Below are 72,089 nucleotides of genomic sequence, written 5' to 3'. Positions count from 1 at the left end.
CTTCCTGAAGTTGGCTTGGCTTGAAGGTGCTGCCCTTCACTTCCATCAAACATGTCGTCCAATCCCTTCATTCTTTTGCTCCTTCCTAATCCGCAAATTCTTTGCTTCCACGCTATGTGTTTGTATTGTTGGGGTTCCATCACATGCCACCCCCCAAAAAGTCTAAGGGCCTCCTTTAATGCTCAATGGGTGGACAATGCTATTTTTTGACTTTGCTTGCATCTAATGATCCAAGGCAAAGTCCACCCAATTCCAAAATCATTTTTATCAATGACAATATTGTAAAGCAATCAACAGTCTAATATCAAGCTAGGATTTCTTTTCAAATTAGGTTTTGTGATAGAATTTTATAAAATCCTCTACATTTCTTTCAAAATTCTAAATGATTTTTTAACTACCATATATATATATATATATATATTGATGAGTACTTAAAGTTAAATACATCATGTAGTCTAGGAAGTTGGATTCAAGGACAATGCACAAGCAAATTTTCCATCACTAATATATCCTACATCAGCTATAATCAACTTAATATTATCAATACTTTTAATTTCAATCATTGCCTTGTTCAATCTTTTCTTTACAATCACATCTTTGAAGTGATTTTTCATTAGAAGTACATAAGAATCATGTACTAACTTAAAAATGCCTACAAAAATATGTATAAACTCAGCTTTATGATCCATAATGGCTTTAATTATTATAAAATATTTATATTCACAATCACACTAATTTATTAATATGGATCTTGTAGGTAGAACAAATTAGATATGACAACAATCCAGACCATCATAATATTGTGGTATATCATAGATATTTTCAAATCAAAGTTTTATATTTTATATTAGAAGAAAAACTTTGGCCATTTTAAATAAAAAGGTAAAATAACATTAATTAATGCAATAATAAATTGCTTACAAATTTTTACACTTGTTGAATCATCCACACTAAAAACAATAACCCACAAAGTCATAAATGTCTCTAGTCCTAAGGCTTTTTCAAGCCTTTTCAATGCAATAACAACTTATTTAGGAACATTCATCAATGGCCTTCTGATATTAATTAGTTTAGGAAGATGATTCTTCTTCAATTATTTATGTACCAAATCACAAACTTATAAAAAAAAAATTAAAATAGATAATCAAAAAAATTGACAAAAGCATGTAAGATCTTCTTGCATCATCAAAGTTAAGAGTTTTTTCTACTAATGAATTCTACATAGCTTGGTATAATTAAGACCACCTTTTGATCCAAATTTATTCATCTTACAAATCTTAGAAATAAATATTTTTTAAAATAATTATTTATATTTCATAACTAAATGAATGACCAAAAAAAATTCTTCAACTTTCATTTTATATTTTAAAATTTACAAAGTTGATACTCTCGGCATTTTTTTTGTTTGACTTTTTTCAAATATTCCATAAATTTTCAATTGTACCATAGTTCCAACTAATATTGTTGCTACTTCTATAGCAACAATTATAACTCTAATGTTGGAATTGTCTATATAACATGATCTTTACAAAAAAGTGTGTGATTGATTTTAAATAAAAAATGAATGTCAATGTTAAAAAAATCAACTATTAAGATTATCAGAATAAAAATAAAATAAGAAATTAATGAGAAAAACAATGGTTATACAAAATGACATTGATTTCTCAATGGATTTTTTTTTTTTTAATGATATGATAGGTCATTCTTATAATAAATAATTTATACATGATAATTAAAACTATTGCTTATTTAAAAGAGCATTATTAATTATTTTTATGCCATTGCTCAAATTAAAAAGAAAATTTACTTAATATTGTTCCATAGAGGTGGCACTATCCATTCTCTTACATTCTAATTTTATTATATCAAAATGGTACAATTCTTTTAATTATAATTTTTATTTATATAAGTATATGTATCCATTTTCTCACATTCTAATTTTACCATATCAAAATAGTGCAATTATTTTAAGTATAATTTTTATTTCTATAAGTCTATGATTTATCTATGATGAATATCCTCTTGATCATGTACATTACTAATGGCTTTAATAAATTTAAGCCTAGTCTTATCTATAGAAGTTAATGCACCATTTGCAACCTTCATTGATAAGTGATGTTTTTTGGAAGAATAATCAATGGATGATTTACTACTATTTATAATTCACAAAATGTCATTGTTAAAAATGCCAAAAAATATTTTCATTTAATTTATATAATAAATTTAAAATATCTTCATATATAATATTTACATATATAATATCCAAAAAATAAAATATAAAATTTGAAAATATACCAATTAAAGATGCCATTATTCTACTTTCAAGGAAAAGGCTTCTAATATCCATATCTTATGAAGTTTTAAAAAACTATTCCAACATTGCTATATATGTGGTTTGATTCAATGGTGACTCTGGAATTCTTTTTGATGGTTTTTTATAATCCAATAGATGCATAGAAAAATAACTCAACTGACTAAGGAATGTTTTTTATTCAAAATCTATCCTTTTACAATGACAAATAGATATTATCTTAGTTTTGTAAATTCTACTATCTTTAGTACCATGAGCTTCTTCCAATTTTATTTTAATCTCATCTTCTAATTGTATTTTAAGCTTTATTAACTTAGGATTTCAATTGAAATTAATAGAAGATCTTTAAAAATATATTTTCTATACAAAAAAATTATAATAAATATTTGAAGAATATTAATCTTCATAAGTTAAATTTATATTTTTTAAGATTTTTGAAATAATTAAAATCAATAAAATTGGATTTTTCATGATTTTTGTAAAAAATATATATAAATAAAATTTTTAAATTTTTATTTATAGTAATTTTTATTTATACTTAAAAATTAGAAGTTCAAGAAATATGAAATAAATGTTAATGTATTAAAAATAGAGAGTTATGTTAAAATAAAATAAATAAATAAAAATATTCTTACAAACTCACATATTTTTTTTGAGCTTGACTTTCACAAGCTCCAAATTCCTCTATATCTACAACAAGATTTTTTTACTTCTAACCACATTTCTAAATATTGAAAAGAACTAAAATGTGTTTGATTTTATTTTTTAAATAGGAAACTAAATTTTCATAAGAAATAATAAAAAGATATGATAATTACCTATTATTATAAATATATATATATATATATATATATTTATTTATTTATTTATTTCAATAGTTACTTATATAATTAAATAGAAGTACATAAGTATAGATTAATTTCATAATATCTTCTAAATAAGCTTTCTAAAAGCTTCATAGATATAGTTTTGACTTCACACATGTTTATGTTTGATTGATAGATTAGAAACTGAGTCAACAAGTATCATGAACATACACATATAAATCAATAATTACCTATATGATTAGATAAAAATAGGTAAAAGTAATTTAATTCTATAATATCTTTTATAGAAGCTTCTTAAAAGCTTTTCAAGGACATGAATCTCAAAGAAAGAGAATCCTTGATACACTCTTATGTCATTAAAGAGAACTAGAAATCACTCAAAAGGTAATGTAATATTTACTAAAATGGCTATTGCCAAAAATAAGAAGACTAGAAAGTCTTGAAACAAGACTAAGGACTAGAACGGCATTGATAAGAGTGAAGAAGGCTTCATTCTTGCCTCTATATATACTCTTAACTAAGAGCTATATGGTGATGTCCTATAGGACCTCCAAAATATGTTGACTTTGTTAGCCACATGTCTTAACTTGCAAGGCAAGTTATCTATGTATGCACCACATGGTTAGCTTATTCTACAAGCTATTATGCGGAGTTAACTTGTTCCACAAGCTACCAACACGTGGTTAACTTGTTGGCCATGTTTTTGACATACAAACACATCTAAAATCAAAACCGAGCTTATGAAGCTTCTAAGAAGCTTTACTAAAAGACTTTATAAAATTAATCTATATTTACCTATTTCTACCTAATCATATAAGTAATTATTGAAGTAAATGTATATATCCATGATATTATCTCTCCTTTTAGGGACGAGTTCGAAAAGGAGAGGTCTTCATATGTTGAAGAAGTTTAAGATGTGGCAAATTGTATTTACCACATATTCCAATCTTTACTCTCTTTGAAGATAGTTGATAGGCCCTTTTAGCCATCAATAGTATCTCATACCAAGGCGAGAAGACCACCCTGTTATTTGGTTGTTTTTGAGGCCTTTGTATCTTCCTTCAAATAAAACATTTGAAGTATCGTGATGAGTTGTTCCTACTTCTAATAAAATGACCAAATAATAAGAGTCTCTTCTAAGGTTGTGATACCAAACACATTATATTTTTCCATCTATACAAAGAAAGACATGTCATTCTTGAAGATCTTCATCTGGATTCTATTGTCTTGAAGGTTATGACAATTGCAATGTCTTTTCTAGTAAATCCACAAATGAAAGCTTTTGAATTGAATTTGGTGGTTGTTGGTTCTCCATCTCTTTAGCATCACAAATATACACAAGCTACAAAAAAAGATAGAAGGTAGAATATTATCTTCCTTTGATCTTAGTTCTTTTATAGCAAAGATTTGCTATACTTTATTTTGATTTTGATGGATTTTGTTGATGAAAAGCTTCAACTCTTTTTTGTTGTATTTATAAGATTCTTTAATGGCTCCCATGTGCATTCACTTTTATCATATCTTCACCAATGAACAAGATATTCCAACCTATTTTGATGCCACCTTGAGTCTAAGACTTCTTCCACCTCGAACTCCTCATTATTATCTACTTCTATAGGAGGAGGTGGCATTTTTCTTCTTCCCAAAATATTCATTGTCTTATATGACTCAAGAAGGGACATGTGAAATACAAGGTAGATTTTTATAGACTCCGGTAGATATAATCAATAAGCAATAAGATTGATTTATTTTCAAACAGAAAAAAGTCTCAGCTTACAATAGTCCAACTTATCACAAAGACGAGTAGTCTTGATATTGCAATATAATAACCATATGTTGAATTGTAATTGCTCCTTGTGATAGGCATCTATGTTGGTCTTTTGTCATCCTTGAGCTTCTTTTAATTGTATCTTCATTGTTGCATGTAGCTCTAATAAATGATTTGCTAAATCTTCCATTGTAGGATTGTTAACTTTTAAAAAATTAAAAATAATAAGTCATGGATGATAACCATAATTAAAAAAGAAAGGTATTTGTTGAATAGAAGAATGTACTGAATTATTGTACGCAAACTTTGACAATGATAAAAGAATTGTTTAATCATCTTGATGATAGTTGATGGTATACCTCAAATACTGCACCAAAATTTGATTCACTTGTTCCATTTGTCCATCAGTTTAAGGATGAAAAGTCAAAGAAAGCTTTATATCTATGTGATTGCTCGTTTTATTTATTCTGGAAGAAACCTTCTAGAATAAACCCGTGTAGGAAGATTCGAACATAGAGAATGACTACTTGCTTAAGCGTTCATGTTAGGATCACACAATCAATTACCTCCTGAATATATCGTCTCTATTTCCAATATCTGAACACACAAGGAAACTATAATCTCTTCCTTCACCTTAACGGTCTCTTCCTTACAGCAATTCAGTCATACCAATAATTGCTATTTCTACCAATATATTCACTCTCATAATCTCCAACTGTAATACTATGCCCTCACAGCTTTCAACACACAATTACCTTCATTCCAATCACTAGAATTCTTCACATAGAACAACCGTTCACATTACGATATTTTACACAAACATAAACTCATTCTCTCTGTTGAACTACAATCAGATTTCAGCATTCAATCTTTCTTCTTCTCAAATAATACCAATCACTTTTCCATTCCATAATTCACTTTACAATATTCAGAAACTCTCAATCCTCTTATTCAAAGAAAATAACAAAGAAAAGAAAAGAGGTAGCACCAAGCTTACTCCGCCTCACAACTATCACAGCAATTGCCCTTGGCTCATGACTATCACAGTCTGGCACCTTAATTAACTTCTACAACTCCTATATACTTTCCCCTGATTCTCCAGATTCTAACCGTAATTCTGTAATTAACCGCTTTTAAGAACTAAATGACTCATCCCTTGTCATGATGTAATATGACTAGTAGGTGAAAGGGTGAAGAAATATATCATGTTTTGAGGATCTCACTTCAAAAATATTATAGCAAATTATCTTGGAAAAATAGATATTAGTAAAAGGGTAGAAAAATTTAAGGTGCTAATGCTGCCTTTTTACAAATTATGCTTCTATTTACTTTGTAAGGCCATAAATAAGGCAAAACAAGCTAGATTAGAAAAATAAAGAATATAGACATATGTAGGGAGGAGTTAGGAGTGCAAATTAGTAAAAATTACCTCAAGAAGACGAAAGTTGATACCCAAAGAGGGCCGGTTATGAACCAGGGTCGAAATTAGACCCTGAGGCACATAACCGAGTCTCGACGACGATTCCAGGACTCTTTGGCAGATCGGAGAGTGGGATTTGATAGAAGATTGAATAAGGTTTTTATGGGCATTGATTTTGGATGATTTTTAGTTGATATGACTTTGTAAGAGCTTTGCAAAGTAGAGGTTTGTTTCAGATAACTTCGAATTTATGAAATAAAATAGGGTTTATGTTTTGAGTGATTTTGAGAGTTTTATTGCAGATCTATAGGTGAAATTTTTCTACGAATGATTATAGTTGTCTTAAATACATGTTGTGAATTTGAGCTCGATCTAATGGTTGAAGTGAGAGATATTGAGGTTTAAGCGGGTCAAGGTCTCAAAAAGTAGAATTTTAGGTCTAGTGAGAGTTTTAAAGATTTCATGCAATCTATTAGTTGGATTGGAGTAAAACTTATGTGAGAGGGTATAAGACTTGTTTTTTTATGTCCATGAGAAATTTGAAACCAATCGAACGATACAAAGAAGAGAAATTGGCTCTGGAAGGTTGGCATCAAGATTGGAGAAGGAGGTCGGCTAACATCCGAACATATTTTTGAGGTTTTCGTCAATTTGATAACTCCGATCCTTTTCAAATTGTTTTGTACGTGTTTTAAACTTGATTTTTAAGAAGTATGCAAATTTTGAATTGAGAAAAACGGTTTATTCATTAGATATTGAGGTTTAAATCTGTCATAGGAATTACTAGGATTTGGATTAGGATTTGGCTAGGGTTCGATTTAGGGTTTGAATTAGGATTTGGTTAGGGTTTGATTTAGGGTTTGGATTAGGGTTTGGATTAGGGTTTAGATTTTGGTTAGGATTTGATTTAGGATTTGAATTAAGATTTGGTTAGGGTTTGATTTAGGATTTGGATTAGGATTTGGATTAGGATTTGGAATTTGATTTAGGATTTGGTTAGGGTTTGGATTAGGATTTGGATTAGGTTTTAGAATTTGGTTAGGGTTTGATTTAGGATTTGGATTAGGATTTGATTTAAGGTTTGGCTAGGGTTCGATTTAGGGTTTGATTTAGAGTTTAAGGTTTGAATTAGGATTTAGGGTTTGGTTAGGATTTGATTAAGGATTTGAATTAGGGTTTGATTTAAGGTTTGGTTTAGGGTTTAGGATTTGGACTAGGATTTAGGATTGGATTAGAGTTTGGATTAGGATTTAGGATTTGGTTTAAGGTTTGTTTAGGATTTAACTTAGGATTTAGGATTTATTAGGGTTTAAGATTTAATTAAGTTTGGTCTAAAGTTTGAGTGAAATTCAATAGGATTTTAATTATAATTAAATTAAGGTTGAATTGACATATATTTGGGTAATATTTGTGATCATTTTAATATTTTTTTAAGAATTTTATTATTTATTTGAAATTTCTTTGAATTGTTTTGAATTTGATTACATTTTTTTACCATTATTATAGTCTAATTAGAGCATTTTTAGTATTCTATTAGAATTAGGATTTTATTATCGCAATTTCTATTCTTCCTTTTACAGCCAAGTGCTCAGAGCATTCTCAAGCAAGACTTCACACATTACAACACCGTCCTCTTGAATTTCCTATTATATGGACTATTAATATATTTTACCAATATCTTTTTAAAATGAATTAATATCTATTCTACAATCTACCTTTAAAATCTTGAATAAGATTCTTCAAAATCTTGATACAAATTGAGTTCTCCTATCCGATATAATATCCTTTGGTAATCCATGATAGCAATAAATATTATCTATAAAAAACTTAACTATTTCTTCACATGAAATTTATTTTGTATATGGTACAAAATGTGCCATTTTGGTGAAACAATCTATGATTACAAATATGGAATTATATGAACCTGAGACTGATAGATCCGTAATAAAATCCATAGAAACAGAAGACCATGGTTCTTTTGGAATAGATAATAGTTGAAGAAGTCCATAAGATCGATGGCAAGGAGTTTTGGATCTTGAACAAGTATTGCATGATTATACAAAGTCTTTTACTACCTTCTAATATTTGAAGCCACCAAAAATCTCTTGATATTAGCTCCAAAGTCTTGTTGTATCTAAAATGTTTGGCTATTAGAAAATCATGATGAACTTGAAGGACACGTAATCATGCCTTACTTTTTGAAATATATAGGCAATCTTCGAAATATAGTAGGTTGTTTTTGAATTCAAACTTTGAAGAGTCATAGGACTTAAAAGAAATATTCTGGATATCATCAATAAGAAGATTACAGAACATACTTGATTGAATTTGCTGGATAAAGGTTGAATCAATAGTTTATGTTGATTTTATTGCTCAGAGATGAAAATGCTCAAGCTTCAAGAGGATAGTTCTTTGTTGATTAAAAGATATATCTCTTCCTTTTGGTGGAAGATAAGAACATCTAGAAAGGGTGTTTGATAGACCTTACTGTTTTTTGAGTCAATAAGTGATTTTGAAATTGAATTTGGATAGAAACATAGTCCAATGGGCTTGACAACAATTCAAAATATGTGCTGACATAAAGTACTTGAGGTTCTTATGATCCATATATATGGTGACTTGACTTGAAGTGCCTTCTAGATAATGATGCCATTCTTGAAATGAATCCACAATTGCGAGGAGCTCTTTATCTTGGATCTCATAATTAATCTTGATTATTAAAAAAAAATTAGAATAGAAAGCTATTAGATGGAGGTTGTCATTTTTTCCCATTAGTGATAATACGGTATCTATAGCAAAGTTTAACGCATTTATTTCTACAAAAAATGTCTTGAAAAAATCAATGCAATGCAAGATTGATGCAAAAGTAAACTCCTTCTTTAAAATATCAAATGATGCTTTTGCTTCTTTATTCCACTTAAATTTGTCTTTACAAGTCAAACATGTAAGTAGAGTTGTAACTTGAAAAAAGTAATTAGTAAAACCTAAAAAATATTATACATCTTATATTATTTTTGGAATCTTCTAATATATGATAGTTTGGACCTTTTTAGAATCCATCATAAGGCCTTTGCCAAATTCTCATCAATCTACTCCTTTAATGCTGCCAATTCATTTTGTAATAAATTCTAGATTAGTCCGAATGGTGGTTGAGCTCTTTCTTGCAAATCAATTGACCAATCATGAGGTCAATGCTTTGAAAGAATATCTACATTCTTCTTTTCAAAAACGTCTTGAAATTATTGATATTGGCTAAGAATACCACTTGATATTTTTTCACCATTAGAAATAGGCATAACATATATAGCAAAACACAATCTTTTTTTTGCAACATGCATAAAAGCTCTCGCATCTATCAGTAAAGGTTTGGATGTACTAGACTTTTATGTTTCTTCTTCACTAATTCAATCTTTGATTATACTACTAGAAAAATTAAGATTATGAGAAATCCAATCTATTTGACGATTATATTTTTTTTGCCACAATAATCCTAAAATAACTAGATTTTATAGAGATCTTATTATATTAAAAACTACATTGTTATGATCTATAATTATTACATCTAAAGGAACAATTTCATGGGTAGTATTTTTAAAAGACAACAAAAGACCATCTATGACTTCTACATGTACGGATTTAGTTTTCTTGACTAAATATATTTTTTGATTTTTGAAAAAAATTTCAGATATAAAATAGGCTGAGGCTTCTAAATCAAATAAGGCAAAGTCTTTGTGATTTTTAGGTCCTAAACATACATCTATTATAAAACAAAATGAAGGGTCTGAAGAGAGAATAGGACTTTTACTTGGTGTTGCACATGATTCAAGCCGTACAGTCCCTATTATAGTTGAAAAAACTCATTTTTTGACACATTATCTTCTTTTGTAATTATGCTCCTCATTTTGTAATTGTGTTGCTTCTTTGGATAATATTGAGCAGTGTGCTTAGATTCTCTACAATATAAAAACAAATCCTCTTGGCAACATCGAGTCTTTTTCTACTTTGTGAGAGATTTAAAACAAGTTGTATCAATTTGTATTAGTTTCGAAGTTGATGAATATGTTTCAAAAAAACTTGGAAGTTACTGCCATTACTAAACTTGTTCCTCTCGAGCCAAGTCTTTGTTCTCGACATCTTTCAAATAATTGATTATTGCATGCAATGGCTTGAATAATAAATTATTCCAAAGATTCTAGTTTTGGCATTGTTAATAACAAATCTTTGATATCATCCTTCAATCCATATCAAAATTGATTGATAAGTGCTTTGTCATTCTAGTCCACATCACAAACTAGGTTTTGGAATTCAATAGCATATATGATAGTTAATTATGATCATTGTTGTAAAGATAAGAATTTGATTTGTGCTACTCGTTCTTGATCACTTTCTCCAAATGTGGTTGTAAATACTTCTAAGAATGAATTCAAATTATAAAAGAGTCACTAATCTTTTTTCATTAAAGGTGCAAACCAAGAGAGATCACTTCCTGAAAGAAGTACGTCCATGAATCCAACTTGAGTAAATCCATCAAGATATAGAAAAGAGTGCAATCTTAGATAGAGCTTGACTTATTGCAAAAATTATCAAAATTTTGATCTTGTTCCATTATACTTCTCAAGCATACTAATCCTTACTCCTATCATACTTGAAAAAGCAAAACTCCTTAGATTTGATTATAAGGTTGATCTACTTGCTTCCTTCAATTGTATGACTTCTTCTCGTAGACTCTCAACTTCTTCCATAGGTGTAGGTATAGTACCTCTATGATTCACATTAGAAATACATGAGATTTATACTCTAAGAGTATTGACAAGCTCATGAAGATCTATAATAGTTACAAATCTATTCTTACTTCCGCTAGGAATAGCATCCATAGTCTTTCTTTCCATAGGCAATTCAAACAAATTCAAAAAAAATAAATTAGAGGAAGGTAATTCACAACCTCTAATAAAAAATTTTACAAAGAAGGATAATCTACTCTCTTTAAAGAAAGATCAGTGTTAAAAAATAAGATATTTTTATTTAAAGGTAGATAGTCCGCAACCTTTAAAATACAATAATAGAAGAGGGATAATCCACTTACTTCTAAAACAAGGTAGAAACAATATGTTAGCATTCTTGTCAAACTGGCAGGAACATGAATCTTAAAGAAAGAAAATCCTTGATACACTCTTGTGTCACTAAAGTGAACTAGAAATTATTCAAAAGGTAATGTAATATTAACTAAAATAGCTATTGCCAAAAATTAGAAGACTAGAAAGTCTTGGAATAAGACCAAGGACTAGAACAACATTGATAAGAGTGAAGAAGGCTTTACTTTTGCCTCCATATATACTCTTAACTAGGAGCTACATGGTAATGTCCTATAGGACCTCCAAAACATGTTGACTTTCTTAGTCACATCTTTAAACTTGCAAGGCAAGTTATCTATATATGTACCACATGGTTAGCTTGTTCCACAAGCTATTATACAAAGTTGACTTGCTCCACAAACTATTAACATGTGATTGACTTGTTCGCCAAGTTTCTGACATACAAACACATCTAAAGACAAAACCGAGTCTATAAAGCTTCTAGGAAGCTTTTCTAAAAATCTTTATAAAAATAATCTATATTTATCTATTTCTACATAATCATATAAATAATTATTAAAATAAATATATATATATATATATATATCTATGATAAAGCTTTATAGATACTACTTTGACTTTATAGGTATCTATAAATAACTTTTAAGGTTAGAAACATAGTTAATAAGTTGGCCATATACCACACATGTTGATAGCTTGAAGAACAAGCTAACTATGTAGTTGACACGTAGAAAACTTGCCTTGTAAGCTAAGGCATTTGTCTTGCAAAGTCAACACATATTAGAAGTCTTATAAAACATTGTCATGTAGCTCTTAGTTAGATAGTATTTATAGAGGCAAGTGTGAAGGCCTCTTCATTTTTGTCAACTCTTTTCTTGCTTCTAGTCTAGATTTAAGAGTCTCTAGTTTCCTTCTCTTTTGGCAATAACCATTCCAATTTCTTTTTAATATACATACTATCTTATTGCTATTTTGTCACTTTTCTTTTAACACAGACTTTTTAAGTTTATGCATCTTCTTCTAGTTTATATTCTTAACAATAAGTTAATCATGTGTCATATATATTGGTAGCTTGTGGAACAAGCTAATTATATAGCACATATATAGATAACTTGTCTTATAAGTTTAAATATATATCTTACAAAGTCAATATATTTTAGAAATCCTATAAAATATTGCCATGTAGCTCTTAATTAGAGAGTATATATAGAGGCAAGAGTAAAGCCTTCTTTACTTTTGTCAATAGCTTTCTAGTTTTTAGCCTTATTTCAAGATTTTTTAGTCTTCTTGACTTGAGCAATAGCCATTCTAATTTAATAATATATCATCTTTGAATGATTTTTTAGTCTTTTTGAGTGACACAAGAGTATATCAATCTTTTATTTTTTTGAGGTTAATGTCCTTGATAGTTTAACAACACTACTAACTTATTGTTCTTATCTTATTTTAAAATGAGTGGATTTTTTTACTTGTATTGATGTGTTTTAAAGATTACAGATTATCTACCTTTAAATAAATAATATTATTTTTTAATACTAATTTTTTTCCTTAAAGAGAGTAGATTATCCTTCTTTGAGGAAATTTTTATTTGATATTAGAGGTTGCAAATTACCTTCCTTTAATTTAATTTTTAAAATTTCCTTGAATTATCTATAGAAAGAAAGATTATGGATGCTAGTCTAAGGAGAATCTTCAAGTGAGAATAGATTTACAACTATCTTCATGAACTTTTTAATACTCTAAGAATAAAAATCTCACATATTTATAATATGAATCACAAATATACTATTCCTAAATTTATAGAAAAATTCTAAAATCTATGCCAAAAAGTTTTATAATTGAAAGAAGTAAGTAAATCACTTTTACAATGAAATTCAAGAAGTTTCACTTCTACAAGCATAAAAGAGGCAAAGATTAGTACGCCCAAGAAGTTTAATGGAATAAGATCAAAATTTTGAGAATTTCTATAACAAGTTAAGCTCTATTAAAAATTGCATCCTTTCCAATACTTTAATATATTTATGCAAGTTAGATTTGTAGGTGTATTTCTATTAAGAAGTGTCTTCTTTTAATTTCTACACTTGAAAAAAAAAAGATTCATGACTAATCTATTATTTGAATTCATTCTTAGAAGTATTTATGGCTACATTTGGAAAAATTTATCAAAAAAGAGTAGTAAAGACTAAACTCATATTGCTACAATAAGAATCATATTCAACCAATACATATGCTGTTGAATTCCAAAATCTTGATTATTCCATGAATTAGAATGATAAAGCCTTTATCAATGAATTTTGATGTAGACTAAAAGATAATATCAAAGTTTTATTATTAACAATGTCAAGAGCATATTTATTAGAATAATTTATCACTTAAGCTATTACATGCATCAATCAATTCTTTAAAAGATGCTAAAAACAAAGATTTAATTAGAGAAGAACAAGTCATGCCATAGCAACATCTTCTAAGTTTTCAAAAGCATACTTGTCTAGGCCAAAGCCTATGCAAATTGACATAGTACATTTTAAAACTCTTATTAAGCAAGAAAAGACTTATTGTTTAGAAGGTCTGTACCTATATTGAGGACAATCCAAGTATACTACTTAACATTATTAAAAGAAGCAACACAATCACAAAATGAGGAGCATTGTTACCAAAGAAGACAATGAGTCAAAAAACAAGTTCTTTAGCTACAATAGGAACCATGTGTCACGGACATACATATAATTACCTATATGAATAGATAAAAGTATGTAAAAGTAGATAAAAGTAGGTTAATTGTGTAATATCTTCTAGAGAAGCTTCTTAGAAGCTTCATAGATGCTGCTTTGACTTTATAGGAATCTATAGTTGACTTTTAGGCTAGAAACTTGGTCAACAAGTTAGCCATGTACAATGCATGTTGGAAGCTTAAAGAACAAGCTAACTACGTGGTCCATCCATAGAAAACTTGCCTTGTAAGCAAAGGCATGTGGCCTAGAAAGTCAACATATATTGGAGGTCTTATAGAACATCGCCACGTGGCTTCTAGTTAGATAGTATATATAGAGGCAAGAGTGAAGCCCTCTTCACTCTTGTCAACTCCTTTCTTGCTTCTAGTCTAGTTTCAAGGGTCTCTAGTTTTCTTGTATTTTGGCAATAGCCATTCCAGTTTCTTTCTTAATATACATATTTCTATTTTGTCCTATTTCTTTTTGAGAAAAGTCTCACTTACTCTTTAGCTTTCATCGAGTTCTTGTCCTTGACAGATTGACAAGAGTACACTTACAATATGAGAGCTTTGTCTTTTCTTGATTAAGAGTGGATTACCCCTTTTTCTTGATAAGACATAAGCGCATTAGAAGTTGCGGATTACCCTCTTTTAAACTCATATTGTTCTTAGTATTTTCTTTGTTATCAATTCCTCTCTTCTATTTGTTTTGAGCGTTATTAGACATCTTCTCTTTTCTAAGTGCTACTATGGCAGAGCTTGTTGAAATGAAGAGTGCAATGGCACAGATGCAAGAACAATTGAGGGAGTTAATGCTTGCGATGCATCAACTCAATTTACCACCACAAGGAGCAACAAGAATGGTAGGAAGTGAAGATATAGAGATGATTGGGGCTGCTTCAACATCTGCACCAAACCATGTCCCTTCTCCCAGAATGGAACACCCTTCGAGTGTTAGAGAATCGAGAGTGGCCTTACCCGAGAAGTTTGATGGTACCAGATCCAAGTTTCGAGGATTCATCAATCAGGTCCAATTAGTGATTGAACTTCAACCCCAGAGCTATCCAACTCCAGGGTCACAAGTTAGATTCATTGGTACACTTCTTTTAGGTTCAGCATTGTCATGGTTTTCATCTTTTCTTGAACGACGAGATCCAATATTGGATAATCTGGAGGCTTTTTTGGCGGAGTTTCGATCCATGTTTGGAGAACATGATGCAATTCGTGTTGCAACCAACAAGATCCGTATTTTGCGACAAGGCAATCGATCAGTAACATTATATGCTTCACAATTTTGACAACTTGTAACTGATATCAAGTGGGATGATGCCGCACTTGTGAGTCAATTTCTCTACGGATTACAATATGAGGTAAAGAAATTGATGCTTAATTTACCTGATCCTCAAACATTGAGTCAAGCAATTGACTTTGCTGTGAAGTGCGACAATCAATTTTTTGAATTTCGATCTGAGAGTCGCACAAGTAGGCCTCAACGTTACTACAATTCAATGGCAACACCGACGTCTCCTCAACACATACCTTCAGAAGTAGAGGATATGCAAATTGATGCGGTATGTTTCAAACCTCTTACTGAGCAAGAAAAGTCTCGTCGTCGACAAGAAGGATTGTGCTTATATTGTGGAGAACCTAAGCACACTGCTCAACATTGTCCAAAGAAGCGACGTAACTACAAAATGAGGAGTACGGCTGTCAAAGAAGACAGTATGTCAGAAAACGAGTACGTCCAGCTACAATAGGGACCGTGCGGCTGGAATCTTGTACAACTTCTAATGAAGGTCCTATCCTCTCCTCAGAACCATCTCCTTGTTTTATAATAGATGTGCGTTTAGGACATAATAATTACAAAGCCTCTGCCTTGGTAGATTCAGGAGCCTCAGCTTGTTTTTTAGATGAAGAATTTGCTAGATGTCATAGAATATCATTAATACAAAAAACTAAACCTGTACACGTAGAAGTCATAGATGGTCGTCCGTTGTCTTCTGGAGATGTAACTCACGAAACACTTCCTGTAGATGTAGTAATAAATGGTCATAGTAGTTGCGTAATTTTTAATATAATTAGATCTCCCTCTAATCCAGTAATTTTAGGCTTATCATGGTTAGAAAAGTATAATCCTCGAATAGATTGGATTTCTCGTAAACTTGATTTTCCTCAGAGCATTAGTAACAGTTCTATTAATCAAGTAAAAAAACCATGAGTCTAGTATAGTAAAACCCGCACTTATAGGTGCAAAAGCATTTATACACACAGCAAAAGAAGGATCAACTTTTGCTATTTATGCTGCACCTATTTCTGAAAGCGTAAAGACTTCAAGTGGCATTCCAAGTCAATATCAGGATTATCAAGACGTTTTTGAGAAAAAAAATGCGGATATTCATCCTGAGCATCGCCAATACGATTGTTCAATCGATCTCAAGGCAGGAACTCAGCCACCATTTGGACCAATTTACAGTTTATCGCAAGATGAGTTGGCTGAACTCAAGACATATATTGACGAGAATTTAGCGAAGAATTTCATACGCCATTCAAAATCTCCAGCAGGAGCTCCAATTTTATTCGTAAAGAAAAAAGATGGATCTTTACGAATGTGTGTTGACTATCGAGGACTCAACAAGATCACAATCAAGAACAGGTATCCATTACCTTTGATATCAGGACTCCTTGACCAGTTAAATCAAGCTAAGATCTATACAAAAATAGATCTAAGAGGAGCATATAATCTAGTACGGATCAAAGAAGGAGATGAATGGAAGACTGCGTTTCGAACCAGGTACGGACACTTTGAATACAATGTCATGCCTTTTGGACTCACGAATGCACCAGCTGCTTTTCAACATCTCATGAATGATGTATTTCGTGAATTCTTAGATAATTTTGTCGTCTGCTACCTAGACGATATCCTGATTTATTCTAAGAATGTTGAAGAACATGAAATACATGTTCGTCAAGTATTACAAAAACTTAGAGATGCAGGATTGTACGCCAAGATAGAAAAGTGTGTATTTCACACTACTCAAGTTGACTTTTTAGGATACATCATTTCAAATGATGGTCTTATGATGGATTCTAAGAAAGTCCAAACAATCATGGATTGGAAGATTCCAAAGACTGTAAGAGATGTCCAATGTTTCTTGGGATTTGCCAATTACTATCGGATCTTCATCAAAGACTTCTCACGAGTTGCAGCTCCACTTACACGCTTGACTAGTAAAGATAAATTCCAATGGAATCAAGAAGCGGAAGCAGCATTTGAAGCCTTGAAGACATCATTTGTCTCTGCACCAGTCTTATATCGTGTTGACTTTTTCAAGGCATTTTTTTATGGAAACAGACACATCGGATTTTGCCTTGGGTGCAGTTTTATCACAAATGGGAACAGATGACAAACTTCATCCGATAGCTTTTCATTCAAGAAAATTCTCAGCAGTCGAGATCAATTATGAGATCCACGATAAAGAACTTCTTGCAATCGTGGATTCTTTTCAAGAATGGCGTCATTATCTAGAAGGTGCTTCTAGTCCAGTCACTGTGTATACAGATCACAAGAACCTTGAGTATTTCATGTCAGCACGCGTGTTGAATCGTCGTCAAGCTCGTTGGAGTATGTCTTTGTCAAGATTCGACTTCATTATCACTTATCGGCCAGGAAAACAACAAGGTTTGTCCGATGCCATGTCTAGACGTTCTTATTTTGCACCAAAAGAAGGAGATGCAGCTTTTGAGCAACAAAGAACGGTCCTCTTGAAACCGGAGCAATTTCATCTCCGAGCAGTGAAATCAACATTGACTGTTGATTCAACTTTTCTCAAGAAAATCCAGTCCAGTATGTCCTCAGACCCTCTTGTTCATGATATCGAGAATAATTCTTCCAAGTCTCATGATTCTTCTAAGTTCGAGTTCAAGAATAATCTATTATATTTTGAAGGACGCCTATATGTTCTAGAAGGAAAAGCACGTTTGCGTGTTCTTCAAGCACGTCATGACTTTCCAGCAGCAGGGCACTTTGGATATAATAAGACTCTGGAACTCATATCAAGAGATTTTTGGTGGCCACAAATGTGGAAGTCAATCAAAGACTTTGTACAATCATGTGATATTTGTTCAAGATCAAAAACTCCTCGACATCGACCTTACGGACTTCTTCAGCCATTACCTATACCAGAACAACCATGGTCTTCTGTTTCTATGGATTTCATCACAGATCTTCCAAACTCAAGATCTTATGATTCTATATTTGTGATAGTAGATCGTTTCACCAAGATGGCACATTTTGTGCCATGTACAAAATCTATCACAGGTGAAGAAACAGCTAAGCTTTTCATTGATAATATCTATCGCTATCATGGATTACCTAAAGATATCATATCGGATAGGGGAACTCAATTTGTGTCGAGATTCTGGAGGACTCTTTTCAAGATTTTAAAAGTGGACATAAAGCTATCTTCAGCTTTCCATCCTCAAACTGATGGACAAACAGAGCGCGTAAACCAAGTCTTGGAACAGTATTTAAGGTGTACCATCAACTACCAACAAGATGATTGGACAATCCTTTTGCCATTGGCAGAGTTTGCTTATAATAATACAGTACATTCTTCCACGCAACAAACACCTTTCTTTGCTAATTATGGCTATCATCCACGACTTGATACTTTTGATTTTTCAAAAGTTGATAATCCTGCAGCAGAAGATATGGCAAATCGGTTGTCAGAGTTACATGCAATAATGAAGGCGCAGTTGAAGAAAGCTCAAGAACGACAAAAGATAAATGCAGATGTATATCGTAAAGAGCAACCACAACTCAACGTGGGTGATAAGGTATGGCTACTTCGTCGCAATATCAAGACCACTCGACCTTGTGACAAATTGGACTATCGTAGGCTTGGCCCCTTTTCTGTTTCTGAACAGATCAACCCAGTTGCATATCGGTTACATCTACCGGAGTCAATGAAGATCCATCCTGTATTCCACGTGTCTCTTCTTGAACCATATAAGACAGTGGATATACAAGGAAGAAGACAAATGCCACCGCCTCCTATAGAAGTAGATAATAATGAAGAATTTGAGGTGGAAGAGATATTAAACTCAAGGCGGCGCCAAAATAAGCTGGAATATCTTGTTCATTGGCGCGGATATGATATTAGTGAGCGCACATGGGAGCCATCCAGGAATCTAGCAAATGCATCAGCTAAAGTCAAAGTTTTTCATCAACGACATCCATCAAAACCAAGATGAAAACCTCTCTTATAAAAGAGACAAGATTGAGGCAAGATAACATTCAATTTCTTATCCTTGTTTGTAACTTCTTTGCATTTGTGACGCTAATTAGATGGAGAGCCAACAACCAGCGGATTCAACTCAAGAACCTTCGTTTGCTGACTTACCGGATGAGACATTGCGATTGTCACAACCTTCAAGACGACACAACCGAGATGAAGACCCTCAAGAACGACATGTTCTTCCTCGAATAGATGGTGAGATACAACGCATTTGGTATCACGACCTTGGAAGAGATTCTCGATGTTTGGTGATATTATTGGAGATAGGAACGACTTCTGATGGTGTTTCAAATGTATTATTTGAAGGAAGTTATGAAGGCCTCAACAGTGATCAAATAACAGGGTGGTCTTTTCGCCCTGGAATGGGACACTATCGATGGCTAAGAGGACCCATCAACTATCTTCGAAGAGAACAAAGATCAGAGTATGTAGCAAATACAATTCGCCGCATATTAGATTTTCTCAATATATAATCACCGCTCCTCGTGGAACTCGTCCCTAAAAGGGGGGGGTAATGTCACGGACATACATATAATTACCTATATGAATAGATAAAAGTATGTAAAAGTAGATAAAAGTAGGTTAATTGTGTAATATCTTCTAGAGAAGCTTCTTAGAAGCTTCATAGACGCTGCTTTGACTTTATAGGAATCTATAGTTGACTTTTAGGCTAGAAACTTGGTCAACAAGTTAGCCATGTGCCACGCATGTTGGAAGCTTAAAGAACAAGCTAACTACGTGGTCCATCCATAGAAAACTTGCCTTGTAAGCAAAGGCATGTGGCCTAGAAAGTCAACATATATTGGAGGTCTTATAGAACATCGCCATGTGGCTTCTAGTTAGATAGTATATATAGAGGCAAGAGTGAAGCCCTCTTCACTCTTATCAACTCCTTTCTTGCTTCTAGTCTAGTTTCAAGGGTCTCTAGTTTTCTTGTATTTTGGCAATAGCCATTCCAGTTTCTTTCTTAATATACATATTTCTATTTTGTCCTATTTCTTTTTGAGAAAAGTCTCACTTACTCTTTAGCTTTCATCGAGTTCTTGTCCTTGACACCATGCGGCTAAAATCTTGCATAACTTTTAGTAAAGGTCTTATTTTCTCCTCATATCTTTCACCTTATTTTTGAAATGAAGTTTTTTTAGGACCAATAAATTACAAAGTTTTAGCCTTATTAGATTCAAAAGCTTCAGTCTATTTTATAGATGAAGATTTTGTCAAAAAATAAGATATATCTTTAGTTAAAAAAATCAAACCTATGCATGCAGAAATAATAGATAGTTTTTTATTGTCTTCTAAAGATGTTATACATGAAACTATTTCTTTAAAAGTAGCAACTAATGGTCATAATAGATTAATAATATTTAATGTGATTAGATCTCTTTTTAATTTAATTATTTTAGAATTATTGTGGTTAAAAAGATATAATCTTCAAATAGACTGGATCTCTTATAACCTTAATTTTTTTCATAGTTTAGTCTAAGATTTTGTGAGGTAAGTAGAAATCCATAAAATGGATATATCCAAATTATTATTGGTAGGTGCAAAAACTTTCATGAATGTTATAAAACATGGATTAAATTTTTTTATATATGCTGTAAAGATAATTAATAGTTCTAATGATAAGTTATAATTAATTTTTTGATTTTTTATATATTTTTATTAATTTTAATTTTAAAATAGTTAAGTAATGGATTTAAGATTTAAGGTTATTGTAGATCCTTGATCTTGATTAGAGATTTTAGATTTAGATGGTAGAAATATTGTTGCCACCGAAGGACCTCCTTCCTTTAGATTAAAGGCATGTTGGGCAGCCACTCTCCTTCTTCTTCTTTTTCTCCTTGTAGAGAAAAGCTATGCCAATTTTTTTCTCTCTTCTTTGCTTCTCGTTCAATAAAAACCTCCTCTATTTTGTAATCACTTAGATTTTTGTCTCTCAATTACTTTAATTTTTTTTATAATATTTTGAGACTACCTTCTTCTAGTTATTAGCTTTTTAAGGATACTAAGCATACATTATTTGGAGCTCTAATGAATTTTTGGCCAATTTTCAAGTCAAAAAGGATGCATTACCTTAGCTACAAGAAATTGCCAACTTCAAAAAAATTGTTATTCCGTGATTTCTATCTTGCTTCCCAAGTGATTTGTTGTGTTTGTTGGGCTCTAAAGTTTAGTTTTTAGAAAAACTTAAATTGGAATTTTTGAAGCATTTATGAAATTTATAGTAAATTTTTCAATAAGAAGGGATCTACTTCCGGATGGTGTAAGGGCAATGCATTAGAGTTAGTTTGGAATTTCATAGCAAGGTGCTTGTTAAAGATCTTTTTATAAAAATTATTGCAATAGAGATGTCTTGAGATTTGATTTAAGTTGAAAACTTTGAAGCTTTAATGAATTATTAATGAATTTTTAAACACAAGGGAGTGTGATGCCCTAATAGTTCCAGGAGTCCAACTTTGAAAAATCACATCTCAACCATTGCATACTAGAATATTGCAAATTTTCTGAAATAGGAGCTCATCTTAATAAAGGTTTAGGACAACAAAAAATAATAATAATAAATCTATATAAATAAAAGCTAAAGAGGATTTTGACATCTCAACCATTGCATATTAGAATATTGCAATTTTTTTGGAATAGGAGCTCATCTTAATGAAGGTTTCGGACAACAAAAAAATAATAATAAATCTATATAAATAAAAGGTAAAGAAGATTTTGACAAATTTTCGATTGATAAGGGATTGCTACCTCAATTCAACATGATAAAGGTAAGTTTTTCTTTCCTAATCACCTCATGATTATACTTTTTAGTGCATGAATTCTTGGATTAATTCTTCATTCATCTTATTACCTTTAATTAATACTAAATTAATTGAACCTTTTAACTTATCTTGGTAATTATTTTTTAAATTTTAAATTCTAAGTACCTTTCTATATTCAATTTTTAACCTAATGATATTTTAATTTTTACTTCACTTTTAACTTTAAATTTATTTTTTGATTTTCAACTTTTTATCTTTATATTATTTTATTTTTAATTTAAAATTTTACTTTGATTTTATTTTTTACCTTCAACTTTTAATCCTAATATTATTTTATTTTAACTTAATTTTTAATTTTAATTTTTACCTTTTTTTCTTCAATTTTTAACTCTTATGTTACTTCATATTTAACTTAAGTTTTAATTTTTATTTTTATCTTAATTATTGATCTTTAACTTTTAATATTATTTTATTATTTTAAGAATAAGTCAATTAGATGTTTGGAATTTATAAAAATATAAAATAAAAAAATATATAGTTATTTATCATCCAACTAAAGAAATTTAATTTAATTAATTTGTGGGAAGAATTTTGGCCACCTCATCTAGAGGGGGTTATTTTAACTCACATACACCATACCTATTGTTGATAGAAAAAAGATTTTAAGTAGCATTCTAAGCCAATACTAAGATTATGAAGATGTTTTTGAAAAAAAGAATGTAGATATTCTTCCAAAGCATTGTCCTTATGATTGTTCCATTAACCTTCAAGAAGGAGCTCAAACCATAATTCAGAAAAATCTATAGCCTATTATAAAATAAGTTGGCTACATTCAAGGAATACATTGATGAAAATTTGGTTAAAAACTTCATATACCATTCTAAATCTTTAGTAGAAGCTCCTATCTTATTTGTAAAGAAAAAAAATAGATCTCTAAGGATATATTATAGACTATAAAAGACTCAACAAGATCATTATCAAGAATAAGTATCTTCTATCTTTGATTTCAAGATTTTTTGATCAATTGAATTAAGTAAGGAGCTACATAAAAATAGATCTATGATGAATATATAATCTTGTATGCATTAAAGAAGGAGATGAATGAAAAATTATATTTTGAATCAGGTTTAGATATTTTGAATAGAATTTCATACCTTTTGGACTCACAAATGTGCTAATTTTTTCTTATTATCTAATAAATGATGTCTTTTATGAGTTTCTTGACAATTTTATTGTCTGTAATTTAGACCACATCTTAATCTACTATATAAATATAAAAGAATATGAAATTCATGTTTGTTATCTATTACAAAAATTAAAAGATGGAAGATTATATATAAAGATGGAAAAGTATATATTTCATACTTTTCAAGTTAACTTCTTAAGATACAACATTTCAAATAATGGTCTTATGATAGATTCATACAAGGTCCAAACTATTATAGATTGGAAGATTCCAAAAACAGTCAAAGATGTGTAATATTTTTTTAAATTTGCCATTTACTATCAAATTTTTAATAAGAATTTTTTTCAAGTTGTAACTCTTCTTATACATTTAACATATAAAGATAAACTTAAGTAGAGTAAAGAAGCTAAAACATCTTTTGAAGCCTTGAAGATAACATTTATTTTTATACCAATCTTATATTGCATTGACTTTTCAAATATATTTTTTATAAACTTAGATACATTAAACATTGCTATGGATGTTATTTTTTCACAAATGGAAGTAAAAGAGAAGCTCCAACTAGTAGCTTTTTATTCCAAAATATTTTGAGCAATTGAGATTAACTATAAGATCTATAATAAAGAGTTTTTTTCAATTATAGATTCATTTCAAAAATGGAGTCATTATCTAGAAGGTACTTCAAGTTTAGTCACTATATATATAGATCATAAGAACCAATAGTATTTCATATTGGCACATGTATTGAATTATTACCAAGTCCATTGGATCACGTCTTTATTAAGATTTGATTTTAAGATCACTTATTGATCCAAAAAACAACAAGATTTGTCAAACACTCTTTTTAGACATTCTTGTCTTACATCAAAAAATAAATAAATAAATAAAAATGAAGCTTTTGATTAATAAAAAATGAAGCCAAAGAATTTTCATCTTTGAGCAATAAAATCAATATTGACTGTTGATTCAATTTTTTTAAGAAAATTCAATTAAGTATGTCTTTTGATCCTCTTGTTTATGATATTAAAAATAATTCTTTTAAGTATTATGATACTTTCAAGTTTAAGTTCAAAAATAATCTATTCTATTTTAAAGAATAATTTTATATTCTAAAAAGTAAAGCACAATTACGTGTTCTTCAAGCTTATCATGACTTTGTATCAACATGACATTTTAGATAAAATAAGACTTTGGAACTAATAACAAGAGATTTTTGATGGCTTCAAATGTAAAAGGCAATGAAAGAATTTGTACAATCATGTGATATTTGTTCAAGATCAAAAACTCTTTATTATCAATCTTATGGACTTCTTTAGTCATTATTTATTTTGGAAAAACCATGGTCTTTTGTCTCTATGGATTTTATCACAAATCTTTCAATCTCAAATTTGTATGATTTTATATTTATAATAATAGATTATTTAATCAAGATGGCATATTTTGTATTATGTATAAAATCTATCACAAGTGAAAAAATGACTAAGCTTTTTTTTACACACTATCTATTACTATCTTGAATTATATAATGATATTATATCAAATAAGAGGACTAAATTTATATCAAGATTTTGGAGAATTCTTTTCAAATTTTAAATATAAATATAAAGTTTTTTTTGGATTTTTATCTTTAAATTGATGGGTAAATAGAATAGATGAATCAAGTTCTTAAGTAGTATTTGAGATGTACCATCAATTATCATCAAGATGATTGAATAATTTTTTTTTACCAGTGGTAAAATTTACATATAATAATTTGATGTATTCTTTTATTTAATAAATACTGTTTTTTCCAATTATGGTATTCATCCATAACTTAATACTTTTGACTTTTCAAAAATTAATAATCCTGTAATGAAAGATTTAAAAAATCATTTTTCAAAGCTAGATGTAATAATAAAGGCATAGTTAAAGGAAGTTCAAGGATGAAAAAAAAATTAATACAGATGCCTATCACAAAAAACAACAATAATTCAACATGAATGACAATGTATCATTACTTTATTCCAATATCAAAAGCACTAGATCTTGTAAAAAGTTGGAATATTGTAGGCTTGGATCTTTTTCTGTTTGTGAACAAATCAATCTTGTTGTTCATTTATTGTATCTATTGAAATCTATGAAAATCTATTTTCTTATCACAGATATAGATATGTATTTAAGTAAATACATATATGATTAAGTAAAAATAGATAAAAGTAGATAAAAATTAATTAATTCTATAATATCTTCTAAAAAAGCTTCATAGATGATGCTTTGATTTTACATGTGTTTGTAGTTGATTGATAGGTTAGAAAATTAGTCAACAAGTTAATCACATATTTATAGCTTGTGGAATAAGCTAACTATGTGGCATACATATAGAAAACTTACCTTACAAATTAAGATATATATCTTACAAAATTAACATATTTTGGAGGTCTTGCACGATATTATTATATAGCTCTTAGTTAATAATATATATAGACGCAAGTGTAAAGCCTACTATTTTTGTCTTTTCAATTCTTTTCTAATCCTTAGTCTTGTTTTAAGTCTTTCTAGTTTTTTTATTTTTGGCAATAGCCATTCTAGTTTAATACTTTATCATCTTTGAGTGACTTTCTAGTTCTTTTCAATGATACAAGAGTATATTGAAAATATCTTTCTTTAAAATTCATGTCCTTAATATTTTAAAAAGAGTGCTAACTTATTATTTCTATCTTGTATTAGAAGTGAGTAGATTACCTCACTTCAATTGTTGTATTTTGAAAGTTGTTGACTATCTACCTTTAAACAAACAATCTTGTTTTCAAATACCGATCTCTTCCTAAAAGAGAGTTGTGAACTCTCAATTATACTCTAAAATTTAAATTTTTATTATTTTCCTATTTTATGATAATTAAATATGTTAGATTAGGATTCATATAAGTCGAATTTAGTTTTATAGAATTTTTAGGATTACAACCCTCAATCATCATAAAAGTGAAATGTGGAGCTTACAAGTCACCTTGTGATTGTATATGTATAGATTTTGCATTGTGAAGGATGGTCATTAAGTTTTAAAATATGTTACATTGAGGTAGATATCTTATCGACCTTTTAAATACCCCAAGGGTTTCAAGGGCCTCGGATTTTCTTCAAGCAGTCACTCAATTTCTTTTTTTTCAATGTGAGATTCTGAATAGTTGTAGCTTTTGTTGTTAGCTTTCTGATAAGATAAGACTCGCTTGATTTGGAGTAAGAAGGAATTTTTGGTGAATTTTTGAGTTTGAGGGAGTCGATTGTCTTTGCAGTTTGAATCAATTGAGTTTGGAAATACATTTCTCATTGCTTGATGATTGACTTTATTAGAAATTTTGGGATCATCAAGATTTATAAGCTAAGCTCTGAAAGGCACAAGTTTGAATTTATTTAAATTATATATGGAAGAAAAAATAATGGATGTTATTCTCTACAAAAGTAAAAAATAGATTTGTAAATATTGCAGATCTTCATGAACTTGTCAACATTCTAAGAATAAAAATCTCTTATATTTCTAAAAAAAATTATAGAGATACTATTCCTATGCCTATGAAAAAAGTTTAGAATATGCATCAAAAAGTTGTGCAATTGAAAGAAGCAAGTAGATCAACCTCACAACCAAATCAAAGGAGTTTTATTTCTATAAGTATGACAAGGACAAGGATTAATATGCCTGAGAAGTTTGATGGAATGAGATCAAAATTTGGACGATTTTTGCAGCAAATCAAGTTCTATCTAAGGTTGCATCTCTTCCAATATCTTAATGGATTTATCCAAGTCAAATTTATAAGTGTACTTCTATCAAGAAGTGCTCTCTCTTGATTTGTTACTTTAATAGATAAAGAATTTGTGACTCCTTTATGATTTGAAATCATTCTTTGAAGTATTTATGGCCATATTTGGAGAAAGTATTCAAAAAAGAGTTGCGAAGATTAAGCTCTTAATTAAGATAAAAATAAAAACTTAATGACATGAAGAAGGCTTATGCTGAAATTTTGGAGAGCTAAACACACTATTCAAGATTATCTAAAGAAATAATTCAACCACAAAATAAGAAGTATGGTTGCCAAAGAAGACAATGAGTCGGAAGATAAGTTTTTCCAACTACAATAGAGACCATGTGGCTAGAATCTTATGTAATATCTAATAAAGATCATATTCTCTCTTCAAATCTCTCATCTTATTTTATAATAGAAGTTTATTTATGACCAAAAATCACAAAGTCTTAGCTTTGTTAGATTTAAGAGCCTCAGCATATTTTATAGATGAAGATTTTGTCAAAAAACAAGAGATATCATAAATCAAGAAAACTAAATCCATACATGTAGAAGTTATAGATAGTCATTTTTTATCTTTTGAAGATATAATGCATGAAATTGTTCTTCTAGATGTAATAATTAAAGATTATAATAGTATAGTAATATTTAACATAATAAAAATTTCATCTAATCTAATTATTTAAGGATTATCTTGATTAAAAAAGTATAATCCTCAAATAGATTGGATTCCTTATAACCTTAATTTTTTTAGTAGTTTAATCCAAAATCTTATCAATCAAGTAAAAATACATAAGTCTAGTATATCCAAACCCTTACTAATAAGTATAAGAGCTTTAATGTATGTTACAAAAGAAAGGTCATCTTTTGTTATATATGCCATGCCTATTTCTGATGGTGAGAAGATATCAAGTAGTATTTTTAGCCTATATTAAGATTTTTAGGATGTTTTTAAAAAAAAGAATGTATGAATTTTTTCAAAGCATTGTCTTTAAGTTGTTCTATTGATCTTCATAAAAGAGCTCAACCACTATTTGAACCAATCTATAGCCTATTACAAAATAAATTGGCTACATTCAAAAAATACATTGATAAAAACTTAGGTAAGAATTTCATATGCCATTCTAAATCTCCAACTAAAGCTTCTATCTTATTTGTAAAGAAAAAAGATGGATCTCAGCAAATATGTGTGGACTATCAAGGACTCAACAAGATTACCATGAAGAATAGGTATCTTCTATCTTTGATTTCAAAACTTCTTGATAAATTTAATTAAGCAAAGATCTATACAAAATAGATCTATAATTAGCATATAATCTAATAAAAATTATATTTTGAACTCAATATGGACATTTCAAATATAATTTCATGCCTTTTGGACTTACAAATATATCGGCTAAATTTCAACATCTAATAAATGGTATCTTTCATGAGTTTCTTAACGATATTATCATTCATTATTATATTATAATTAATTATAGTATGTAAAAATTAACTAAAATATATAATATTTTTATATGAGTTGATACAAATTAAAATGGTTAGTAGATTAATTTAAAGAGAGTTGATGTAAGAAAATTTATTTTGATATTTACTTATGTTGATTATAAAGTTTAAATTATACAAGATTTAGATATTTAGTATAAAATTTAATAAAAATATTGGAGCTCAAAGATAAAAATTCAAATCTCTAAGAAACTTATTTAGAGGGATAAAAGTAAGGTATGGATGGATGAAGGCAAAAAATAAATATCTTCATCTCTATTAGTCATAGGCCATGCCCAATATACATTTAATAAATTTTCTACAACCATAACAAGGATTTTGGTGACTTTAAAAGGATCATTTAAAAATCAAAAGAAAAAGATTATAAAGATTAAAATTTGGACTATAATTTGGACACAAATTTGAGAAGATTTGAAATTATGATGATAAGGTTATAGCCATTTGAAGTTAAGGTATCTTTTTAAGTCATATTATAGGTCTTTTGAGGTTATAAAGAGTTTCATGATATATTTTGGAGATTAAAAGAAGCAGTGGCTAAAATGATTTTAAAATTTATATCTTTTGTAAAAGAATTTTTATATTTGAAGTTTTTATGAAGAAGTTATAGAGCATTGAAGACATCACATGTAATTCTAAAGCAATAAGTTAGTCATTTTGTTGATAGTAATGGTTGGAGCCATATCTTAAGTTTCCAAAAGGATTTTAGACTCAAAATTTTTAAAAGTAAGTTATTAGATTAAAAAGCTATATATCAAAATTTATGATATTTTAATATTTATTTTATGAAATACAAAAAAAAATACACATAGGTATATATAAGCAAGGATTTGAAGCTACTTTTAGGATTTTGGCAATATCTCAAGATTCATAAAAAATTTGTAGTTGAATTTTTATGTGATAATTGTTAAAAATATATCAATACTTCATATAAAATTTTGGTTTTTTGGACTATCTAATTCTGAGATATGAGCTGTTGAAGTTTAAGAAAATTTAATCTTAAAGATATACAAGGTTTTATAATATTTATATTATATTTTTGATAATCTTTGATAATTAGAGCTTATATATTTATGTAATTGCTCCTATAGGGATAATTTTATATATAAACTTGATGTTTATTTTTTAATCTTGAGGCTTGGTTATATAATTAGTGACAACCAGAAATCCAGCACTTTCATAAAGAAAATTATCTCTACTTCAATATTATTATTGGGACATCTTAGTCTATTCTAAGAACACAAAAGAGCATGAAGTTTATATTCATCATATATAACAAAAACTTAAGGACATAGGATTATATGCCAAGTAAGAAAAGTATATATTCTACACTACTTAAGTTGAATTCTTAAGATATATCATTTCCAAAAATAGCTAATGATGGATCTAAAGAAGGTCCAAACTATTATAAAATAGAAGATTTCAAGAACAATAAGAAATATGAAATACTTTTTGAGCTTTGCCAATTTCTATCAAATCTTCATCAAGAATTTTTCTCAAGTTGTAGCTCTATTTATACATTTGACTTGTAAAGACAAAATTAAGTGAAATAAAGAAGCCAAAGAATCATTTGATGCTTTAAAAAAAGAATTTACTTTTGTATTAATCTTATTTTGTTTTAACTTTTGTAAGACATTATTTATAAAAACAAATGCATCAAATTTTGCCTTGGGTGCAATACTGTCACAAATATGAGCAAATCACAAATTCCATCCAATAGCTTTTTATTCCAAAAAAATTTCAACAATCAAGTTTAATATTGAGATCCACAATAAAGAACTCTTTGCAATTAAGGATTCATTTTAAGAATGGCATCATTATCTAGAAGGCACCTTGAGTCCAGTCACCATGTATATAAATCACAAGAATCTTAAATACTTTATGTCGGCACATATTTTGAATTGTCACCAAGCTTGTTGGAGTACGTCTTTATTAAGATTTGATTTCAAGAATACTTATTGATCCAAAAAAACAACAAGATTTTTAAAATTTCCTTTTAGAAGTTTTTATTTTGCACCAAAAGAAGAAAAAATATTTTTTGATCAATAAGGAATTATTCTCTTGAAACTAGAGCATTTTCATCTTTGAGTAATAAAATCAACATTGATTGTTGATTCAATCTTTGTCAAGCAAATTCAATCAAGTATGTCTTTTGATTCTCTTATCTATGATATCAAAAATAATCCTTTTAAATCTTATAATATTTCTAAGTTTGAATTCAAGAACAATTTACTTTATTTTAAAGGACAATTATACATTCTAAAAGGCGGGATACAATTATATGTTCTTCAAACTCATCATGACTTTCCAATGGTTAGACATTTTAGATACAAAAAGACTTAGGAGCTAATATTGAAACATTTTTGGTTGCCCCAAAGGCAGTCAAAAACTTTGTATAATCATGTAATATTTCTTCAAGATCCAAAACTCCTCAACATTGACCTTATGGACTTCTTCAACCCTTACCTATTCTATAACAACCATGGTCTTTTATTTCTATGAATTTTATCATAGATCTTCCGATTTCAAATTTGTATGATTCTATATTCTTGTTAGTAGATTATTTTATCAAGATGGCATATTTTATACTATGTACAAAATCTATCATAGGTGAAGAAATGACTAACCTTTTGTTCGACAATATCTATCGCTATCATGGATTACCTAAAGATATTATATTGAATAGGAAGACTTAATTTATATCAAGATTTTGAAAAATCTTATTCAATATTTTAAAAGTAGATATAATGCTTTCTTTGGATTTTTATCCTCAAATTGATGGACAAATGGAATAAGTGAATCAAATTTTGGAGCAATATTTGAGATATATCATCAATTATCATGATATTGGCAGAGTTTGTGTACAATAATTTGGTACATTCTTCCATTCAACAAATACCTTTCTTTGCCATATATTTTTATCATCCATAATTTGATACTTTTGACTTTTCAAAAATTGATAATCTTGTAATAAAAATTTTGGCAAATTATTTGTCAAAGCTATATGCAATAATAAAGATCCAATAAAAGAGAGCTCAAGAATGATAAAAGATTAATACCGATGCCTATTACAAGGAAAAACTATAATTCAACATGGATAATAAAGTATGATTACTTTATTGGAATATCAAGATTATTCATTCTTATGAGAAGTTGGACTATCATAGGCTTAAACTTTTTCTAATTTGTCAACAAATCAATCTTGTTCCTTATCAATTACATCTATCAAAGTCTATGAAAATCCACCCCATATTTCACATGTCTCTTTTTGAGCCATATAAGACAATGAATATCTGAGAAAAAAGACAAATACCACCTCCTCTAATAGAAGTAGATAATAATCAAGAGTTTGATGTAGAAGAAGTCTCAGATTCAAGGCGACACTGAAATAGGTTGAAAAAACTTATTCATAGGCATAGATATGATATTAATAAATACATATGAAAGCTAGAAAAGAACCTTACAAATGTAGCAAAGAAAGTTGAAGTTTTTTATTAACAATATTCATCAAAATCAAAATAAAGATTAAAAAATCATTACTATAAAAGAAATAAGATCCAAAGAAGTTACAAAGGCCTCAACAATAATTAAATAATAGGGTGGTCTTCTTGCCTTATTATAGGATACTATTGATAGTTGAAAGAACCTATCAATCATCTTCAAAAAGAACAAAGATCAGAATATGTGCTAAATATAATTTGTCACATCTTAGATTTCATTAATACATGATGACTGCTTTTATGGAACTTGTCTCTAGAAAGAGAGGTAATGTCATAGATATATATACATATTTTAGTAAATACTTATATGATTAAGTAGAAATAAGTAAAAATAAATAAAAGTAAATTAATTTCATAATATCTTCTAAAAAAGCTTTCTAGAAGCTTTATAGATGTTGTTTTGACTTTATATATGTTTGTAGTTCATTGATAGGTTAGAAACTTGATCAATATGGTAACCACATATTGATAGCTTGTGGAAAAAACTAACTATATGGCGTACATATAGAAAACTTGCATTACAAGTTAAGATTTATATCTTGGAAAGTCAACATGTTTTGGAGGTCTTATAAGATATTGCCACATAACTCCTAGTTAAGAGTATACATGGAGGTATGAATGAAGCCTTCTTTACTCTTTTTAATGCCTTTTTAGTCCTCAATCTTGTTTCAAGACTTTGTAATCTTTTTTGTTTTTGGCAATAACCATTCTAATTCAATATTATATCATCTTTGAGTGACTTTCTTGTTCTTTTCAATGATACAAGAATATATTGAAGATTTCTTTCTTTGATATTTATGTTCTTGATATCTATATTCTATGTGTCTCTTCTTGAGATATATAAGACAATGAATATCTTGAAAAGAAGAAAAATGCCATCTTTTTCTATAAAAATGGATAATAATCAAAAATTCAAGGTAAAAGAAGTTTTAGATTCAAAGCAATGCTAAAATAAGTTGAAATGTCTTCTTTATTAGCACAAATATGATATTAGTGAATGCATATGGGAGTTAATAAAGAATCTCATAAATATAATAAAGAATCTTATAAATGTAGCAAAGAGAGTTAAGGCTTTTTATTAATGACATCCATCAAAACCAAGATAAAGAATTATAATATCCATGAAAGATAATGATCTCACTTTGTGGAATTCATTTCTAGAAAGGAAGATAATGTCATGGACATATATATTTATACTAATAGTTACTTAAATGATTAAGTAAAAGTATATAAATATAGATTAATTTCATAATATATTTTAGAAAAACTTCTTAGAAGCTTTATAAACACAATTTTGACTTTATATGTATTTGTAATTGATTAATAGATTAGAAACTTGGTCAAAAACTTAATCATATACTTTACATGTTAATAGCTTGCAAAACAAGCTAACTTTGTGACATACATATAGATAATTTGCCTTGCAAGTTAAAATACATGTCTTACAAATTCAACATATTTTGGAGGTCCTATAGAATATTGTCACATATTTCATAATTAGAAAGAATATATGGAGATAAGAATGAAGCCTTTTTCTTTCTTTTCAATGCCTTTCTAGTTTTTAGTCTTGTTTTAAGATGTTCTAATCTTCTTGTTTTTAGCAATAGTCATTGTAATTTAATAGTATATTATCTTTGAGTGATTTTTTAGTCTTTTTGAGTGATATAAGAGTGTATTAATTTTTTAGTTCATTGATATTCATATCTTTAACAATTGTAAGTCAAAATTCTATCAATGCATTGGTAGAGTGCTCTTAACTCACCTTTTGTATTTTCAAAAGTTGATAAAGGACAAGCCACAAGCTCCATTCTTAAAAGTAATGATGTATAAGACTATTAAGCAAGGATTTTAGAATTTAGCTTTAGGTTAGTCTATCAAATGTGCATAAAAAGATGTCATAATTTTTTCATTACATGTGCCACCAATTTTATAGATTATAAATAGATAAAAAATCATAAATCATCTATTATCATTCAAACAAGTACTACAAATTGAGTTTGAAAAAAAGTTACTAAAAATTATACTTATTTAATTTCATGAAGTATATGTTACTATCTACTATCTATATATCAACATAATGTATCACATGTTGAATATTTTGAGAGTGCAATACATGCATTATAGTAGTTGTATCTTCTACTATAACAAATATTTGTAAATAATTTTTAAATTTATATTTAATATTTAAATTATAATGTTTTTTAGATTTATTATGTAAAAAAATAATATTCTATATTTATAGAAATATTAAATATTATAAAAATATAAGATTGGATAAAAAAAATCCTATTATAATATTAAAAATCATAAAAAGAATTACAAAAAGAACATATCTATGTTTGTAACATGACATCTCCTTGTATTTTCATTATTAATCCATCGTCTCTTCTTGTCCTCAAATTTAGTCATTAATGAATCTATTGTCTTTTAGAAATACCATTACTTATAATACAGACAATAAGTAATGAATAATATACTCCAAAGTGATAGAAAATAACTACAAATGGTAATTGTAAGATATTTGTATCAATCAAAAGTAATGTGCTTCAATGAATAAAATTTGAAAGGGCCTATTATTGCTTGAAGTACAAACTTTATATTTTAAATTGATCTTTAGACTTACACAAATATTTTTTTTTGCATTCTCAATTTAAAAAAAAAATCTCATTATGATGATGTTTTTTATTATTAAGTATCATTTCCAAAGTTGTATCAAACTTAAAGATTAGATGGTTTTTGCAAAAATTATATTTGGATGAAGTTTTGAAAACTTTATCCATAATGATTTTAAAAAATAATACTTAAAAATTATAAGCTCAAGGAATATGTAATGGAAAATATTATCGTGATATGAAATGGCTCATATGTAAAAAGATGAAAAAAATATCATATTTTTGAAGATCTTATTTCAAATATATTATAACAAATTATCTTGGAAAAATAGATAATAGTCAAGGGGTAGAAAAATTAAAGGTGCTAACACTACTTTTTTGTAAAATAGGCTTCTATTTACTTTGTAGGACAACAAATAGAGCAAAATAAGGTAGATTAGGAAATTAAATAATATATGCAACTTTTGAAAGAAATTAGGAGTATTTTTAATAAAAATTATCTAAAAAAATTAGATATTAATACTCAGAGAAGGTTGGTTATGAACTAGGATCAAAATTAGATCCCAAGGCACAAAACCGAACTCTGACGACAATTTTGGGATTCTTTTGGAAATCATAGGATAGGATCTCAGAGCTAACTTTTGAATAGGTTTTCTTTGAATATTGATTTGATATGATTTGAAGGTATATTAACTTTGCAAGAGCTTTGCAAAGTTGGGATTTGTTTTGGGAGACTCTGGATTTGTGAAATAAAGTAGGTGATAATTTTTGGAAAATTTTGTAAGTTTGACAATAGATCTGCAAATAAAATTTTGTAGATTTATGGATATATATATATATATATATATATATATATATATATATATATATATTCAATATATCCTATGAGTTTTAGCTTGATGAAAGAGTTGGATCAAGGATTATTGAGATTTAAGTGAATTAAGATCTCAAGAAGTAGAATTTTAGGTCTAATGAGGGTTTCTAAAATTTTTTGCAATCTATCAATTGAATTGGAGTCAAAATTATGTATGTGAGTAGTAGACCTATTTTTATATGTATGTGAGAAATTTGAGATCAATCGAATAGTTCAATAACGAGATATTGACACTGAAAATTCAACATTTAGATTGAAGAAGGAGGCGTGCCAACATCCAAGCAAATATTAGAATTGATGTTCTTTTTGGTGAGTTCGATCTTCTTCAAAATATTTGTACTTATAGTCAACTTAATTATGAAGAGGTGAGAAAAAATTGAGTTAAAATCGATCGTTCATTCATTAGTTATTGAGGTTTAAATCTAATGTAAGAATTACTTGGATTATTTAGGATTTGATTAGGATATGTTTAGGGTTTGATTAGAATTTGGTTAAGATTTGTTTCAAGTTTGGTTAGGATTTGGTTAAGATTTGATTAGGATTTGGCTAGGATTTTATTAGGATTTTATTAGAATTTGATTAGGATATGATTAGGATTTTTTTAGGATTTGGTTACAATTTGTTTAGGATTTGGTTAGGACTTGGTTAGGATTTGATTAGGATTTGGTTAGGACTTGGTTAGGATTTGATTAGGATTTGGTTAGGATTTGATTAGAATTTGATTTAGATTTGCTTAGAAGTTGACTAGGATTTGGTTAGGATTTATTTAGGATTTGATTAGGGTTTGATAAGGATTTGGTTATGGTTTGGTTAGGATTTGGTTAGGATTTATTTAGGGTTTGGTTAGGATTTCACTAGGATTTAACTAAGATTTTTATTTTAATATTTTATTAAGATTTTTATTTTAGTATATTTTTGAATTTCTATGTTATTTCTTTATGATTTCTTTAAAGGGTCTTTAGGAATACTTTGTATTTCTTATATAATTCTTTTGCAATTTTAATTGAATTTGATTGATATTTGATTATACTTACTAATCTTTAATTATAATTTGTTTAAAAATCTATCAGAGTTGTTAGGACTTGTTATTACAATTTTCCTTTTATCTTATATAACTAGATGCCTAGTACATTCTCAAGCCAAATGCCACATAATATGACAATGTAAATGTATTATAATTTGTAAATCACATAAATGAAGAGGATAAAAAAGTTCTTCATAAATATTGTGTATGTAGGCCTCAAGTCATAAAGTGCTTCACACCCTTATACATGGAAGAGTAAATTTTGGAATTGGGTGGACTTTGCCTTGGATCATTAGATGCAAGCAAAGTCAAAAAATAGCATTGTCCACCCATTGAGCATTAAAGGAGGCCCTTAGACTTTTTGGGGGGTGGCATGTGATGGAACCCCAACAATACAAACACATAGCGTGGAAGCAAAGAATTTGCGGATTAGGAAGGAGCAAAAGAATGAAGGGATTGGACGACATGTTTGATGGAAGTGAAGGGCAGCACCTTCAAGCCAAGCCAACTTCAGGAAGGGAAGGCAGGGAACGGATTGCAGTTCTCTACAAATTAATCGGTACTGACCGCCAGCTGTCAGTAGCGAAGGGACGGCACTTCGGCCACGGGTATCTGGTCTAGTGGTATGATTCTTGCTTAGGGTGCAAGAGGTCGGGAGTTCGATTCTCCCGATACCCCCCCTAAACTTTTTGTTTTTCCTTGGCCTGCTCACGTCTCACTAACTTCTCGATCACTGCGTTGGTGATCAAAGGCTATTCTCTCAGGAATCAGCCACGAAAGCAACCGCAGCATGTGCACTGCACATCCCAACCGTTGCTGTGCTGGTTACACACGAAGGACTCAGTCATTCACATATACGGTAAGGCTCTGTGTATCTTCACACCAGTTATCTTGGGGGAGGTCGTACTAACTTGTCGATGATTTCATGGAGGAAAGTTTCAAGTAGTCGGTGTGGCCTGCGTGTGAGATGATGTGGAATTTCCATGGGCAAGCAGTGTATGTGTAATTTTTGATTGGTGTTTGTTGTGAAGTTGCATGGCAACTCATCACACTGAAGATGGTGAGAGGTGCAAGGTTTGGACTGCGTCAGGACGTAACAGGTCCTATGATGAAGAGGTTGCTACTTTTCTTGAGTTCGTTTTCACATGGTGGTACCATAAACCTTAATTGTATTAAAAGCTATCGTATTAAACTGTGCGTAAAAAATCACTTCAAAAATCGAACTGTTAAGAGTCTTCGGAGAAAGAATTTACTTTTAGCTCATATTAGAAATGTCAAGTCTAAATATGACTCACTGTGTACTATGTTTCCATACAAGAAGAGTTTTGCAGCGAACAGTTTGGGACTCGAGAAATATAGTTAAGTGAGAAAATTAAATTCCTGGCAATTCTCCTCAACACCCGATTTGAGGGTCATGCTAAGTGCAGACATGAATGTTTCAGGTCTTGAACATGAACTTTGCCAGGCTATTATCGAGCGACTCGGATTGATGGTTGAGATAACCATCGCCTGAATAGGTGCCCATCCCGGATTATAATAGTTATGAGTAACAAAAGAGGAACACTAAACAGCCAATTTAGCAGCTGGGAGAGGCGCTTTGGGATCGAACGCTAGCTCTAATGGTTCATCCTGCAACCGAATAACATTTTCTGTCAGAAGTATCTTTGAGGCTATAGAGATCAGTCTCTAGTTCACAACGTGCCATATCAATTGCAACAATGAACAGCATTGTGTTGACAAATAATCTTGAGCAGATAATGTAAAACAAAACAAAAGTCTTCTTGGTAGCACTCCTACCTAAAGGTGACACAATGACAGACTCAGCAGAATTGCAATATAAAAAAAATTGAAGAGGTATGTTCCGCACCAGCTTTGATAATTTGGTGGATGTAAGTTCCCGCTGCAATTTCAACGTGTTCCTTAATTCCTGAAATTCCTGAAGGAGAAATAAAATAGGAAGTCAGAAAAACGATAACATCTATTCTGTACCACACAAAAAACACTAGAAAACCTTCAGCCCGGCATGGAATTTGCATATTCGCTACTAATGTGTTACAACAAGACTTCTTTATTAAGAAGCTTGTGGGCTACACAGCAAGGCTCTTTGGTCGACCTTTAAATGAGTCGAATTCAAAAAAATGTCACTGCCAGATCAGAGCAAAGAGCAGCCGTCTAAGTAATGATGCAACAACTTCAATGAGAAGCTACACCCTTATGCTGAGATCAAATGCTGCCAAAGAGATATTGACTTACATCTCGAAGTAGTTCAACCTCTGTATTGAGAGAGCACCGAAGATTTCCTAGTTCCTGCGCAAAAGATGAAAATTCTATCATATCAGACTACGCCGTGTATGATTAGATGTTCAATAAGACATATCATTCAAGGGTGCAATCAGCAAGGTAAGATCATGTGTGCATCCACAGTCGTGCTTTTATAGTTGCATGCCGCCAACATTTCTCAAGTCTACACCTGTATGAAAGTTTCAGACAAAACTCCCCCCAATTATTACAACAATCCTGGTAGGCAAATTTACCTCCTTATACGACTTGACTTGGGTATCCAATTTGCTCCGCCAGTTCTCCAATTCCTACCGAGTAATCGATCCAACATCCACGTGATGAGCATCGAAGTTCGCCACAATATTAAAACATTATTAGCCTGTCCTGATCGAGTAACATGCAGAGGACATTGCCTACAGCTCAAAAACCAGGTCCCCGCAACTATCGGAGAAGCAGCAACAGAACACGTTTCAAGTTTTGAGGCCAAACCTTTACCTTCTTCAGGGCTTGCACACGCTGTAGCAACTCCGTCCTTGACTCATTCAGTCCTTTAGAGACCGTGACCTCCTGTAACAATTTTCTAGTTAGAAAGGTCTGATAAGAGTGTTACATACCCTTTTCTAAGATCAAAATAGAGGGTTGGGGGGGAGTTAAAAGCAGCAAAGAAGTTAATGTTTTCTATCAGGCAAGTCCGAAAAAACAGATTACAAAAGAATTAGTACAAGTACTCTACAATTGTGCAAAATAAGTAAATAAAGCGTAATCACTCTGATAATAAGCTGACTCCAACCCCAGGAAATACGTAGCGATGGTAGTAATGGCATTTGAATGAGACAGCAACTGAATATGGCAAAGACCATAATCATGAATTATGTCGACTACGGAATCATGACATCATACACGTGGCGTTGATACCTGCGATGGCATCCCAACTTCGCTTTGATGATTTTCATCATCATTCATCTCCTTCACTCCCATTTTTGCAGTCTCTCGAAGACTTCTAATAACTGTAACCTCATCAGGTCCAGAGAGGCTTGCATCCAAAGCATTAACCATGGAATCCATATCCAAAGTTTCTGAAATGCACTCTTCTAAAGTCGTGACCTACAAACAATCAAACAGACACGCATCAACTCGCACACAATCGTGAATGTCACAAGACTCTACACATACAATCTGAAAATTTCCGATGGCAAAATTCAAGGAGAAACGTGAAGTACTAGGAAATCATCGACAGAAGTTGGTGCTCGGTTTGATCGACTCGCAGGATTCCGACGCTCTCAGATAGATTAGAACTGACCTTCAAGACAAAATTGCCTTCATGCACATAATAATAAAAGAAAAGAGAAACAAAGAAATTGTTTTAACGCACACACACACACACAGTTGAACTCACATTATTTTCCAGCGAACTGGAAGAAGACGGAGAAGCGCCAGGTTTAGTCATAGCTACAGACACTGACCTCTTGCTACACGAACACAGTCAAATTAGTGTGTCGCCTTTACATAACCACATAACCAAATTGCACCTCCCAAAAAACCTCAAACTCATCCAAGCTCCAAACGAAGCTCTCACCCTGTTCACTTCACTTCACTTCAAACCCTAGACCTCCTCCAACTCTGCAATGTCACTAACACGTCAAGGCTCACGGCAACACACACTCGTCCACAAATATGGAACTCCTTTCCTGTGTGCAAACTACGATGAGACAGAGAGAGACGGAGGAATTGTAAAATATGGTCGAAAGTTCGCATAGCTTTGCAATTAATTCGACTTTTTCGCCTGGATTTGTGTGTTCAGGATTGTTTGTCACTTTATTCAGGCTGGCGGTGTCGAGGGAGGGGAACATTCCAAAATTCGAAATTAGTTGGATTTGAATTTCTCTAACTTATATAGCATTGGGCCACCTTCACCCCGCCAAAATTCCCGAATTCCCTCTCAAAAAATTTTAAACCACTCTCGCCAACCTCCGCTCGCGTTAAAATACCTAAATATGTGTATGTATGTATGTATGTATGTATGTATGTATGTGCACATTCTACAGGAATCCCATTTCGCTTGTTTAAATTATTTAGCTATTGAAATCATTGGTTGTGGATTTTTTGTTGCAATTGAAACATCGGTTTTAGATTTTTTATAATAATTTATTTGGGCTTGTACTTTCATTTTTATTTTTTTATTTTATTTTGTTACAATCTTCAAAATGGTTTTGTTAAAATGAGAGCTTTATGTTTTATTTTTTTGATGAATTGTTTCTCCAAAATAGAAGGTCCAAATTATTCAGTATAAATACATACATACAGGTATCTATGGGGCTTTTCAAGCAATTGCTCCTTGAGTTCCATATCATCCAAGAACGTAATTTATACATGTTCTATGTGTTCCCAATGTTCGTAGTGTTCCAAAGTCTCCCTCAAAATTTCATGCTTAGTGTGAACATCCACAACCTGCAACAATTTGGTGTTGAGAGTTTGAAAATCCAATGAAGAGCCAAAACTATTTGTTGTCAATGCCACTTCATAGAAATGGTGACTTTGTGAGCATGGCTTGTGTTGTGAGAACAAGGAACATATGGAACATTGATTTTGTACAATAATCATAATTGATTTCATACAATACCAATCACACATTTAAAATGTGCTAATATATATATATATATATACATATGCATGAAAATTTATGTGCACATGTGACCTTAGATTGTGGTCATCTTGCCACAAGAAGTTGGTCCAAAATTTTATCATTATGAAAAATAAATCCGAAAAGTAAACTCCAAATCCACAAAGTGGCAAGCATCCATAACTTATTCAAAAAGAAAAATATAAAGAAAAGAAATCAAAACAAGAGGTATTAATGACTATAAAAGTGCCAAGAACTAGAACAAGAGAAGTAGTTTTGATTGCTTTTTCTAAATAATTCAATATTAGAGGAAATTCAATAACAAAATTTCAAGTGTACAATCAAAAATCAAAGAAATGGTCAACATTTTACACGTAGCCCAAATCTAACACTTACAAACATGTTTCATCAATTTATTATTTCTTCATAAAAATTATTTTTTGACCACTGGTTCGATAAGTGGCAGAACCTTGCGCTTACACGTATCCGTTAATTCAATTCTCACCTACACGTGTCCGTGACCGAAAGTAAAAGATAAGCTGAGAGGAAAAAGGAAAAAGGTAAAAAGGCCCGGCTCCCAAAAGCTACTGAGAGTGAGCTGGGGCTTGAAGCCTCAGCCAGCCCCGGACACCGTATTGTTATGTGGATTGGGAAGGCGGGGAGTGTTTTTGGAGGAGTTTTTTGAGTGCCACCTCCGTTGCAGAAGGGTTCAGGGCCATGGCCGCCATAGCTAGAGCTTGGGGGCTTCTCCTCCTTCTGTTACTGCTGCCCTGGCTAGCTCATGGCTCGTCTATCAAATCCGTCCCCGAGCTTGAATCGCGCATGTATGCGTCGCTTGCGGGCTTTCCCTGTGTCCGATGGCTCAACCTGACTGGGGAGCTTGGTTGCGCTAACCCCGGGCACGGGGCCGTGAGTGCGCCAATTTTGAGGATGGGGGACGCTTTGGATTCTCCCGCGACTGTACTGGTCCCTGCGGAGTCGTTCGAGGAGTTTGTTGATCGATTCGGGGATGATAAAAATGTGGTTGGGGTGCTTGTGGAGAACGGAAGTCAGGCTCCAGGGTTCGGAGCTTCGGATGATGCGAGGTTTCCGCAGGCTGAATTCGCGCCGTATGAGAATCAATCCTGGGTTTGGAACCCCTTTGGATCAGGAATGATGCACCGTCGACTCAACTTTCCAGTATTTTTTCTTTCTTCTCCGGTGGGTGTTGATAATGTCTTTCCTGAAGCTTTCTCTTGCTTTCTATCCTGTTCATTTGGTGTCAATTAGTTGTGGTGATAGGATAATATTGCGTAGACATCGTTCAGCGTTTTTGTTTGTAGATGAAGTGGTTGAGTAATTTAGGGGTTTCGCTGTCGAAAGATTGTGATATTGTTAATTGGGAACTAAATCATAATAAGATGACCTATAGGGAGGCGAGACTTGTGAAGCTGATCACAGGAAATGATTGGTCATTGCAAAATGGCTGTACAGTTCAAGAGTCCGAGGTAGGAGAGGCTTTTAGGGTTTTATGAGCGAGGTGAATTGGATAAGAAAGCAAGGTAGAAGGGTCATATTTTTCTAGCAATTTATTAGGGTCATAACATTTTGCAAGCTGCCTTATCAAACAGAGAATAGGGGGGTATAACCGCAACTTATGCCATCCTATCATGTGTGGCTACACGCTTACTCGAATATTTGCGTGTTTTCTATGAATTATGGAGAGTTGGTACCGTCTTTGTTGACGGTTTAATTGATTGGCTACAGGAAAACATAGAATTAGCACGAAGACTTGCCTCCCAGAACGTCGAGAAAGGGTCGAAGAGGCCTGCAAATGTGGTAGAATTTAACGACGTTATGCAGACCACTAAAACTGGGACACCCACAACAGAATCATGTTTGGGGGAGCTCTCCTGTCTTCCTTTAGGAGGGTACAGCGTCATGTCGACTTTCCCACCTGTCAATGTTTCGCATCCCACCGTGAAGCCCGTCGTGTTGGCGATGGCGTCCGTAGATTCAGCAACTTTCTTCCGTGATGTTGCCCCTGGGGCTGACTCACCAATGTCAGGTCTGTCTTGCTTCCTATTTCGAAACTGATAATCTTTTGAATCCTTCACTACCAGACCAATACTTTTCCATGGCCCGAATTTCTTGCTTCTGTTTTTATGTTAATTTTTATTTGTTTTGGGAAGAGAACAACAATCATTGATTGGTTGCAGATGTCACTGGTACTGCATTTGATCGGGAAAATTGAAGCTTCGTGTTTTGGTTCTTTTTCCAGGAGTTATAGCCTTGCTTGCAGCGGTTGATGCACTATCGCACGTTCCTGACTTTGACAGTTTTTTAAAGAGACTCGTCTTTCTTGTATTTACGGGAGAGGCGAGGGGCTATTTGGGAAGTCGACAGTTTTTGGCTCAACTTAAGAAGGGAGCCTTTGCGGATTATGGACTAACATCAATTCATCAAATCCTGGAAGTTGGATCGGTGGGCCAAGCATCAGAGGCCACGTTCTTCGTCCATAAGCAGGCTACAGCAGCAGCCGTCGATACGCAACAGATTATTGATGCATTGTATTTATCGGCATCCTCCACGGATTCAACGGTGAAATTGGCTAACGAAGACAATCCAGGGATACCTCCTTCGAGTCTCATGACTTTCGTCCATAATGATCCTACTGTTGCTGGTATGCATATGCATGTACAGTTTCTCCTCGAAATTGTTTTTCTTTCGGTGTTCGCAGGGAATCAGTGTTTTCCCCCGTATATGAACTTTCTTGGTGTTTTTATGCTTTGGACTCTAAGTGCCTTAGTGAGTTTCAAATTGTGATATTAAGAGTTAGATTTTCCCTCTGCTTCTATCAATTGCATTTTTCTGGCGATGATGCTCCATTCTTCTTAAGTAGGTTCCAACCAGTTCAGAATGTATTTGTGTGACACGGATTGTCGTGTGTAGGTGTTGTCATTGAAGAATTCGACACAGCTTTCACAAATAAGTATTACAATAGCGTGGATGACAACTCGAGTAATGTGAACTTGCCATCACTAGTGGTAGCGGCATCTTTGGTGGCCCGATCGCTTGTCCTGCTTGCAAGTGACAATAACTTGAGATTTGATTCTCCAATCTTTGAATCTATTCAGGTACTACCTCGCTTTTTCTGCTCCTGAACTTCCTCATTGTGTTACTTTCATGTTTATTTACTGTATTCTCCTAATTTATGCTCTGGTGTTTGTTCTGAGATCCCACCAAAAAGATTATGATGTTGTCAGCATTCTTTCAATTTGCACTTGTAATCAGGTGAACATGTCACTGGTGGAGGAAATGGTGAACTGTTTCTTTGGGACTTCCCCCGGCATGAGGTGCAGTTTAGTAGAAAGTTTGATGACTGCATCCCATGACGTCGCCAATCACTATGTCGGAGTGTTTCAAGCAGATCCCAGCGTATCTCCTAACTCGATGCCAGAAGTGATTGATGATACGACACGATTTGTGTGGAATTTTTTAGCCGACCGGACAGCATTGCCCCGGGAGGATTTGCACGAGAAATGTACTTTGGTTTGCAAGAACCCTGACGAAGTATGCGTCGGAGCAACACAAAGTCAGTTAGGACAGTGTCGCGTGTCTTCAACCAGGTATTAAAGACTGCTATTTAAGACATCATATTATTATTATGAGAGCCAAAATGTATTGCAATTATCTATCTATCATCTCAAATTATGCCGACCATTACTCACGATGTGGAGATCCATTTGGAGTTCCAGGGCCTATGATTGGACTGTCGTCGCAGTTGAACATCTTTGTTACTGATGTAAGCTTAAACCCGTGGCGTTGTGTAAAATCAGGTATGTTCCTGCATATTCTCCTCGGCTAAAATTCCACGACTATTGGTGGCAATTGCTTCCTTTAGAGGCTGGTGATAAGATGGGAGCAGCTGACCCAGTGTACACTGAAAGCTTCTGGAACAGTATTAGCATTCGATCATACCAGAAAGAAGACTCCTGGTATGAAGAGCTTATTCTCTTCATTGGGGTGTTTGTAACTTTTGTATCGATCCTTTCCATAACCTGCTCGACATCTCTTCTCAGAAAACGGCTGAAGCGGGCTTGATCAAGCTCGTGCATACTTGCAGGAAAGATGATCTCTTTTCATTTTTCGCAACTTTCAAACCGATCAGGATGCCACACTGGTTAGAAGGATTTCTGACATGCACCAGGACAAGAAGGTGCACATACCGAAGGTCTTACATGGCCATCTCAGTTATAGCAATGACTGGCGTCCTTGAGAGGCGATGCTGCAGTAAGGCGGTATACAGTGCCCCTTATAATCTGCCAACATTTGGCTGTGTGTGTGTGTTGAAATGGAAGACACGTGCAAGTACTGGTATGGGTATGAACTTGGCTGCGATGGGGGGCACCTTAGAACTGGGGTCGTGGATGTGGAGCTTACGATTCATTCCTCGATTCACCTGTTCGGCTCTGTGGAAAAGTACATCTGGAGTTCCGCTACTTGTTTGAAGATTCTGGAAAATCGGATTTCTTCGTTACGGCCACATTCTTAGCAAGTCTGCTGCTCTTCTTGAATGCAGGATTGTTCTATTGGTTACATATTCTTTGCGTAAGGTTTCAAAATGAGGAAAGATCAATCTCATATGATGGGTCACATGGATTCAAAGGAAGAGATCAAAACGTGCTACTAGAATAGCAAATTTGGAGGCACACATTTACTTTGGCTTTTGTTGCCACTCCTTTTGGTTGTTCTCGAACCCCCGGATAGTTTGAGCATACGACTCGTTGCTTGCTTGTCTTCCCCTGGTTTGCCCTTACATCTAACTTGTCTTTAGTCTTGTACCCATCATTTAATCTAATCGTTTTTCATCCTAGTCTTTGGGGATATTTTATATTTTTGGGTATGCTACGTCAATTCTTGTAGACGCTGGCTAAGAGTTGGACCCCGGGACCAGGAAAGAGGACGCAAAATGATGGGTACAAGGACAAGAAGGACAAGCAACAAAAGATGCCAACGCAAGTGAGGCAGGAGGGTATTTTAGTTTCTAGATATGGGATTTTTGGTTTTGAACTTTAATGGAACTCATTTAAACGAGATGGACCGCCTACGTTGATCTGTGATTAAGTTTTTATTTTTTAGTTTTACCGAATTTGTTTTGCTGATTGAGTTACGGGAACTCTTCTACCTTTCTTAATGGGTCGTCCATGCGCATAAGTTGAAAATAGTAAGCAATGATACACTGTGAACGTTGCCGAGAACCACCCACCAACAGTAGCCTGCACATGGGATTCAACGTCGATCGTCGATCAGGCTGATAAGTTGTGTGATGGGTCTGGTTATTTAAGTGCATTAATTCCGTAATGAATATAATCTTCACTGGTAATGGATGCAAAGAATTTCAATCAACCATGTGCAGGAATGAACCGAAAGGTATTTACTTAGCACAAGTTCATACTAGCGATGAACGTGTTTAATCCAGCTCACTGGGCAATTTCTCACAATCATATGCTGAGCCATCATCATCAGCACAGATTGAGTGTTTGAATACGAGCAATCAGTTCATTCCTATCATCTTCAGCGGTTACAAGTCGCATTTCACCACCCCGTGACGATCGACGTACAATCAGTTGCCTTCCCCACCCTCACACTTCTCAATGCCAACTATAGACCGTCGTTTCACTACGAGGTGCACATCACGGAATTCGTGCCTCACAACTTCGATTATATCGTTCACCGATTGCAAGTATGTTCATTTTTAGCTCCCCAATACATTTTTCAGGTTTGCTCTCCTCATTTTGTTCGATTGTGACCAGCTCTTCTTGGACTAATGAACTAGTCCGAGCTCGCAGAATGCGAATGAGCATGGTGTGATAGTGCTATTTTTGTTGTTCAGTTCTGTGCATTTTGAACTTTTTTGGACAACTGTATGACATCGAGGCTGCGGTGGCTGGTGTTTGAGTTCTCGGCATGAATACATAATTGAAAGAGTATTTGGTTTTCGATTGATTGAATTTCCTCTCGTCAGTCGAATTTTCTTTGGCAGGGCTGCCTTTCTTCGGAATCTTACGCTATACTTTGAGTCTCAATTTTGGTGCTGAAACTGCTGCTGATGAGACCTTCTCCAATGCGACGAATGAGTGAGATAAACCACTCTGATTCCTCCGCCTTTCTAGTTCACCTTATATCTTCCCCTTCAATGACATCACAAATAAATCACCAACTCTGCCTTACTCTATCAAGGAACATGTTGCGCCCATTTTTTGAGGTGTTTGGCCTCGACTTCACACGCGCAGAGGAGAAGCTTCCATCTAGGCTGCGTGAGATTGTGCACTCGTTTCAGGCGGTTGGGAAGCATTGCGCTCGATACCAGCACTTGCCGATACATACAGATGCTGAAGCTTGTAGTTGAGAAGTTTTGCACTCCAGAGAATAAGTTGTAAGGCTGCCTGTCCCCAATGTGAGTGATTTGCGTGGTCTTCGAGGCGAGTCGGATTCTGCTCTTACCAAGGGCCTGGCAACTCTCCTTTTGTAGGGGCTTTCTGACGGAGGTTCTGGCGGAAGCTTAGCCTCGTGAAACGCCATCGGCTCATCCTGGGGCTACTGCAGGAGGAGCTTCAAAACGGTTTGCATCCTCTCTCCCTTGTCACCAAAACCCGTCTGTGATTTCTGATTAACTGCAGAGTCGCAATTGCCCAGGCCATGTCAGTCTGTCCCCAAAATCACCCTGAAGTGAGACTTTAGACGCGGCGACTAAATGTGGCGAAAAACCCCCTACAGCTCTAGAGCACCTAACTGCAACATTTACTAATACACCAGATAGTTTTGATATCCACTTTAACTCGTTTCCAATTTCTCAGTCCAAGTATGATCTGGCTACGTGCTGAATTGTGGATCAATGTGTTTTTATGGGATACTGGGGATCTTATTGTCCTGATTGGAAGCTTCGCTGTCCATTTAATCTGATGAGGGCACAAGTCAGTGATCGAAAATTGAAAGGACTGTAAACACGAACATCAACAAAGCGAAATTACGAAAGTATCTGGGAATGGAAACGGTCAAATGCTTTTCGGCACATCCCTGTGTGAAACCTGAAAATCACATTTCACTTGGTTAAAGGATCTTAGATATTTCCTTTCTCGAATCAAGTGGTACTTGGAACATTGCTCTCAGTACAGTGTCGGGAATGACGCAATCTGGACTGAGGGAAATGTGCAAACTCTTGCAGTACCAGCCCGTTGCAGAATCTTGGCTGAAGAAAAGCCATCTGCGTCGTTGTATGGATTCGTTCTGCACACTGACTTCGCAAAACCTTGTAAAATTCCGTGGGTGTCTTATAAGCTAGCAGATAGCAGGTGTGTCCCTCCTTCTCTGAGTAAGCTGTTGCTGCTTCAAGGACTGCACAGAGGATCACAAATCATTGTTCCACAATATCTCCTGCAGCACCACTTCACAGTCAGACTGAACAGTGTATGTCAGACGGATTGAGCCTGTGAACCTCAATATCATCCTCCGGAAGAGAACTATTTAAAACTATTCCGCAGTTGACAATATATATGTAAAAGAATGCCGAGGGCTCACTGCAGCACTTTTGGTAGTCTTCCACCGCACCAGACACCAGTGTCTAGCGACAACGACGGGGACGACGACGACGAAGGCTTCAACATGAAATTAGCATCGACTCGTCAGCTGGGTACGCGCCTCAGAGGTTCCAAAACTTGTCTAGTTGCTTTCGCGCATGGGAGAGAGTGCCGTGATTGCAACCATAGCGATCGTCAGAGTCATTAGGTCGCGTCAACCCCATCTCTCTTACATCGGAACCGGTGATGGGTACGTCGATGGGCCAACATTCCAGCAAATTCCACAGGCTTCGATCATGCAGTTCTGCGCGGCGCTGACGAGCACCATCTACTCTGACGGACGGGGACGCACCAGCGGCCGTGGCATGATAGACTGAAGTCATCGACGAAGCACGTGCAGGACTGAGACAGTTCGCCGACTGGGTCCAGCACAGCACATCAACGGCAGGACTGAGTAGACAAAGGGGGAGGGGAGGGGAGGTTGTGGGTGCAGTTGCGGTGCGGTGTTTTCTCTGTGATCGCAGTACGTTGACAGGGGGGCAGGATTGGCGTGGGAGCAACCGGCGCAAGCAGCTCTGCCAGGGGCGGTGGCGCGGTGGCGGAGAGAGAGAGGGGATCGCTGTGCGATGGCTGCTGCAGCGGCGCAGCGGCGCCCATAAGTCCATCGCCACCTCAGCTGGAGATCAGACAAGGCCTCTTGAGCCCTGACTAGCCTAGAATGCAACCAAAAAACAAAAAACCAGAAAAACCAGAAAAACAATATGATAATATCTCAACATGGCGCTTCTATTCACCTACGCATCCATCTCTCTCTCTCTCTCTCTCTCTCTCTATCTATCTATCTATATATCTATGTTTCTCTCTGTGTATATTTTAATAAATTTGTGCTTGATACATGATACTTTTTTTTTCTTTCTGTAATTTTTTATTTTTATATGGTACTATTTTTTACCTGGTATAAAATTAAATTTTTATTTTCTCTTTTAGTCAAAAAATTTAATTGATACATGGTATTTAAACTTAATACATGGTACTTTATTTTTTCTAAACTTTTTGACAAGTACTAACCGGCTTGATTAACTAAGTGCAATTTAAAAGAATCAACACAACAAAAACATCTAGACCAATATAATGTAGATAGTAGAAGGTGGATCAAACATACTTGACTTACATAAGAATTAGACCACCAGAGTTTAAATGATGGAGGATATGCCCAAGATACTTGAACCAAATATGAACCAAAAGTCTTGAAGTTTAGATTAGATCAGATTAGTTTGAAAGCTTTTTGGTCATTATTAAAAAGACAATTAGTTTACAGTAATTAAATTCAAGTAGTATGCACAACCCAAAAAGACCAATGGTTACAAAAAGAGAAAATAGTACCATGTATTAAGTACAAGGCTAAATTATTATTGTTGTTATTGTAGAATTTTTATTTATTTATTTTTGAATTTAACATAAATATAAAATACTTTCAAAATTTCTACTTTGTAACTTCTATTTTTTTATTTTTTTAAATCTAAGTTTAAGTTTTACAATCTGTATTGAAGTTGAATTGTATGTAGTCCAATTCAAATTAGTGGTTGGTAGGAAATTTTTATTAAAGTAAATTTTAACTATCACTTGCTAACTTTGTCACAAGGAGAATTATTTTTAGATTGATACTTTTAAATCAATATTTGACAAGAGAAGCTAGTATCTAATAAAGATTTAAAATAATCAATTGATTTTCTTTAACCCAAAGTTGAGTTTAAAAAGAATCTTCTAACCTATAAAAAATTTGTACTTATTTAGATCCAAAGTATCAAATTTTGGACTTCAGATCAACTAACAATAATTTCTTATTTATTTATTTTTTTTTTTTTTAGTAAAGTAAATTATTAACCGAAATAGTTCTATTGACCAATTTGCTATCTTATAAGTTTAACATAAAAAAAAACAATAAATAAATAGCTACTTTGTTGCTTTAGATTAATAATTTTTTTTAAAAAAAAAACATAAGTTGCCTATATTTTAACATTCTATTGTATTGATGTATATTAAAATTAATTAATATAAATTAATATAAAATAAATCCGCTTATTGTTCAAATATTATAAATAAAAGAATGTATGTTTTATAAATCTATCAAGTATAATCCTAAAGTTTTATCTAATTATATTTTTTTGTATTTTAATATTAATTTTATAAGTTCTATAGTTTTTTCATAAATAAAAAATTAACAATAATATCTTGAATTTTGAATTATTATTATTATTATTTTTCTTCTATTATTTTGCATGAATTTTTTATATGCTATTCTAAATATTTTATTTAACTTGGCACTCTACATACGCTTAATAAATATTTTACATAAAATTGAATTTAAAAATGCCAAAAATAATTGGATGTTTGGGTAATAAAACATCTTTTTCTAAATTAATTGTTTTTTAGTGCTTTGAGTGAATTTGTGATATCACATCAAAAAAGAAGTAAATTGTCCCACAGAGTATAATTAATAGCAATAATTGGAAGAAACTATACTACCAAATTGGAAAAAAGTGGTAAACTAATTGGCATTGTGCAATTGTTAAGGTTCCAAATTGGAGTTAACAAGTTTTGGCAGCATTATCAAGTAATCACACTTTGAATTCCATTATATTAGACCTAATTGGTATATTGCAGAAAATTAAGATTGCTTTAGTTAAGGAGGAGTTAAATATGTAACTAAAGTGGATTGTTTATTAGATTTTAAACTTTCATATTATTGAAAATCATGTAGACTAATGACAACTATTAGAAGATTAATTATTGTATCTTATGTTAGAGTTTAAAGTTACAATCTTTCTAATTTGACTTTCCTTTTAACTCAAAAAATTTTATGAAAAGATAAAAAGAAGATAATATTGTTGCATAAATTAAATATCATTACGAGTTAGTTTAAGTCCAATGTAAGGCAAGTACTTGGGAAGGGTGACTATACTAATTGCAATCAATTTTAATTGATATTAGTCATAAGTTTCAAAACAATTAAAATAACTTTTTAGTCTAACTCATTACTAAATACTTCCATTTTTTGTAACTTCCTTACCTAGAAAAACTCCTTAAAAATCCTAAAAATTCTAAATAAATCCTAATCAAATCTTAATAAAATTCTAAATAAATTCTGAAAAATCTAACAAGAATAATTTTTTATTGAATTCTTCACTTGTACTTAAAATTGGAAATTTTTTTAAAACTAAGTTAACATTGCATTTACAAAAAAAAAAAAAAAAAACTAAGATAAGTAGATATACAAGACCACAAATTTTCATTAGTCAATATCCTAGAATGCTCACAAAATTCTCAAACATATACACTTTCTTTTATTTCTCAAAAATCTAAACCACTTAAAAAACCTTTTAATTTGAAAAGTTGTTTAAAATGCAATGTTAATCCAAATCACTCAAAATTGATGTTCAACCAAATCCTAGCAAGTCTGCTACTTTAACTTGTTTTTCAATCAAAAAACCCCTAATCTTTTTGTAGAGGCACAATATTATGTCTTAAGGTCTGATTTCAATCCATGTTTGTAATCAATCTTCTCCAAGTATCACGATCTAATTTTTTAAGTAAATTTTGCTAGAAACTGTTATTTACTTCTACTTTAAGATGCCTATGATATTAATTTTGCTAATCTATCTCCTTTTGTCTTGTTTATTACCTTACAAAATAAGTAGAAGCCCTTTTTTTAAAAAAGAAACATGAGCACTTATAAATTTTACTACCTCCTTGACTATTATTTATGTTTCTAAAATAATTTGCTATTATGTTTTAGAATAAGATCTTTTATAATGTAATATTTTCTTCTCTCTTTCACCCATTAGCCATATTACAACATGACACCGCCTTCTTTTATTTGAACCTATAAAAATATTAGCTAATTTTGGTAGGTCGAAAAAAACTAATTCAAAAACATTTTATATATTATTCTAACTAAAATTCTAGACTTAAATTTTTGTAAAAATATTTATTAAAAAAATAAGAACTTTTTCTAAATTATATATATATATATATAAAGAGATATTATTATTTTATATACTTTAATAAGATGTATTCTTTGAAATAATTTTTGAATACATCAATCTTTATAATATATAGAAGAAAAAAATTACATGATAAATAAAGTTTTTATTTCAGTTTTTATTGATAAGAAAAATGAATAACTTATTAAAAATTAAAAAGAGAGAATTAATTAATTGATCCTACATTGATCATTTGTATTTTAAAAGACTATTGTTTTCAAAGATAACCATATCTCAAAGACCACAATAAATTTGATTTCAAAGCAAGAGAACTAGAAGCTTAAAAACTATTGCAAAAAAATGAATTATCATTTTATTATCTGTTTTTTTATCCTCTATATTTCAAATAATATGTTTTCATTTATTTCTCTAATAGTCCTTAGAAAAATAGGTTGGCTTAAATATGATGTGAAAAAAGAGGTATATTTTAATGTACATAGCTACTACTTCTACAATTTTTATAATGATTTGATTTTATTTCTACCCTAATTTCTACATTCTAACTATTTTTGCTTTAAAAAGTTGATTTTTAGCTATTTCATTAATTTTATATGGTGTTAAAAATTATTAAATTATAATTCTATTGCCAAAAAGTATTATCAAAGATAGAGAAATGAATAATTTAATATTTTAGAAAAGCATTAGAAGCTTCTTTTTACAATAAATAAATAAAATATGATTTTTTAAAATTTTGAGTTTTAATTAAGCTTAAAATATGTTCTTTTTATATGCTTGCTTTAAATGATATTTTTACTTATTTTATAATTGAGTAAGACTAGTTATTATTTGTGTTTATATTATATAAGTTTATATTCTATAAAAATTGTAATAACTTTGTGCTATATATATATATATATATATATATATATCTATATCTATACTTACACACATACATATATATATATATATATATATATATATACATACACACACACATATATATATATATATATATATATATATATATATTACAATATCTTCATCTATTGGAACCTCTTATACTCTTAATCAAATGAGGAAATATATATATATATATATATATATATATATATATATTTTATAAAATATAGTATTAAATAGTAGAAAAATATAATAGTAAATAAAATAGTTCGAAACAATGTAAGTAATACGTAGTTTGTTGAAGCCACATTGGTGCTTTTCTAAGTTAAAAATACTTGTCATATTAAACTTATTTGACATACTTTATTCTTCATCTTATAAGAAAGAATATGTACATCCATATATATTGTAATTTAAGAAAATTAATGAATTAAGAATAAATATATATATATATATATATATATATAAATATTAACTTCAATATTATCCTGATTCTAAATTTGTTTTATAATCAAGAGAACTTCATACCTAGAAGCACACTTTAAAAGGCCATGGTTCAAAAACCTTATTAAGGTTTCATGCTTAGTAAAGAAATGTCATTTTTTACTAGCCTTGGCATTTAGATGTAGTCTAAAGTAAAAAGAAGTAATGACATTTTATTATTTATTTAACTATTTATTTTTAATTCTAAAAACCATATTTTTAAATTAAATTCAATAGAAATTCTGAGATACAACACTATTAATGCTATTTAAGAATATAAATGCATTCTACATCATCTTTTTCTTTTTAGGATATTTGAACTTATATTTTTAAATATAAAACTAACTTAATGAAGATTTTCAATTATAATCAATCAAAATATTTAATAATTATTGCCTTTAACCTTGCCTTTTGAGTATAAATTATTTTTTAGTAAGGTAATATTATTCTTTTTATCCAATTCTAAATAATTATATATATATATATATATTAAAATTTAACTTAGAAATAAATCAAAATTATCTATGGAATTTATTCTTGCCAACAACAAAATATATATTTCTTATGTAAGATAAAACATTAGTGCTAATGTATCTTACTTTTTATAATTTTTTATTATTACTTTATTTATATCTATCACTACTAATATTTGTGTAACTTTTATTTTTATTGTATTGTGGCTTTACAAACTTAATTCAATTATCACTATGTCCTTGATCTTACACAACAAAGTTCCACAATCTTGTTATTCAACCTCAACTTGACTGTAGAACTCGAGTATTTATTTTTTTGAGAAAACTTTGTCTTAAAGATACTTTCAAAGAATTTCTAAGTCAATTTAAAAAAAAATACTTACTAAATTTTATAATACACACACATATATATATATATATATATATTGTTAAATTCAAATATATATTATTTTATAAAAATATTATAATTTTATTCTTTTTAAAATACATATGTATATATATATATATATATATATATATATAATGTATTTCTTAAAATAATAATGACTCCCAATAATTAATCAAAATTTTGAAAACCAACTTTTCTCTATGGTATATAATCAATAAAATTTGATTTTAAATAATTGATATAGTTTCATTTATTTTTATTTATTAATAGATATAATTGACAAATGCCACATGGCTATACATAATTGAGCAATGCAAGGCTATGTGACTACATGTGATGGGGTGAAGTAAGATTATGTGGCTGCCAAGGCAATAGTGAGTAACCTAGATTGTAAGGCCCTAGTAAAGATGATTTTTTTTTTTTCCTTGAACCCTCAAGTTCTAATGATTAGTATCCTTTGATAATTGATACTTCTTCTTTGCAAAAAATAATATTAATTAACAAGACGATATTATATATAGTTGTTAATTTTTTTTTATTATAAGTTATGTACAAAATTAGTATAATGAGTTTTTATAGTAAAATTAAATCTATGTGCATTTATGATTTATTAAAAAAAATTATTAACATTTCTGTTTTATTCTTTTCTGCTACAAAAATTTGATAGTTTTTTTTATCTTAATATCAATATATAAACATCTTGTAAAAATAAATAAATAAATATATTGTATATTTATATATATATATATATATATATATATATATTCTTTAACTATGTCAGTATACATATCTGCAAACTATGCCTACTATGTACAGATTAATTCAAAATATTTGTCGGAAACAGAAAGCAATTGTTTAAATTTATTTCTCGTGACTCAGAAGTTTCCCAAATATATTCTTGTTTCCATTTGATGATTTAAATCTAGTTTTATTGTCGTTGTGTCAAAAGGTTCCAGGAAATCAAAATATCAGTATTATTTGTACTTCGACTGACAGCTGATCAACAACACCGCTCACCTCGTCTAAATTGAAAGCAAAGACGTGGAGAGGAACCCAAAACAGGTTGAGGATCCACAACTAGTCACAAGCAATGCTTCAACCCAAATCATTCATGCTTCAATTCATGAAACCTTGCTGGCACAGAAGCTTCACAGCTGGGGTCAAAGCTCTATTAGCCCTAATCATACACAGTAGATAATATCAAAGACACAGTGTATGGACAATTAATACTTTAATTATAAACAAATTCCGAATCGTATGAACAACTGCAAGCCGGCCAAAGCAACCCCCCCCCCCTTTATTTATTTATTTTTAATTTTTTTTTTTATCAGTGTCCTAAACCTAGAGCCAAAATTTTCCACTCACTTGGTAGAGCTTCAGTGTGGTGCCTGTGCACTCAAAATTCCTTATCTCATCCGTCATCGTCAATATCGATTAGCTGAACTGCAGCAACTCTCTCTACTAGGCTGTCAATGATGTCGTTCAGACGCCGAAGTCGATCCACTTAATAATACTCAGACTCGATGTGCTTGATGTAGTAAGGGTTCGTCACCGGAATGTTGGAGAATGATCGTTGCGATCGATATATGGGTCGTTCACTGTAACTTGATGTGTATTGTGTGTCGCCGTAGAGAGGTGCGTACTGGCTGTCCATGGAGATGTACTCAGCGTCGTGGTGACGGTGTCGGTTGAATGAAGGCATGCGGCGGATGCCGAAGAAATCCCCCCGACGACCCCTGTACTCGAAGTCGTCGTATGGGTTGTAGTATGGAGTAACCCGACCGAAGGATGCCAACCTGCCCAAACCGCGACCGAAGGAGTTGGAACGGGTTAAGTCACGTCCGAAGCGATGGTTGTGGACCATGCGGCTGTTGATGTACCGAGTGTCGCGGTCGATTTCAAACTCGTCGTCGTAACCTGAGCGGCCGGAATGGATGCTCTCGATGTAGGTGCCTTCGGTGAAAATCTCCGATTTCTTCTTCACCTTCTTCACTTTCTTGAGAGCTTTGAGAGGGTCGACGAAACCGATGACTGTCACTCGATGACTGAGTTGGTCGCAGATAACGTCTTGAACGCCCTCCAGCTCCTCCAACTCCTCTTTCACCTTCTCTTGGCATTTTTCGCAGCACATAGGGACCTTGAGCTCCAGCACAGGCAGGGAGCCGCGAGATCGCTCTGGGTACACTGAGTGGCTCCAGGAATAAGGGGCCCGGCTTTGCTGATAGAACCTCGTGCGATACACAGGTTCGCCATAGAGCACCTATATACGGGAACAATCACCCATAAGCAGGAATTAAAAAAAAAAAAAAAAAAAAAAAAAAAAACACAGCACTTAGACACGAGATTCCAATGACGTTTGCAAATATAGAACTACAGCGTGATTTCGACATATTCCAACATCCCCAGCATTGACTTTGCAACCGCGACATACTTGCTGCAGTCCTAAAACGTGCGACCCACGTTTCAGGTGTGTGTTTAGCTGGAAGGACAGAAGTCAAGATCTAAAAATTAGAAGGCAAGAGTGCGCGTGTGCGCGCTCAAACGACACACACACATCCCCTAAACTATCAAGCGGAGAAAAGATATCTCGTCTACTACAAATTCAGATGCGCTATTGCAGTAACTGACAGATATTGAGAAAGGCCTAATAAGAAACAACGCAGATCTAAACAACGCTCATCTTCACCGAAAGAAATGTGGAATCATTCATCGGAAGTACAGGAAACTCCTGCCAACGTAAACTAATTTGTGTCAACGTGCTCCTCGTAAGGAAACCAATATTGATGCGATCTCTTTGTAAGCCGGATGCAGAATTACACAAAGGTCCTCAAGGTTTACACTGGCGGTGCACGTACCCGATTATGTCTAGAAATGATATTAAGACCTCAAACCAGTTGAAATCATACCTCTCTCAGCCGGCTACCCATTCTTGATATCTGCTTCAATCCAGAAACTAAAAATCACACTGCCAAACCTCTTCACTACAACCCGTAGAAAATCTGTTATCTATCTCACAAGGAAGTATGCTCCTAAAAAAGAACTTGACAGCAGCAACAACAGCAGATGGCTCAGCTGGCGTGCAAGATCGACGGCTGCCTTCAAGTATATCAAACTTGTCTCAATTGCAACAATCGAAATAAACTGATCGATCCCTCACTACGATCTCTTTAATGCTTTCAAGTCACCAGTATCAACAGCCTCAAAAGACCCACAAAGAGCACGTAGTTTCGCCAGCTCTGGTGGCAATGAAGCGAAGCACCCTAGTTATATTAAATGGGTACAAGGGATTCAAGAGCTAGTTGAGGAAAAGATGGCGGAGCAGGTTAGACGCTATGTCCGCGGATGAGTGGGAAGTAGCCTAGAGGGGCTCTAGAATGTACACTACCTCCAAAGAATGCGATAAGCTTACGGATGGCGCATACGGCAAATGCGCCTTCATTGGATCACCTATCTTTAGAACCTCGATATGTTTGTCTTGGTGCATGTGTTATTTTAATGAATGTGTGTTACAAAACTACCTTTTCTCTTTTATTTTTTTCTTATTCTTCCAAACAGCGGACACATGGTACACTACTGCAGCTTTGACTTGAGAGTTCCCTGCTCCGGTAAACCCTGTCCCCTACAGTATTTTACGATCGATAAAATTATCTTGCGGCGTCGATGATCCCCTACAATAATTGAAATCCGTTCTTAATTTGTAACAACGCGTAATGGCTCACATCTCTAGACTTGAGGAAGAATCTATGTTGCAATCAATAAAAAACTGTCAGTATAAAACAAAGTACAAACTCTGTGATTTGTATACACTTCCCGAAGATTATCCCACCTGATGTGAACGTGGGTCCGACTCTAAATTCGTCTCATCTGCACATTTTCTACCTTTTGGCCTCTTGCCATGACCGGCGAAGGATGTGGAACAACCCGAAGCTCAAATCCCCTGAAAAGCATCATTTGCGATCTAACATGCTGTTCATTCTCATCTTGAACGACAAAAATTGCCTTTACTTTCCAACAACACATTGTAGACGTGAAGAATGGGGGAGGAAACAATGTTTGGAGAAACGATGCATGGGGAGATGATAGAATTGTGATTTGGAATTTTTTTGATGCCCTTGTGCTTTGACAAACTAAAATGAATCCACAACTGCAAGAGTTTTTTTGTTGCTGATCTAATTGTTGATCTTGGCTGCTAAATTTTTTATTAAATAAAAAATTATTGGATGAAGTTTGTGGAGCACTTAAAGAAGTGCAAAAGATTCTTACCCTAGATTCTTATTTACAATTGGATTTACATTTAGAATTGTACACCCACCCTCTATTTTCAATTTTGAAAGATAATAATTGGAAGTAGAACTCTTCTCTAAGTATTTAATTTTAAATTTCTTTATGAATAGTAAATATCAAATATAATGGTTTGGATAGAAAGATCAAATCTTTATACAAACAAAATTTTGGATTCAAACCTAAGCATTAAACAATAATTGAGATTATTGATAAATAAATTGTTTTGTATTTCTAACTTATTATTTGGAACCTAAGTATCTTTGCTTAGATTTATTACCTTTTAATTATTTTAGGCTACACTTGAACTCATCTCTTTTATTATTCTTAGACTATCAAAGTAAGCAAGTAAATCCAAATTTTTGATTTCGAAGGAAATTTGTTATAGATATCCATCTTTCTCAAGTACCAATTTAGAGATAGTTTCTTTATAATCCTCGAATTAATAGGAGATAATGTCTATTGAATTATTTTAATAATATTAAAATAATTAGATAAATGGAGGGTAGTGACAAATACGGACTAAATTATAATATATTTCTATAAAAATAATTTAAAGAGAATTAAGAAAAGTCACATTACTTGTACAATCAATTTGAAGTTTAAAGAGGTCATATTTTATTTTAGTTTTGTGTATAAAATAATATTATGTTATAATGTTTATATTACTTATCTACATGACTATTACAAATTACTACAATAAATAAAATAATAGTATAATTATCCTAAAAATATGGTGTTATATTTTTATTTATCTTAAAATTCAAAATTTTAAATAATTTTTTAATACTATAAATAATATAAATTAATAAATATTATATAATTTTTTAATAAATTTTTTGTAATTAAGATTCAGATTGTGCGTTTGAATTGTAGTTTTCTAAAATGTGTGTCATTATCATATTTTATTTAGTGATATTTTAAAGATTTTAAAATTAACAAAATATATTTTTTTAATTTTAATAATATAAATTTATAATATTAATCTAAGATTACTATTTTTTTATATGATTTAATTATTGGTGTTATAACATCAGTGGAAGATTTTATAGTATTTCTTTATTTCTTTATTTATTTTTAGATTTTCGCAGGTATTGTAATTTTTTGTTTTGTTTTTTATTTTTATTTTTATTTTATTATTCATATTCAAATAAACTCTATTGAGGTCTTTAACAATCTTTTTAGTTTTAGTTAAAGTTTAAGATTTTGTCTTTTAATTTCTTGATGCTAAAATTTTATATGTAATATATATTTTTTTTAGTTGATGTGTTTTATTGTATTTTTTGCTATTTAATTTAAAAAATAAGTTATTCTTTTGTAAGTTTTCTATTATATTTACCAATAAAAATAATAATTTTGTAAATTCATTGAATTTTGATTGTTTAAACCATTGACATATTGAACAATAATAGATGTATAATTAGTCATAGATAGATATGCTTTTGAAATTTAAAAAATAATATTTATCAATTAAAATTCTTCTATTCATTGAATATTATCTAACGATACATGAATATTGTATAGAAGAAGAAATAGAAGTACAAATAGGAATATTTATGTAGATTATTGATAAGACTAAAAATTATTTTTAAATTTTAACAGGTTCTATCTAATATATTCAATTTAAATCTATTATATTAAAAAAATTAGTAATATATATATATATATATATAGTTATAGTTATAGTTATTAAAACTACATTCCAATGTTATTAAATCCACATCTCAATGTTGTTAAAGCTACATCCCACACTACTATCTCATAATCAATTTTCTCCATCCTTGTCTTTGTTCATTGTTCCATGTCTCTCATCTTTGTCCATTGTTCATATCCATCATTTCCATCTCTGTCTATTATTCCATGTCCTTCATCTCCATTTCTATGTATTATTTCATGTCTCTCATCTTCATCCATTGTTCCATGTCTGTCATCTTCATCTTCATCTTCATCTATTGTTCCATGTCCCTCATCCCCATTCCTAGTCTTTATCTCCTCTTCCTTATTTCCATCTTGTGTTCCATGTCTTCTAAAATTCATCATCATATGATTTGGAGGTGTGACTTTAATAACATTTGAAGTAGTCAGTACAAATTATCCAATTTCTTTTTAAGATAAAAAGATATATAAGTATATAGATAGATAATACATTATAAATAACTGCTATTAAATATAAGTATTTTGCTAACTAGATAGAGAATACTTTGAATCTTTTGGCTACATGCTATTTTTTAAAAGAATAATTGAAGATATGATAATAAAGTAATTTATAATTTTATTGCTTAGAATTTTTTATTAATGATATTAAAATTTTACAAATAAATATATAAAGAATAATTTATTAAAAAAATAAGATTGCAATAATTTAAAGACATAGTAAACAATGGTCATGTCATTATAAGAATATGCAATGTTGGTTGTATTTTTTTGGAACATAAAAGTCAAAAAGACAACACTTCTATTATTTTTCTTTTAATTTTAATATTTAAAAAGAAAGTTTTCCTCTTTTTAATTTTTTTTTTGCAAAAACATTTTAGTGCACAATTCTAGCATATGTATGTATGTATATATATATATATATATATATATATATATTAAGAATAAAAATATAAGATAAAAATATTTAAGACTTCTATATATGATTCTAATCATATAATAAAAAAATATCTTTTGAATTTTATAAATAATATAATATATATATATATATATATATATATATATATATATATAGAGAGAGAGAGAGAGAGAGAGAGAGAGAGAGAGAGAATTTTAAATATTAAAATTTGAAGCATCTTATACTATTTAGATATGCAAAGAAAGTAATTAAAAAAATAAAAAAAAAAAAAAAAAAAAACTATTTTTTTTACATTTACAGAAACTACTTTAGAGAATTGCAATAATATATTTAATATGAAATAACTATAAAAATAAAGCAGCTTTTATGCATATATATATATATATATATATATATATGTATCAAGTTTAGTAATTTAATCAATTTTTTGTATTTTCCAATTTTACTTTACTGATTATTTGAAAAATATATCAAACTTGTGATTGTCATATGCAAAAAAAAATACACCAATTAAAAAAATCAACAAACACATAAAAAAAATACATTAATTTTACTACTAATCTCTTTGCCACTAGACCATATAATGTTTGCATATTTTTCAATCATTGCAAAAATCCAAAGACTAAAGAACCAAAGTATTTGTATTCACAACCGTTTAACCTTACTTTTCTTAAATTAAAACAAATTTAATTAAAGTAAGTTAAAATAAAGATCTAAAAATCAATTTTAAAATAAGTAGTATTAATACAATTAGCAAGAAGTTAATCTACTCCACTATGTTATTATCTTCTTTATTGAAATAACTTGACATTGAAATCTTTTTTTTGGTATTAATGCATGCCAAATTTGAACAAAAAAATGTGACATCCTATGAATGTCAACATAGATCAATTGTTCTATTTATTTTTTTCAATAATAAATTTCTATTATCAAAGGCAAAAATATTGGACCGAAATAGAACTTGGATTATTCAACTAGTATTGGACTAGTAGTAGGAAAAACCTCAAAAGTAGAATAGTGTATTTATTATAGATTAGATCAATTAAACAAATGCAACTCAACTATGAAGAAAACTTTAACAATAGAGCAAAGTAAAGAAAAGATCTTGGATTGATAAGGGAAATATTGCAACAACAAAAAATAAATTTATAAATAAAATAAAGCAAAGCAAAACCAAGTTCACATTAATAAAGCAAAGTCAAACCAATGCAAAAGTATACTTAAACAATAGAGAAAACCACAAAGTTAAGCACAGATCATCTAAGCCAAGCTAAGCAAAATAAGATTCCTGAAAATTTTCATGTTGGAGTGGACTTGATTTAGTTCAAAAATGTGTGTATATATATATATACACTCACCTTTAATACTTCTAATTATAAATCATAATTTACCACAACTAAGTAAAGTCCATTTTAGATGACAATTGTAAGCAGATTTTATAATTTTTAAACTCACCTTTGATGCCCTCAAATAATACTCTCCAAAAATTTATATTCTACCTTCCTCTTGTCTCCTAACAAATTATATCCTACAATGATTTCTATGTTTATGCTCCTCTTGTTGGCTTCTCGATTCTCACTTAAAATGTCACCCACTCATTCTCCCCCTCAATTGCCCCTTATTATATCCCTTTCCCAAATTCCTCACTATTGAACAAGACAACTAATCTCCAACACAACAAAGCTCAAACACAAGAGAAAAGTGGGGCACGGAGGTTCCTCTTATGCAAACAACAATTACAATTAAGAAGAAAGAATAAATGTGGCACAGAAAATATTGGTAGCCCTATTAAAATAATGTGAAACAATAAAAATAACAATAAAAAGTTTACCCATTCTATTTTACCGCCTATACCATTTACAGCAATTTTTTAAGGCACAAAATCAGCAGATTCCTCCTGGAACAAGGCAACTAACTCTCAAAGGGAAGAGTGCGCATGAAGGCAATAAATTTTGGGGAAAGGGCGGGAAGCTTGACCTAGTCCTTTGAGGTGGCCAGTGCCACGTAGATTTGCCATGTCACCACTGTCTAATCACCAAGTGGGGGGAGGGGGGTGGTTTTGGATAATTGTCAATAAATAAATTAAAAATAGAATTTAGAGCGAAAGGATTAGCAGTTATTAATGAAATTTAAAAAGAGAAAAATAACTGCTAATATATATTTTTAGAGATATGTCTATTGCAAAATGACTAATAATAAGAAAATTCCCTAATACATACAAAATTTGTTTTGAGAGATTGTATGAGGAAAATTACTGTAACATTACATAAACAACCTGGTTACCATATATAACACATGAGAGTATAACTATATGACAAAGCAAATAACTAAAATATCTCTTGCTTCATGACAAAATAAAAAGTGACAAAAAGAAAGAAAGTCTCAATTGATGTGCTGTTGTAAATAACTGATACTGATGAAAATAATTTTATTGACCCCTATTGCAAAGAATCAAATTTGACCTCTATTTATGGCCAATAAAAAAAATAATCATTTTTAAGTTGATTGTCTATTTGGTCTCCATTTCAAGTATTTATTTAGAAAAAAAGCGTGCATTGAGCATAGATGTAGAAATCTTTCTTTAGAATGATGGTAGTCACTATGGATTATTATTATTCCTGTTGTTGTTGTTGTTATTATTATTATTATTATTAAAACATCTTGGTGCTTAGTCAGTTTGCCAATTGTTTAAAGCTTAAGTTGCAAACAAATTGCATCTGCAACACAAACTTCAAGGAGTTTAATATTGAGCTTACTCGATTGGACATAGTGAAAGAGCATGAAATCAAGCATTGGTTTGGTCTTGGGAGGCCTTGGTTGTAGGGTCCCTAACCTAGCTTTTATTTAATATTTAATATTTAATTTTCAATGCTAATGAAGTTTTCTTTGATTGGGTTTATCATTAGTTAGAACAGGCAGGATGGCTGTCTTATTGAATTGGGCAGCTGCAGCCTTGATTAAGAGGTTAATAAGGTGTAGTAGAGTAAGCATCACTGCACCCATTTTGTGACCTAATTTTACTTTTTTAAAATATATTTCTACAATGTTTAATTATATAATTATATAAATAAACAAATAAGGAGAATGGCCCTCTTGAATTTCGTTCCAACTCAGCAGTTCCTAACACCCACGTGGCACATGTGAATAATGCTGCAAAGCTGAGTGTGCTGCATTTGTCTTGTTGCTGATAGTTAGTAAAAGATAGTAGAAAATTAGGGTTTGAAACAAGCTTTGTGTGTAAATATATATATATATATATATATATGCATGCATGGATATGGCAACTAGTGCATGTGATACAGACAGGTGAGACAGATTTGATTTAATAACTTGAAAAATAAACCTTAAGTTGGCCTCACGGAAGGAGAGTAGAGGATACGAGGTTGGTAATTTATCACTAAAGAAGAAAAGTTCTACACAACTTGAATGCATTGTAGGATGTGACCCTGCATGTTCTCAATTAAATTTAGACTGGCCACACCATTTGTAGTACATTTGCAACACGTGTGTTTTAGAATTGGTATTATATTTTTAATCCAAATCCCTGAGGGGTTTGGAGCTGTGGAATAGGCATTCTTTGCAGTTCTCTAAATAGGATCATTAAAAACTAATTCTTTTACATAATTTTTTGTTTCTACATATTAATGTATGTTACATAATTTCCTTTTGCAACTTTTAGAAAATAAAACAATTTTTTTTGGAAAAAAAATTAAAATTTAAAATTTTAATTTTATGAAATAATAAAAGTTGTCTTCAAGTTAACAACCTAAATATTATGGTTATTGATAACCAAAGATATAAGAATATGTTTTTCAAAGCCATGTATATTCCTTTAATCATACAGTTTTATTAATACAATTACATCTGATTGCAAATAAATAAATTTGGTATGATATAAGGAATTTTGCAACAATAAAATATATGAAACCTAAATGGCTTATATAAACAAATTTGAAATGAAATCTGGTAGATTAGAGATTATTAAAATTTAGAAGAGTAATGTATACATGTTACGATTTAATAATTCAATTAGAGCTATTTTGGAATATTTGTGGCATTTAAATTATTTTTGCATACATGTTTCAGATGTGATTGATGAAGTATACTTATGAAACCTATATATATCTATTTCATAAATATAAATTGATTTTTTTTTGTGGTTTCTTTATATTAAAATTTTACACTAATTGAAAAAGCATCACTTATTACATGTCATAAATAATATCTAAAAAAATTATTATTCAATGTGATTTTAAAATATTTTTTTGGATACTAAATTTGATAAAATTTTGAGATTATGTGCTTTTAGTAGATTTAATTTATTATATTTTATCACAAAATTGTGACTAGAAAAAAAATTGAAATTGAAATTCAATTAGAACTCAATAGAGATTTTATATTTCCCAAAAAAGAATTTGGTATATTAAATATCTTGTAGTTATGAAATTTTCATCTAATTAATAAATTTATTCATTAATATAGATTAGTCGTAGAATTGCAACATAAATTTGTAAAGTTCACTATCTTGATGAATATATATCTTGTTGATTGAATTATTAGGCCAGCAGTTGTTCCAAAGGTCTGAGTTATTTGTTATACTTATTATAGTCTTTTTCCATTTATTTATTTTTTGATTTAATTTAATTTAATTTTTTATGAATTTTATCCTTATTATTTAATTAATTATTTTTAATAATTATTTTTCTTCATTATTAAACTCCAAACTAGATAAACATAATGCATTCTTCAAAAAATATATTGAATAAACTCTAAATTAATAATTATTTTTAAAATGATATAAAAATTAGAATAATTGTATGGCAAGGTAAAAGTTAAAAAATATAAAAAATTCACACCTGATTTATGATTTTATTAACTTCTCCTAATTAAGATAAAATAAATAACTTTTGATTTCTAACAGAATTGAGTTTTTAATTTTAATTTTTTCGTAAAAACTAAGAATGTATTGCACTTATTTGTAATAAAAAATCCCACTTTTCACAAAACATTGACTAAACACACACCCACGCATAAACTTGTTTGTTTCTACCTAATCAAAAACTTAGGAGTCATGAATTTTAGAAAGCATTAATAAATCGGTTTTGAATTAAAGTTTAAATTTTTGAATTAAAGTTTAAATTTTTGAATTTAAAGTTTAAATTTATTCATGGACATAATCTTAAAAGCCAGTAATTACATATACAAATAGGTAGAAGTAAGTAAAAGTAGATAAAAGTAAGTTAATTCTATAGTATTTAATATGGAAGCTTTCTAGAAGCTTCATAGACGCTGCTTTGACTTCATAGGTGTCTTTAATTGACTTTTTGGATTAGAAACGTGGTCAACAAGTTGGCCATGTGCCACACATGTTGTTAGCTTCAAGATCAAGCTAACTATGTGGCCCACACGTAGAAAAACTTGCCTTGTAAGTCAAGGCATGTGTCCTACAAAGTCAACACATATTTTAGGTCCTATAGAACGTCGCCACGTAGCCCCTAGTTAGATAATATATATAGAGACAAGAGTGAAGGCTTCTTCACTCTTGTCAACTCCTTTCTTGCTTCTAATCTAGTTTCAAGGGTCTTTACTTTTCTTGTCTTTTGGCAATAGCCATTCTAGTTTCTCTTTCAATATATATACTTGTTTATATATAATTTGTTAACTCTCTTTGAGTGAAGGTTCACTTTTCTGAATTATTTTTTAATCGAGTTCTTATCTTTGACAGATTGACAAGAGTATACCTACAATATCAGAGCTTTGTCTAATCTTGATTAAGAGTGGATTACGCCTTTTTCTTGATAAGATATAAGCATATTAGAAGTTGCGGATTACCCTCTTGTAAATTGATATTGTCCCTAATATTTTCTTTATTCTCAAGTCCTCTCTTCTATTTGTCTTGAGCGATATTAGACATCTTCTCTCTTTTAAGTGTTATCATGGCAGAACTTGTTGAAATGAAGAGTGCAATGGCACAAATGCAAGAGCAATCGAGGGAGTTAATGCTTGTGATGCATCAACTCAATTTACCACCACAATGAGCAACAAGATTGGTAGGAAGTGAAGATATAGAAATGGTTGGAGCTGCTTCAACATCTGCACCAAACTATGTCCTTTCTCCTATGGTCGAACGCCCTTCAAATGTTAGAGAACCAAGAATTACCCTACTTGAGAAGTTTGATGGTACCAGATCTAAGTTTTGAGGATTTATCAATTAAGTGCAACTTATGATTGAACTTCAACCCCAAAGCTATCCAACTCCAGGATCACAAGTTAGATTCATTGATACGCTTCTTTCAGATTTAGCACTATCATGATATTCCTCTTTTCTTGAACAACGAGATCGAATATTAGATAATCTAGAGGCTTTTTTGGTAGATTTCGATCCATGTATGGAGAACATGATGCAATTCGTGTTGCAACCAATAAGATCCGTATTTTATAACAAGGCAATCGATTAGTAACGTTATATGCTTCACAATTTTGACAACTTGTAACTGATATCAAGTGGGATGATATTGCCTTTATTAGCCAATTTCTCTACGGATTATAATATGAGGTAAAAAAAATTAATACTCAATTTACCTGATCCTCAAACATTGAGTCAAGCAATTGACTTTGCTGTGAAGTGGGACAATCGCCTTTTTGAATTCGGATCTGAGAACCGTACAAGTGGACCTCAACGTTACTATAATTCAATGGCAACTCCAACACCTCTTCAACACATACATTCGAAAGTAGAGGATATGTAAATTGATGCAGTACGTTTCAAACCTCTTACTGAGCAAGAAAAGACTCGTCGTCATCAAGAAGGATTATGTTTATATTGTGGAGAACCAAAGCACACTGCTCAATATTGTCCAAAAAAACGACGCAATCACAAAATGAGGAGTATGGCTGTGAAAGAAGACAATATGTCAAAAAACGAGTTTGTCCAGCTACAATAGGGACCGTGCGGTTGGAACCTTGCACAACATCTAGTAAAGGTACTATTCTCTCCTCAGAGCCCTCTCCTTGTTTTACATTAAATGTTATTTTAGGACCTAAACATTACAAAGTCTCTGCCTTGTTAAATTAAGGAGCCTCAGTGTATTCTTTAGATAAAGAATTTATTAAAAGACATAGCATATCTTTAGTAAAGAAAACTAAACCTATTCATGTAGAAGTCATAGATGGTCGTCCATTGTCTTTTGAAGATATTACTTACAAAACCCTTCCTATAGAAGTAATAATCAATGGTCATAATAGTTTTGTAGTATTTAATATCATTAGATCTCCCTCTAATCCAGTCATTTTAGGTTAATCGTTGTTAGAAAAATACAACCCTCAAATAGATTGGATTTTCCGAACTCTTACTTTCTCTAAAAGTATAACTAACAGTGTAGTTAATCAAGTAGAGAGTCATAAGTCCAATTCAATTAAACCCGTATTTATAGGTGTAAAAGCTTTCTTGCATGCTGCTATAAAAGAATCACCATATATTATTTATGCTACACCCGTTTCTACTAGTGAAAAGACTTCAAGTGGCATTCCAAGCCAATATCAAGAATTTCAAGATGTATTTGAAAAAAAGAATGCGGATACACTTCCGGAACATTGTCCCTATGTTTGCTCAATTGACCTTCAAGAAGGAGCATAACCGCCATTCGGACCAATCTACAGTTTATCACAAAATGAGTTGGCTGAACTCAAGGAGTATATTGAAGAAAATCTAACCAAGAATTTCATACGCCATTCTAAATCTCCGACAGGAGCTCCAATTCTATTTGTGAAGAAAAAAATGGATCATTGTGGATGTGTGTTGATTATCAAGGACTCAACAAGATTACCATCAAGAACAGGTATCCACTACCTTTAATATCTGGACTTCTTGATCAGCTGAATCAAGCTAAGATCTATACAAAAATAGATCTTCGGAGAGCATACAATCTAATACGCATCAAAGAAAGAGATGAATAGAAGATTGTATTTCGAACTAGGTATGGACATTTTGAATACAACATCATGCCTTTAAGACTTACAAATGCACCAGCAGCTTTTCAACATCTAATGAATGATATTTTTTGAGAGTTTTAGGATGATTTTGTGGTCTATTATCTAGACGACATCTTGATCTATTCTAAGAATCCAGAAGAACATGAACTTCATGTTTGTCGTGTGTTACAAAAATTAAGAGATACAAGACTCTATGTCAAGATAGAAAAGTGTGTGTTCCATACTACTCAAGTCGATTTCTTAGGTTACATCATTTCAAATGATGGACTTATGATGGATCCTAAGAAATTTCAAATTATTATAGACTCGAAGATCCCAAAAACGGTAAGAGATGTGCAATGTTTTCTGGGATTTGTGAACTACTATCGGATCTTCATCAAAGACTTCTCTCGAGTTGTAGCTCCACTTACACGTTTGACTTGTAAAGACAAACTCCAATGGAATCAAGAAGCGGAAGTTGCTTTTGAATCTTTGAAGACAACGTTTGTTTCTACACCAATCTTATATCGTGTTGATTTTTTCAAAGCATTCTTTATGAAAACAGATGCATCGGACTTTGCTCTAGGTGCAGTTTTATCACAAATGGGAACAGATGACAAACTTCCTCCAATAGCCTTTTATTCAAGAAAATTCTTAGCAATAGAAATCAATTATAAGATCCACGACAAAGAACTTCTTGCAATTGTGGATTCTTTTCAAGAATGGCATCATTATCTAGAAGGCGCTTCCAGTCCAGTCACCGTGTATACGGATCACAAGAACCTCGAATATTTTATGTCAGCACGCATATTAAATCGTCGCCAAGCTCGTTGGAGCATGTCTTTATCAAGATTCGAGTTCATCATCACTTATCGGCCAGAAAAACAACAAGGTTTATCCGATGTATTGTCTAGACGTTCTTATCTTGTACCAAAAGAAGGAGATGCAGCTCTTGAGCAACAAAGAACAATTCTCTTGAAGCCGGAGCAATTTCATCTTCGAGCAATAAAATCAACATTGTCTGTTGATTTAACTTTTCTTAAGTAAGTCCAGTTAAGTATGTCTTCAGACCCTCTTATTCATGATATCAAGAATAATTCTTGTAAATCTCATGATCCCTCTAAATTTGAATTCAAGAACAACGTATTCTATTTCGAAGGACGCCTATATGTTCCAGAAGGAGAAGCACGTTTACGTGTTCTTTAAGCTCGTCACGACTTCCCAGCAGTAGGACATTTTGGATATAATAAGACTTTAGAGCTGATATCTAGGAATTTTTGGTGGCCTCAAATGTGGAAGGCAGTTAAAGATTTTATACAATCATGTGATGTTTGCTCAAGATCGAAAACTCCTCGTCATCGACCTTTTGGACTTCTTTAGCCATTACCCATTCCAAAACAACCATGGTCTTTTGTTTCTATGGACTTCATCATGGATCTTCCAATCTCGGATTTTTATGACTCTATATTCGTGATAGTAGATCGTTTTACCAAGATGGCACATTTTGTACCATGTACAAAATCTATCACAGGTGAAGAAACAGCTAAGCTCTTTCTTGACAATATCTATTACTATCATGGATTACCTAAGGATATTATATCAGATAGGGGAACTCAATTTGTATCAAGATTTTGGCGGACTCTTTTCAAGATTCTTAAAGTGGATATAAAACTATCTTTGGCATTCCATCCTCAAATTGATGGACAAACGGAGCGTGTTAATCAAGTTTTGGAGCAATATTTAAGATGTACCATTAATTACCAACAAGATGATTGGACAATTCTTTTGCCATTGGTAGAGTTTGCTTATAATAACATGATACATTTTTCTATAAAACAAACACCTTTTTTTGCTAATTATGGTTATCATCCACGACTTGATACTTTTGACTTTTCAAAAGTTGATAATCCTGCTGCGAA

At 31.3% G+C, this 72,089-nt stretch overlaps 3 protein-coding genes, 1 long non-coding RNA gene and 1 other non-coding gene across 14 annotated transcripts; 3 read left to right on the top strand and 2 right to left on the bottom strand.

The window, feature by feature from the left end:
• The first annotated feature begins 37,266 nt into the window (after positions 1 to 37,266).
• Positions 37,267 to 37,338, top strand: TRNAP-AGG (transfer RNA proline (anticodon AGG)). The gene has a single exon. It is a non-coding gene; the product is annotated as a tRNA-Pro (tRNA).
• A 676-nt stretch (positions 37,339 to 38,014) lies between these two features.
• LOC112277335 (uncharacterized) lies at positions 38,015 to 40,822 on the bottom strand. Of its 8 annotated transcripts, none has more exons than XM_024509506.3 (8): positions 40,517 to 40,822; positions 40,337 to 40,409; positions 39,856 to 40,044; positions 39,430 to 39,507; positions 39,195 to 39,248; positions 38,914 to 38,967; positions 38,528 to 38,596; positions 38,015 to 38,289 (listed from the first exon to the last, which is right to left on the bottom strand). In XM_024509506.3, exons 2-8 carry the CDS (start codon positions 40,385 to 40,387, stop codon positions 38,224 to 38,226), a joined length of 561 nt encoding a protein of 186 aa, XP_024365274.1. In that variant the 5' UTR covers positions 40,388 to 40,409; positions 40,517 to 40,822; the 3' UTR covers positions 38,015 to 38,223. The 8 variants fall into 8 exon arrangements, with proteins under 8 accessions (XP_024365274.1, XP_024365276.1, XP_024365277.1 ...); XM_024509508.3 differs by having other exon boundaries at positions 39,436 to 39,507; positions 40,517 to 40,818; XM_024509509.3 differs by having other exon boundaries at positions 40,404 to 40,821.
• A 1,332-nt stretch (positions 40,823 to 42,154) lies between these two features.
• LOC112277334 (nicastrin) lies at positions 42,155 to 46,636 on the top strand. Of its 2 annotated transcripts, none has more exons than XM_024509504.3 (6): positions 42,155 to 42,760; positions 43,307 to 43,607; positions 43,821 to 44,222; positions 44,492 to 44,676; positions 44,834 to 45,168; positions 45,379 to 46,636. In XM_024509504.3, the coding sequence occupies exons 1-6, from the start codon at positions 42,278 to 42,280 to the stop codon at positions 45,641 to 45,643; spliced, it is 1,971 nt and encodes a 656-aa protein (XP_024365272.1). In that variant the 5' UTR covers positions 42,155 to 42,277; the 3' UTR covers positions 45,644 to 46,636. The 2 variants fall into 2 exon arrangements, with proteins under 2 accessions (XP_024365272.1, XP_024365273.1); XM_024509505.3 differs by having other exon boundaries at positions 45,298 to 46,636.
• Positions 46,637 to 47,219: 583 nt separating this feature from the next.
• On the top strand, positions 47,220 to 50,040 carry LOC149986328 (uncharacterized). 2 transcript variants are annotated; one of them, XR_016501123.1, is made up of 4 exons: positions 47,220 to 47,321; positions 47,568 to 47,679; positions 48,075 to 48,164; positions 48,888 to 50,040. It is a non-coding gene; the product is annotated as an uncharacterized LOC149986328 (long non-coding RNA). The 2 variants fall into 2 exon arrangements; XR_016501122.1 differs by having other exon boundaries at positions 48,075 to 50,040.
• Positions 50,041 to 56,562: 6,522 nt separating this feature from the next.
• Positions 56,563 to 58,572, bottom strand: LOC112277510 (uncharacterized). The gene is made up of 2 exons (XM_024509943.3): positions 58,253 to 58,572; positions 56,563 to 57,606 (listed from the first exon to the last, which is right to left on the bottom strand). The coding sequence occupies exons 1-2, from the start codon at positions 58,271 to 58,273 to the stop codon at positions 56,851 to 56,853; spliced, it is 777 nt and encodes a 258-aa protein (XP_024365711.1). The 5' UTR covers positions 58,274 to 58,572; the 3' UTR covers positions 56,563 to 56,850.
• Positions 58,573 to 72,089: the final 13,517 nt, after the last annotated feature.

Source organism: Physcomitrium patens, chromosome 25, assembly GCF_059467195.1.
Source record: "Physcomitrium patens ecotype Gransden chromosome 25, ASM5946719v1, whole genome shotgun sequence".
NCBI classification, from domain to species: Eukaryota; Viridiplantae; Streptophyta; class Bryopsida; order Funariales; family Funariaceae; genus Physcomitrium; species Physcomitrium patens.
This window is presented reverse-complemented; position numbering and strand designations above follow the sequence as displayed.

What these genes read in the sequence shown, in the direction of transcription:
- LOC112277510 (XM_024509943.3), bottom strand. Translation starts at nt 58,273, where the DNA reads ATGGGTAGCCGGCTGAGAGAG. An exon ending in TGGGTAGCCGGCTGAGAGAG is followed by an intron (nt 57,607 to 58,252) that starts GTATGATTTCAA and finishes TCCCGTATATAG; the next exon opens with GTGCTCTATGGCGAACCTGT.
- LOC112277334 (XM_024509504.3), top strand. Translation starts at nt 42,278, where the DNA reads ATGGCCGCCATAGCTAGAGCTTGGGGGCTTCTCCTCCTTCTGTTACTG. An exon ending in TATTTTTTCTTTCTTCTCCG is followed by an intron (nt 42,761 to 43,306) that starts GTGGGTGTTGAT and finishes GATTGGCTACAG; the next exon opens with GAAAACATAGAATTAGCACG. An exon ending in TGTCGCGTGTCTTCAACCAG is followed by an intron (nt 45,169 to 45,378) that starts GTATTAAAGACT and finishes GTGTAAAATCAG; the next exon opens with GTATGTTCCTGCATATTCTC.
- LOC112277335 (XM_024509506.3), bottom strand. Translation starts at nt 40,387, where the DNA reads ATGACTAAACCTGGCGCTTCTCCGTCTTCTTCCAGTTCGCTGGAAAAT. An exon ending in AGGTTGAACTACTTCGAGAT is followed by an intron (nt 38,597 to 38,913) that starts GTAAGTCAATAT and finishes TTTCTCCTTCAG; the next exon opens with GAATTTCAGGAATTAAGGAA. An exon ending in CCACCAAATTATCAAAGCTG is followed by an intron (nt 38,290 to 38,527) that starts GTGCGGAACATA and finishes ATTCGGTTGCAG; the next exon opens with GATGAACCATTAGAGCTAGC.